Genomic DNA, 72,089 nt, shown 5'->3' on the forward strand with positions numbered 1-72,089 from the left:
GTGTATGAAATATGGAAGAAATGTATAATAGAGGAATAGAAATAGAAGAATAGAAGCATATTCTGAAGCCTTTTTTCGTCATATCTAAGAAGGAACATTTCTAGCAGACAAAAGTATTGTTTACTTTCGACTCAAGCTGATGTGGATTCTTAAAAAATTATAGACTCGCTTCTCGATAGTGAGGCAAAATTATTTTTGTGAAAAATCATCCAAAAGCACATTAAAAATCTACAAAAATTAAACAAAATCATATGTTAATAACCCTTTTAAGATTTTATTTAATTTTTGTAATTTTTTTTATTCGATTTTGGAGGATTTTTCACAAAAATAATTTTGCCTCACCAGCGAGTAGCCAGCCTAACTTTTTTTTAAGAATCCACCTCGTTTCGAAGCTTTCAAATTTAAACGAAATTTTTGGGCAATTAATTCTGATTCCGCAAAGCTTTCTACTAAGAAAATATACTGTTTACAGCTGACTTTTATGTATGTATGAAATGAAAAAAAACATGCCTTCATAGCAAAATGTGTACACAATTTCAACCAATGAGATGCAATGTAAATTCCGATGCGATTCTCCTATTGGCTCAATCAGACATTCCCTCTCTTTCTTAGTACCTTTATTAATAGAGGAAGCAAACTAGAAACAAGCATTTTAAAAATCTCTGCACGATTCTGAATTTATAAGTATTATTGAATATTCAAAAATTAATATAAACATCATTATCTGTTTAACCTTTGACCTTATATAGAATAGCATTTTATCAAAAATATATTTTTTTACGCGGAGCTCTCCTATAATTGGATATGAATGTCTGTCCGTCCGTCTGTAATGGGGAGCTCATTTAGGTAGGTTAGGAACATCCTATAGATTTCAATTTTGCATGATGATTTCTGTAAGAACTAGGTATAATTTATAAAGGGTTACAACTGTAAAATATTTTTTTTAAGAACTCGGCAGTAATTATATCAATAGGTAAATTGGAAAAGACTTCAAAAATCATTAATAATTATTCGAATACTTGTTTCATCATAAAAAAATGTGTATTTTAATATTTATTTAATATTATATAAGTTTTTTCTCTGTTAGAAAGATACAGAATAAGTACATAATTAAAATTTAAACTTAAAATTAATTATATACTACACACTGAGAAAGCAACTTAAAAGGAAATTCCAATATCTTAAAAATTATATATGGCTTAGAAACTGAAAAATCATGTATAGCATTGTATTACAGACAATTTGCTTCGAATAATAAAATAAAAATCATAAAATTGATACCAGTTTTGTTAGCCTCTAACAAATTTAGTTTAATCTTAAAATTTTTCATTTTAATACTCGCGGAAATATGTCTATAATACTATACGATAAAAAACTATTAACTATTTTTTAAAATGTCTATTTTAAGAAGGGAAAGGAAATTGCAAAGAAGATAAAGTATAGAATAGAATCCAGGTAGAAGACTCTGCCTGGCTAGCCTGAATCTAAATTGGAACATTTGAAAGACTAAAACGGCTACAAGGCTGTTAGTAAATCACATGATTTAAGTAATTATTCTGAAAAAATATTCAAAATAAATTCCTTTTGCAATAATTTACTAAAAGCCTTGTAGCCAAGCCTCGACCTTTCCTTTCCCTATTCACAATGGATTAAAATCGAATTTTATGTGCAAAGCCTTAAAAATTTTAATTAAAGTAAGCAACTTACTTTTCAAAAATGTACCAAAATTATTGGTCTCAGCATTAATATGATAGGTTTCGCTCCTATGCTGTTTTCAAACAGCTGATTATACATACTAGCAACTACATCCATACATGAACTTGAGGTAGGGGAGGGGGGGGGAGGGGTTGTACCCATTTAGCTGACCCTTAAAAATTAAAAACGTGGTCAATCATACTTATCAAAACAAGGTGTACATTAAAAGTAACTTTTCATCTTTGTCTAAATCGACTAAGCATCTAATGCTGGAACCACCTCCACGCGAGGTGTGTTATACAGCGGTGGTTTATAATATTTTAAAGTGCTAAAGAGTACCCACTGTAAATGATAGCAGCATATTTAAAGATAAATCTTACAAAACACAATATGAAATTTAATTTCAAAGGCTTAAATCAAATATTTAACAGTATTTATTAGACTTTGATACAAATTAAATTTTTTTAATTTTGTCCAACTAGTCATTGTGATTTGTACTTCAGCAATAATGTCTTTATTGCGCAAGTCAAAGATTCCTTCAAATTTCCCAGAAATATTTAGGGTTTTCACTTCTATTCCTCCTTATTCTATGGGAAATTGCCTATAAATTTTTCTGGTACCCAAAGTTTTAGAAGGCAAATTCTGTCAGTCGTTGGCTATACAGGGTGGGAACATTTGGCTGTTTATTACACGAGTCCCCAAAGTTTTACAACAACTTATTCGATGGCTTAACAACTTTGGGGATTTTTAAATCTTTTTATTTGTTGATTCATTTTGTGTAACATCATTGGAGATGTACTTCACTTAAAAAAAAACCTAAACCTAAGAGTTACCTTTTATAGCGAAGGAAAACATAATTTAAATGTATGATGTTATAACTTATAATTATTTCACTCTAAAAAATTGTTGGAAGGGAGGGGACATTGGACTGTAAATTACACTGGTACCCAAAGTATGTTTTCTTATTTGATGACACATAAACTTTGGGGCATAATCCCTTTCGTGGCAACGCCTCTTAAGGGGCGATTCTTCGTATTTTAACAATAGCTTTTCTCCTGCGGGGCCCATTGCCTAACCCTGTGGGGAAATCACTTAACCCTATATAACCTAAAATAACCTATTTAAAGCCAATTTAAAAATACGACGAATCGCCCCTTAAGGGGCGTTACCTAGAAAGGGACAATTCCCAAACTTTGGATTTGTTGGCTTTACAATTAGTGTCCTAGTTTTTCAACCAATAATCTAATCCATAGAAGAAGTAATATTGTTTCTCGTATTCATTCGAATCCGGTAGATAGGAACCGGTTCTCATACGAAAAAATCTATGTCTAGCATCGTATTATATCCAGCTTTCTACGGATATAGAATGTACAATCATAAGATTAAAACCAGTTTTTTCAGCCGGTGCCTTCGGCACCACGGGGCTAAAAAAACTAGTTTTAATCTTATAATTGTACATTCTATATCCGCGGAATAATACGATGCGAGAAATAACTATTCTCGTATTCATTCGAATCCGGTGGATAGGAACTGGTTCTCATACGAAAAAATCTATGTCTAGCATCGTATTATATCCAGCTTTCTACGAATATAAAAATGTACAATCATAAGATTAAAACCAGTTTTTTAGCCCGTGCTTTCGGCATCTCGGTGCTAAAAAAACTGGTTTTTATCCTATAATTGTAAATTCTTTATCCGCGGAAAGCTGTTTATAATACGATGCGATAAATAACAATTATAATACATTTTTGTCAAGGATCTTAAGGGTTAAGACAATGGACGATAAATTTATGTACAACTGACAACTTAAGAACTTCGTCTGTAGATTGAAATTATTGGTTCAAAAGTTTGGACACTGCTTGTCAGAAGCAGTCAATCAATATTTAGTGCCCAACGATTTAAAGCCAACGAATGGAAGAATATTTATTTCTCGCATCGTATTATAAACAGCTTTCCGCGGATATAGAATATACATTTATATGATTAAAACCAGTTTTTTTAGCCCCGAGTTGCCGAAGTCACTGGTTAAAAAAACTAGTTTTAATCTTATGATTGTACATTTTTTTATTCGTAGAAAGCTGGATAACATACGATGCTACTCAAAGCTTTTTCGTATGGATGAGAACCGGTTCTTATCCACCGGATTCGAATGAATACAAGAAAGTTTGTTTAAAACTTTTGGTACTAAAAATTACAGTCAAATGTCCCTTTCCTCCCTCATGTTCATTCATGGATTGGACAATAAATGAGAATTTAATATTTTTCTCTCCCCAATTGAGGAGTAAATTAGAATTAATTTATTGGCCATTGACATATGCCTTCACCCCTGAATCATCTTTATAATATGTAATTATTCAGATACATATAAAATACATGATCGTCCAAGGGATCGCTAAACGTCTTTTTTGGAGGTTGGGGGTTGAAAATGTCTCTTGCTTAAACAGTGTTAAAGCTGGGGATCTAAAGGGATAAGACATGGCCGATAAATTGATGTACATCCCAAATAATGATAAACAAAATTACTCCTTCTGTAGATTACAATAAGTAGTTGAAACATTTGGATACTCAACTAAATGAACCAACAAATCAAAATTCAATCAAAGTCCCATTAGTTGTTAAGCCAACGAATACGAAAACGTTATTATAAGACTTTGGAAACTAGTTTAATAAACAGCCAAATATCCTCTGGTTTAAGCGGATAATAATGCGGTTAATGCGGCCAAATCTGCGGTAATTATGCGGCTAGCAATACCAAACATATAAAATTCATGGTGTAGTAATTAAGTGATAGCCTGATATCTAGTTGCCGAAAGTGTACGCAGTTTCCTGAGTGTTTCCTCATCCTAGCTCAATATTTACTACTAGCTAAAAAAGCTTCAAACTTCAAAAAAAAAAATCAAAATTTAAAAAATTCAAATTTATAATGTATAATGTATAAATCGTTTACACATTCAAATTTTGATTTTTTTAAGGGAAGTTTGAAGATTTGTAGCTAGTAGTAAATATTGAGCTAGGATGAGGAAACACTCAGGAAACTGCGTACACTTTCGGCAACTAGATATCAGGCTATCAATTAAGTTTAGTTAATTTTGTTAAGCCCTACAATAAAGGTTGCATATAATAGAGGAAAACAAGGTAGGGATGGGACATTGGACTCGAATTTATTTGGGTACCCAAAGTTTTTGAACATTTCGATTGGTTACTTTAAACAAGCAGTGTCCAAACTTTTCCATCAATAATTATTCCACTCTATCAGGGATCTAAAGGGATAAGACAATGGCCGATTAACTGATGTATATCCCCAATTATGATACACAAATTACAACTTCTTTAGATTACAATTAGTGGATAAAACGTTTGGACACTCAAGTAAATAAACTAGCCAATCAAAATTCAATAAAAGTCCCCAAAGTTGTTAAACTTACAAATAAATAAAACCTTATTATGAAACTTTGGGGACATGTTTTCCCTTTCCCTGCCACTCTATAATTTGTATCTCTAGTTGGTACCTCTATTGGTCTGGCCAAGCGACTAAGCAATGAATTGTCATAATTCTGACACGGATAATAGGATCGATAAATTATTGCTCCGATGTTGCGCCAGATTTTCATGTTCTCTAATAAAGGTATGCTCACAGCATGATTCCATCATTCATCCCCTTTACCCCATATTTTACTCTCTTACTGGATGAACGAACTGACCAATAGATGAATTCCATATGAGCATCCTTGACTGACGACTAAATTAATGAATTTTTCTATACCTATAATGCCTGAAAATTTTGATACTCTAGACACGAAAAAAAGTTAAAAAACTTTTCAATCAGATTACTAATAATTTACTTTTACTGTACCCACGACACCTTTTTATATTCCACCGGATATAAACCGGTTCTAAGGCCGTAAATAATAGTTAATAATGACATCGTATACAGCTTTCCGCGGATATTAAAAAAAAAAATTAAGATTAAAACCGGTTTTGTTAGCATCGAGTGGCCGAATGCCCGGGCTAATAAAAATTTATGATTTTTATTTTATTAATAGTGGAAAATTGTTTGTAATACGATGCTATACATGTTTTTTTCAGTTTGAATGAGGTTTGGTTAAATACACCGGATATAAACCGGTTCTACAGCCGTGAAGAAAATACATGTCTCCCCCCCCCCCCCCCCCGTTTAGTAAATATTGTAGGTTGTAGGTTATTTTAATCAGCATTTCCACCCCCCCCCCTGATACAAAAATGGACAGAGGAAAATTTGTCGTCAATTTAGGTTGCTAACATGTTTATTAACTCATTTATTACTTAGTTCGTTCATCTATTAGGAGGGGATGGACTAAAGGGGGTTGATGGAAAGAATCGTTATTTTAGCCAGCTGCGAGCATCACTTTATCAGAGTACACTAAAATCTGGCGCAACATCCAATTAATAATACATCCATTGTTACAATACAAATTTCATGATTAACTTTATATAATTCTATTTATATAGCTAAATAAAACCTTTTAATCAAGGTTATTTTTTTAGCAGTTTAGGTAACAATTAACTAATCCTTAATTACCAAAGTAAATGGATGTATGTATGTCCAGTAAGATCTCAAAAACAGTCGACTGGTTGTTCTATATTTGTAGGAAAGATAGGTGATGGTTTTAGGCTACTCACGGGGGTTAAAGTAATATGTTACAGTAGAAGGATATCGTATTGTATTGACATAAAAACGGGCATAAATCATTACCATGGAAGGCTAAGACTTTTATGTAAAGGTCCTCCAATCAAAGAGTTGAGTATTAAAAAAAGCATTAATAGTATTTTTAAAAATATCTTTATTTTTAACCTTTAAATAAGAAAAGGAAATTGCTGTACAAATTGTATAAATCAATTGACATTTAGTAATAAAGTTTTTTTTCTAGTATTGCTTCGAAACCGATTAATATCCGCCGGATTAAAACCGGTTCTTAGCCATACTATTACATTGTATTACAGCCAATTTTAATCGAATATTAAAGTAAAAATTATAAGATTAGTTTTGATATCTGCGGAAAGCTGTCTATAATACGTTGCGATAAATAACTATTGCATTTTATCAAGAAGGGATAGGACAGTGCTGGTTAAATTAATCAACAAATCTTTCCCCTCTCTTCTGAAGGAAGTATGTTACTTAAAATTATTATGGAAGATTAATTTAACATTAATTGTCCTATAACCATACCCAGGCTTCTCCCTCAAAGTTTCAGTTAAGCACTTAAACCCCACTTTAAAACTAAATAAAAATTAGGGGAGGGGAGAGATTTTTTATATACCTAAAAACTTGTTATGTCCTAACTTGCCCTACAGTAATAATATTTTTCAATTAAGGGAAAGGGTTTTCAGTGCTTAACAGACATCTTGAGTAAAACTGCCGTTTTTTATCGTATTATTGAAATGATAACTAATCCTCCATTCTGCTTTCAGATGAATATTTAGGTTTATCTCCAGTCTTTTGGAGACGTGTGTGTGCGTGACACAGGCGCGGCACAGCAACCACCCTCCCCACACCACAACCCACCCGGACAACCAACCACACCCCCCCACACACATAGTTTTGGTCGGTCAGTCTGTTTGTTATACAAGAAATAAAAGACCGCCATAACTTTTTATTTGATTTTTAAAAAGTTCAATAATAGAGATTTGAAAAAACTTGAATTACAAAAAAAGTTTTTTTTTTAAACTTATGTAGAAGTGAATAAGTGAAAAGAATAAAAACTTACACCCCAAAAAGATAAAAAATATCTTTTTTTCCAAAAAGTTTATTAATAGTGATTTTAACGGGGTCGATTCAAGTTGACCCCCGGCCCGAATTAAAAACACCGCCATATCACTTTCCACCCCGCCGCAGAATCAACTAAACGGCGGTGAAAGAGGGTGTACACAAGTAAGGGCGAGGGCCGCCGTTTCATAGAAGAATGCCCCTGCTCGGCGGGCAAAATGGGGGCAGCAAGTCAGCGGCGGCGGCTATGGGCTGTGTCGGCGGCGGTGGCGGCGAATGGGACACGGAACGGTCTTCCATCTCGACAAATTCGTCGGCCACGTCGAACTCTCTGTCGACAAACTTTGCCTCAAACTCGGCCAATAAGCTAACAAAAGTAAGTCATGTTTAACAGGGTTTAGCCCCAGGGAGGGAGAGGATATTGGGCTGTTTATTAACTAGTCCCAAAGTTTTATGATAACGTTTGATATGATAATTGGTTGGTTCATTAAGTTAAGTGTTCAATCGTTTCAACCATTGTATTCTACAAAAGGAGTAATCTTGTGTATCATCATTAGGGATTTACATTTATCGTCTCTGATCTTATCCCTTTAGATCACTAGATATACATACTTAGCCGTTTCAGAGATATTGACTAACAAAACCCTTTTTATTTTTAGTTTGGAAAGAGAATACGAGATTCTTGTAGAAATTTACGCGTTAGTAAGTCAGGCCGGAAACACTTCTCCATCGACAGCTATACGACAGACCAACTACCAAATGTAAGTCTCATACTTATAGAGTAGCCTAGCTTCGCTATAATTAGGGTATGTCCGTACGTCCGTATGTATCAACGAATAAGTACTTTAGCTACAGCTATACGACAGACCAACTACCAAATGTAAGTACTATACTTATAGAGTAGCGTAGCTTCGCTATAATTAGGTTATGTCCGTACGTCCGTATGTCTCAAAGAACAAGTACTTTAGCTACTGCTATACACCAGACCAACTACCAAATGTAAGTACAATAGTTATAGAGTAGCCTAGCTTCGCTATAATTGGGGTATGTCCGTACGTCCGTATGTCTCAACGAATAAGTACTTTAGCTACAGCTATACCACAGACCAACTACCAAATGTAAGTACTATACTTGTAGAGTAGCGAAGCTTCGCTATAATTAGGGTATGTCCGTACGTCCGTATGTCTCAATGAACAATTGCTTTAGCTACTGCTATACGACAGACCAATGTCCAAATGTAAGTCCTATACTTATAGAGTAGTGGAGCTTTGTTATAGTTAGAGTATGTCCGTACGTCTATCTGTACGTATCAAGTACTTTAGCTTACAAAGCTTCGTTAATTTATCATAGTTTTGAAAATCGAACGTTTTGATGCCCGTAAAGATCCCGCTAAACACTGAACTGATTGAGTACTTCATTAAAGGAAGCTACATAAAGTCCAAGCAGTGGCGTGCAAAGCACTTTGTCTAGGGGGGGGCATTTTGAAGATTTTGTAAAATTTTGCCCCCCCCCTAAAGCAAAGTGCCCCGGGGGGGCACTTTGCTTTAGGGGGGGGCATTTTGATTATATATAGTAACTTTAAATAAGGGCGTTTTAAGGGGTGGGATTATTTGATTATGGGCCTTCTAGTCCTTATCCCTTTTTCCCCATCCCTTCCCCCATCCCTATTTCCCATTTATATCCCCCATCTCTTCTCCCCCATCCCTTCTCCCCACCCTGCAATGACCGAAGGGAAGAGAGCTAGAAAGCATCTTCGAAAAAAAAGTGCAGAAGATAATTTAACCTCCCCCCCCCCCCCCACCACAAAACATTTTTTTATGGGTGGAAGGGGATGTTATAAAATCTCAACAGGAAGGATGAATAACCCCATTAAAAAATTTTTTTGGGGGGAGATAAAAACATTCATTTTGGAAATAATTTACTTAAAATTTACCTATTATGTAAAACTGATTTTAAACAAGGATGACAACATCTATAAGTAGCAAAGCACAAAAAAAATCATTAATAAGAATACAGACAAGTAGATTTAAAGAGCATCTGTTGAAATCAATATATATTTTAGATAGAAAAAGTCACAAATCCTTTTTCCTGTATGTTGTGTTATGACAGTCAAAGTAAATTACATACTGGATGCTCGAAACAGCAAGAAATTTTTTTTTTTAATCTTATAATCCACAAAAAAATTTATCGTTCCATAAAAACCAAAGATATAAAGAAAATTACTTGTCCTTTCATCTACAGATATAAAAATCTCTTAGAAATATGGAAAACTTTGGGGTATAGTTTCTTTTGTGGCAACGCCTCTTAAAGGGCATTTCGTCGTATTTTCATAGTAGCTTTTAATAGGTTATTCTAGGTTAAGTTGGGTCAGGTGATTTCCCCGCAGGGTTAGGCAATTGGCCCTGCAGGAGCTATAAATAGGTGAAAAGCTGCTGTGAAAATACGACGAAATGCATCTTAAGAGGCACTGTCACAAAAGGGACTATACCCGAAATTTAAAAGATACAAAAAAAGCCAAAAATGTCCGACGTCCGACCTCCATGAATTTTTAATAGTTAATTATACTCCATAATGATGGGAATGTTAACATTAAGTTTTAGCCTTCTATCTTTAATTGCAGTTGAAAAAATCACATTTCCCCCTTAGCATTTCGTACTGACAGCCATAGTGAATTATAGAGAAGCTAAAAAGTTATATCAACATATCCTACCCTCTTTAAATGGCACTTTAAAACTCTGTTAATTTTTGATTAAGTGGTGTTTCCAATGATTTATAAGGGAAGTGCGTGAAGCGCACCTAAAAAAATTTACTCCCCCTTTGAACTAAAATCAATTAAAGACAACAAGAGTGGCATATTTTATCAAGTTAGGAATATAGAGTGTAGTTAGTTTTAAGGGTTTTTAATGAAAATTGCCATAAAAAAACATGTCTTTTTGTAAGGGTATGTACATAAAAAAAATGATAAACTTATCCTGAAAATAATATGACATCATATATAGTTATTCATTTAGACAGACATACAGTGTTGAGAAAAAGGCTTAGATAAATATCAATGCTGTTTCTTTTTTATATAAAATAACTTTTTAATTAAATATTTGTTGTTTTATAGAAATAAAAAAAAAATATACAATGAAATAAAAAGCAGAAACCATTTGGAAGGGCGCGAAGCGCAAATTTTTTCTTTAAATATGCAGGGAGGGAGGGGTTTTTGGGCTATTTATTACTATAGTCCCCAATATTCCATATAAAATTTTCTTATTCGTTGGCTCAACAACTTTGGGGACTTTAATGGAATTTTGATTGGTTGGTTAATTAAGTCGAGTTTCCATACATTTCATCCACTAATTGTAATCTATATAAGGGTAATCATCATTGGGGATGTACAAAATTTCTTTGGTAAAAAGTTTATATTATACAAAATAAAATACTTCCTATTACCTGGTTTGTTATGTTCAGTGAAAAAAGATTATAACCTAATTTCTACACTAATTAAAAAATTTGTTAAGGTGAAATGAATAGTAACTGTCTGTTTGGCGCGAAGCGCCAAAATTTTTTTTTTGAGTATTTCTACACTAATTAAAAAATTTGGTAAGTTTAAATGAATAGTAACTGTGTGTTTGGCGCGAAGCGCCAAAATTTTTTTTTGAGTATTTCTTGATCTTTTTTTTTGGAAACTGGGATAGTTTTGCTTTTTGTAGGGTAGGGGGCAAAAAGGGGCATTTTTGTTGACCAGGGGGGGGCAAAATGGGGCATTTTTCAACATTTAGGGGGGGGCGGTGGCTAGGGGGGGGCAGGGGGGGGCGTTTTGGTCGCTAGGGGGGGGCGATTGCCCCAAATGCCCCCTTCGGTTCGCACGCCACTGAGTCCAAGGGATTGTTTTAGGCTATTTTTAACTCTTCTCATCCTTTCGAATACAGAGCCCCTAAATGCTATTACTCTATATTTCTACATGCGCTAAAAATAAATGTTATATTTTTTATCTTATCATTTTTTGTGCTGTATATAATTGTGTCAGAATATGTAGTAATATTATTTCTCGTATTCATTCGAATCCGGTGGATAGGAACCGGTTCTCATCCATACGAAAAAACTATGTCTAGCATCGTATTATATCCAGTTTTCTACGAATATAGAAATGTACAATCATAAGTTTAAAACAAGTTTTTTTAGCCCGTGCCTTCGGCATCTCAGGGCTAAAAAAAATAGTTTTAATCTTATAATTGTACATTCTATATCCGCGGAAAGCCGTTTATAATACGATGCGAGAAATAACTATTCAAAATTAATATTACAAAATCTTTTTTTGGCCTAGTAACTAAATATTACAGTCATAGTATAACGGATAAATAAATCTACTGATTTAATTTTGTAAGCATCTGCAAAATAAGGTATAGTTTTAAGTTTCTTCGTTTTTAAAAATGATTTTAAAATAAAAATAGTAAATTACGAGCGGATGCGTATAAGATAGCCTAAAACCATCACCAATGCTAAAATTTAGATATAAATGCAGAAATCAATCGATTCAGTAATTGAATAAATGCCAATTTATTTGATGTTATTAGGGAAAAAGATACAAAATAAAACATATTGACATATTTGAAGCAGAAAAAAGTCAACAAATGTTTTAATTTTCAATCACTTTTTGTTTAAAAATACACGTTTTTCATAGGCAAATAAAACAGTCAAAAGAAACATTAGTTGGTAAAGTAGTACCTAAGTTTTTTTTTGCTGAAGTTTAGGATTTCAATGACCCTTGAACCAATTTAGTTCTCCATTTTATGGAAGCTTCACATAGGTCCCAGGGTGGTTCTAGGCTGTATTATTGTGTAAGATTTAAATACACAAAAGTTATATACATAATTGATATAGTTAAACCTTACCTACTTTTTCTTAATAAGTTTAAAATTGCTACTGTTATAAAAAAAAGTATCCAGTAAAAAAATTCACAATTTTTTAATGGTTTAATTAAAAATTTAATCTATGAAAAGTCTTTCTAAAAGTTTTTAACCAAGAACAGTTTTATCAACAATTGATACAGCCAAAATTTAGACTGTAAATTATACTGGTACCCAAACATTATAAACTTAATAACTTTGGGAACTTTTATTAAATCTTTATTGGTTGGTCCCTTGTCTCTTCCCTTCAGTTTATATAGAATATTTACGGATCTAAAGGGATAAGACAATGGACGATCAATTAAATTACATACCTCCAATGATCATAAACAAAATTACCCCTTCTATGGATTGATATAATTGGTTGAAAAGTTTGGAATAAAGTTGGTATGGAAAAAAATGTACTTTTTGACTGAATTAATTATAGAGTTGCCATGCACACACAAACACAGAATCTACACACACAAAATGCACACACAAACAAACACACACAAGCGAATACACACAAAATGTTTATGGATCATTTAACTTGATGTATGAGATGTAGGACTTCGCTCCTTCCACACACACACACTCACACACACAAACACACACTCACACACACACAGAGGGCGTGCACAGGAGTTTTATAGGATAGGGGATAAGGGGGGGGGGGGAGATATTTAAATTATATTTGATTTGGAGCATAAGTATGAGCACCTCCTTTGAAATTAATTGCTTTTCCTAATTTTCACCCCCTTATGAAATACACCCCCCTGGCAAAACCCTATGCACGCCACTGGAGATGGGAGGGGGTGGGGATCCAAGGTGTGATTTTTTTTGGCAAAAAGGAGATCTATTGGATATAATTATCATAGTTAATATTATCTTTTGCTATTTAAAATTCATTAATACCAAGCCTTGTATTTTCATGTAGTTTGTGTGTGTGTGTTTGTGTGTGTGTGTGTGTGTGTGTGTGGTTGTGTGGTAGAGTGTGTGTGTGTATGTGTGTGTGTGTGAGGGTGTGTGTGTGTGGTGTTTGTGTCTCATTAATCATTTTTATTCTGCATTTTCCTTTAAAACAAAAAAGAAGCCTTATCCCCCCCCCCCCTACCCTTACATTTTAAGGTTAGGTTTTTTACCTGGATTATCTTTATTTTTACTTTAAATTACTTTGTAAATGTTAAAAGTATAAAATATTATAATATTTTTTTTTGGGGGGGGGGGATTTGGGGGATTGTTTCCTTAAAACTTCAGGGATAGTGCAATTTTTATTCCACAATAGCTGGGATTTTTTAGAATTGCCTAATTCTGATGATCCATTTCCTCCCTCCTCCCCCCTCTCTAACAATTCCCCCCCCCCCCCCGTCATGATAGTTAAAAAGTACAAATTTTGTTTTATATGATTAATCGATATATTATTACTTGGATGTTGCACCATATTTTTATGTACCCTAATAAATTGTTGCTCGCAGCTGGCTAAAATAACAACAAATTCAATGCACCTCCTCTACCCCATCCCATTCCCTGCTACTGGACGAACGAATTGACCAATAAATGAGGACCATATTAGCAAGCTAAATTTGCCCCTGTCAATATATCCATGTATATCTTACATCCATGTATATGTATGTAAAAAGTTGGCTAAAATTTAGAGGAAGGGAGGGTCCTTAACCTGTTTTTACTCCATCAAAATTATTATACAGGGTGGACCAAAAAAAACTTCTGCCAAAGTTTTTGTTTTTACTTTATGAAATCTTGATTGGTAGGTTTAAACTTGCCGTATCTACTAATGATTTAAATCTAAAGAATTATTAATTTTGTGAATCATAATTAGGTCTGCATCAATTAATTATCCATTGTTTTATCCCTTAAAATCCATTCATTTAGGGGCTAGTTTGATGTAATAATTCAAAAAATCAACCTAAATTTCATATTTTTATGAAATTTTTAACAAAAAAATAAAATAAATTAAAGGAACTGAATCTTTATATAACACAATCCGCGTTTATGAAAAATCTGCAATATAATACTTTTTCTGACCAATTATGCAACCTAAAATATAATTACATAAACACATTTTTCAAATAGATATAGCATAAAATACAATATAAGTATTTATGTAAGTAAATTTTAAATATTTTTGTAAATTTTAAATCTTACTTTTTTTCTAAATAGATTTGATAAGAATTAGGCCTCTTTAAATAAATTTCATCTTTCTATATCATGATTTTTAAGAAAAATAATAATACATTTTTTTGAGTCATCCTGTACTTGTATTTATTTTATAATAATTATTAACTTAAAACAGGGATAATATTTATAAAGATAAAAAGGGAATAGTACATCCAAAATTCAAGATATTTTGTTAAATATTTATCTCATTGTATTATGGACAGCTTTCCGCGGATATTAAATTGAAAATTTTTCAGATAAAAACCATTTTTGTTAGCTTTAATTCAAAAAAGAAATAGCCTGAAATCAACCCAGAAATTGGGTTTAGAAAGGCAAAAAATAGCCTAAAACCAGCATGTGAAACTTTCCTATAAAGGATAGCTAAATTGGTTCAGTAATTTTCGAGATCTTAAGGGACATACAAAAAAACTTACTACTTTATATAACAGAATAAATGTCCATGTTCCATTTATTAACAAAAAAAGCTGTGCCTTGAGACTCACGTAGAAAACGCATTACAAATACAAAAATTATACATTTTAACTACAAAAAGTACATTTGGGGTTGGAGACTTCCCTGTTCAACTTTTTGTTGTCGTTATATCATTCGTTTGATGTCGATAAAGTAGAAATGGAGGAACTGTAAATTATTCTGTTACCCAAAGTTTTTCTATTCAAAAACTTTGGGTACATTTTTTGAATTGTGATTGAGTGGTTTATATAGTAGTGTAAAAACTTTTTAGCCAATATTTTCAATCTACAAAAGGTTAATTTTGTCTATCATCATTGGGGATGTACATCAATTTATCGCCACTTGTCCTATCCCTTTGGATCCCTGTAAATGCAACCCAATAATAAAAATTGTAAAATACAAAGATCTTTGTTTAAAGAAAATTAGGGTTATTGAAAAAATAATCATTTTAAGGACAGAAAAACGTATTCTAAAAAAGCATAAAAAAAATTACGAACAAAGAATTATATAAATATCTAGGTCAATGGAGAAAAAAAAATTTCCCAAATTTTTATAAACAAAATTACCCTTTTGTAGTTTGAAATTATTGGTTGAACAGTAAAGACACTGCTAGTACCCAAAGTTATAGAGCCAACAGATTATAACACTTTGGGTACCAGTAAAATTTAAGTCCAATGTCAACTCCCTCCTCGCCTAAAGTGCAAATTTTAAGTTTTCAGAAATACTTTTTTACCTCTCTTATCAATTTTTAGTAAAGAGTGACCTATTTTTGTTTATTTTAAGGATGTTTTTTTGCCTTTTTTGATAAAAAAATGTATTATTATGTAATTCAAACAAGGATAAATAAAGGGGGAAGATAAATAGTATAAAACCATCCCAAGGCTTAAATCTAAAAATAAAATAGCATAAAACTGTGAACCATTTCTAAAAAGAAGAAATCAAAAAGCTCTGTAGTTTTTAAAATCATAAGTTTCAAACAAAAAACATTACTACTTTATTTTTAAAATTATTGGTGGAAAAATATGGACAATCCTTGATAGGACCAATAATTAAAGATTTAATAAAAGGCCCCAAAGTTTTTTAAACCTACGAATGGGAGAACGAGTTAAAAACTTTATGGGAACTGGTACAAAGTACAGTACGTTTACCCTTGTACTTTAATGCTTTTTACCTATGGTTGAGTTCCATACTTGTTATTTCTTAAAAATAACAGTAGATTTGACGCTATGGAAAGCCTGTTATTGTACAGTAATACTACAATATTTAAGGTCTCTAAAATCTATTTAATGTCTTACTGCCTTGAAATGCAGCTAGTTTAGGGATATGTAAACTGAAATAATATCCATGTTAGGTAATAAAAAATATTGATTATTAAATATGACGAAGCCCAATCTGTACCACTTTTGATTCCTGTGACGTAATAAAAATGAGGGATTCTCCATCTATTTTTTGGGGGTTTTCTTTTCCACTTCTCCTCTCATCTCCCTCATTATATGACGTCACAGGAATCAAAAGTGGTACAGATTGGGCTACGTCATTAAATACACCAAATTCCAAATTCTACCAATGAAATAAATGATTAAAATTTTATAATATCCATCCCTCTGAGGTGGTGTATTCATTTCTTATAAATATTTTATTTTATGTCTGTATGTATGTCCTTCTGTCTGTCTGTCTTTCCCTCTGTCTGACTGTCTGTCCTTTTGTCTGTATGTGTGTGTTTAAATTGATATATGTCATTTTTATATATATTCACGGGGAAAGCTGTGTCATACAAAATTGTTAAAAATTAAATTTAGCACCACAATTATAACGCTTAACTTATACTAGATTTTAAAACCTTTGTTATTTCACCTTTTATATAGAACTTTGCCAGGTTATAAGCTATTTGATGTACTTTTTAGGAAAAAATAGCAAAATTTTGTTGGTCTTTAGAAATATAGATTTCTAGATGATAGATTGCTGAAAAAAAACCTATAGCAACCGCAAAAACCTACAGTCAAAATAATCATTATTAAGATAAAATGTGTGATTATTCTCAATTATAATCTTGTGATGTAAGTGTGTATTTTAATTTCCAGTTTGGCTTCGAAACCGATTCATATCCGGTGGATTAGAACCGGTTCATGCATTTGTATCGTATTACAGACAATTTTCCACAAATACTGAAATAAAAATCATGATTTTAATACCAGTTTTGTCAGCCTAGAGGGGCCGAAGGGTTTTCATCTTAATTTTTTTTTATTTTAATATCCTCGGAAAGCTGTCTATAATACGATGCGATGAATAACTATTCTTCTTTTCTCGGCTTTAAACTTTTATAGCTCCACCTTTTGTTGTGTTGAGGGGGGGGGGGGGCACAATATTTGCCCACAGGGGCAAGGGGAGTGCAAAGAAAAATGTAAAATAGATTAATTATATTGAAAAGTACATGCATACAACATCCAGGCATTTACAGGGATAAGACAATGTAAAATAATATTAGTTTTCCTTAACTTTTTCTTCATAAAATTATGCTATCTATATATTGTTTGAAAATATTGTCGTAGGGGGGGGGGGGGAATAATATTTTTTGCCATTGTCCTCTCCCTCTCTGGGTGGGGAAAATAGATTAATAATGTTCAAAAGTACAAGCAAGCAGTCAATCAGGGATGGAGGTACCCAAGATATTTATTATACTGGTACCCAAAGTTTTATAACCACGTTCTTTCATTTATTAGCTAAAAACTTTTATAATATTTTTATTTAATTCTGAGTTTGTTCTTTAAATGTGTAGCCGTAGCCGTGGTCGTAGCCGTAGCCGTAGCCGTGGCCGTAGTCGTAGCCATCGCCACTGCCAGTGCTGCCAATAAAACATGGATTTTTAAATTTTTAAAGTTTTTACGTATTATTATTATTATTTTTCTTCATATTTTCACTGAAAACTTAAAAAGTGGTTGTGATTAAGAGATCGCATATAGCCGTGGCCACGCGAAGCCAATTTGGTTTAAAGATCGCTATTAGGTAAGTGGCTGTACCTTTGGCCACGGCCACGGCTACGGCTACACATTTAAAGATCCAGCTCTGATTGGATGGTTCAAACTAGCAATGTCCAAAGTTTTCAACCAGTGTGATTAATCTGCAGCAGAAGCACTTAAGTTTTGTTTATAATAATTGCAAAAAAATTATAAAATGTACTTTAAGCAATAAATTTAATTTCATAATTTTATTTATACAAAAATTTGTCATATTTGCATTTTTACAATTTAACATATGCAAAAAAAGGAAAAAATCTGAAAATTATGTTTATATCAAAATATTTTTTTGCTTGCAGCGAAGCTGCACTACAAGTAACTGTTTGTCTGTCTGTCTGTCGGTTACTATGCGTAAGTGTAACTGTATGTCGGATGGATTCCTTAACGTAATTATTTACTATGAATTTCTTGATAACCCCCCCTCACTTTATTTTTAAAATAAATTATAAATAAGGGGGGGGGGAATAGGTTTTGTTTTCTTTGTTTATTTCTTTTAGGTTTGGTTGGGTTAGGTTATGTATTGGGTATTGAGTCAATTAATATAGTATAGGAGTGGCAAATCAGTGCTCATAAGACACTTTTTGTGAAAGTACCCATTTTTCCCAGGAAGAGAGGGGACATTGATATGATTATTACACTAGTCCCCAAAGTTAAAAAACAAAAACTTTTTCTTATTCGTTAGATTAACAACTTTTATAGAATTTGGACCGGTTAGATCATTAAGTGTCCAAACGTTTCAACCACTAATTTTAAACTACAGAAGATGTAATTTTGTGTATCATCATTGGGGATGTACATCCTTTTATTGGCCATTATATTGTTAGTTTGTTATTGCTGCGCTACTTATAGGCATAATTGTCCTTGTTAATATAAAAGTACGATTTATATTTTTTTTATTTTGAATAAAAAATGCTTAAAATTACATTAATATTAATATTGATTTGAAGTAATTAATTTGATTAAAACGAAAAAAATAATATAAGAAAATTATTACTTCAATTTCTTTATTAAGAAAAAATATGTTATGTTACTTCTTTAAATTAATTTCTTTAATGATTTATGAGGCCCCTTCTTAGCAATACTTGTATTAACTTTATGATTTTTATTTTAATATCTGTGGAAATTGTCTGTAATACGATGCCGTACATGATTTCTCAGCGGATATTTATTTGTTTTAAAGCCATACTCGAAAAGACTTTATTACTGACTTCTAATAATGACTACATATAATATCAGCACCAAAGTTAAGTAGGGTCTAAAAAAGATTTAAATTCTTTTTTTCTGCAGACACATAAATATTAAAATGACAAGAGCCTGCCATAAAAAAACCACCATCCACACGAATTTGGGTAAAAAATTGCTATTATGCAAAAAAAAAAGTTCGCAAAATTCGTACTTTTCACGCAAAATCTCTCTCTCTTTTGTAAATTTCCCTGTGTTATTTTAGACCTCTGGGGGCATTACACCCCCGCCCCCCCCCCACCCCTCCTCGTTTCTCTTACACATACATACACATCAGGGTAGGGAGGGGTCATAGGATCGTAAATTATACTGGTACCCATAGTTTTATAACGTACATCCTCGCATTTGTCACCCTTCAAAACTTTGGGTACATCACTAGTAGTGTCCAAACTTTTCCATCAATAATTTTACTCAACAAAAGGGATAATTTTGTTTATTATCATTGTGGTTGTCCATTGTCTTATCCCTTGATATCCCTGCATAAACATGCACACACACACACACAAAAACACACACACACACATAATGCATTTTACTCCCCCCCCCCCTCAGCACGACCCAAGTATCCTCAAAACCTAAAACCATGCACTGTGCCTACTCCCCCCTATCCCCTTATTATTTTCTCTGATTTTCGTAAAAATACATGGGGGTTATCACCCCTCCCCTCTCCTACTTTTAGAATCTCAGCGCTATGCCAATTTTTTTCTGGCTGAAGACGTTTTCGCCAGCAACCGGCGGACTAACCAAACTTGTTCTTAGGTATTTGAATCTTTTTATTAGGAATCTTTAGGAATAAGACACTGAATGATGGTTTAGTACATCCCAAATTATGATCAACAAGATAACCCCTTTTGTAAATTAAAATTATCGGTGAAAAAGAAGTTTTAGAACTCAATTAAGATTATGAAAAGTCCCCAAAGTTTTTAGGAGACTATTATGATTTACAGTCCCTCCAAGCTCTTAAAATTCAATTAAGACCCAAAATACACACAGTCAAATGCTCTGTTTAAGTCAAAACTACGTTAATTACAAAAATTATAATTAAAGACTATACGCTATATTTTTTTTTCCTTTGTCATATCAATCAAAATTTATGATTAATTTCCTTATAAAATAAGGATAGTTATGTACATAAGTAGCGCAGCAATAAAAAGAAAAATTTAAAAATCAAAAGGGATAAAAAAGAATTACAATGTACAAAAGTAAGAAAAAATAGCATATATTAAATAAGAGAAAGCCCAATCTTTCCCGCTTTTGTATAATTTTTGAGGAGTACGATTCCTGTGACGTCATATAAAAAGGGAAAGGGGGGGAGAAAATCTCTTCAAAAGAGATGCGAGAAAAGGGAAGAGATTTTCTTCCCCCCTTCCCTTTTTATATGACGTCACAGGAATTACTTTTGAGTACTCCCGAAACGTATATGACGTAACTGGAATCGTACTCCTCAAAAGTAATACAAAAGCGGGAAAGATTGGGCTTTCTCATTAAATAAACATACTTACTGATAATGTTTAAAGAGTTATACGTAACTATTAAATGAATCATCATGCCGATTTTAAAATCGATTAAACAATTCTAACATGCCTAAAAATAAACGTATGGACGAATTTACACAACCTTAATTATAGATTAGATCCGCTTTAAAAAAAACTAATTTCCTTATTTTTTTATTTGATGACTAGTAGTTGTAGGTACAATACAAGTACGATAATGTAGTTTCTAGATAACAAGGATGATAACATCCAGAAAATGTTATCCTTTATTGCAAAAACGGAATTTATATATGTATATAGGTACATATAATATCATTTAAATGGAGTATTTTTCGTGGGAGGGTGGAGTTGCCCTCCTACAAAAGTTATAAATCCTCTTTCTACCTATTAAAAACATCTCTGTGTTGGAAAACCATATGGGTTTAGCCTTTGGCGAGATCCTTTGGTACATACACACAGACAAGCATCCTCTTACTCTTATAAACAGATTGATCACAATAACAGTATATTATAATAAAATAGGATATAAAACAATATGGTTTGTCTCAATAATGATCATTTGAATGGCGGAAAATTTAACCCAAAACGAAAGACAAACAGCTACAGTGCATAATATCGCAGCTACGCTGCTCTATAATCACTTATCCTGCCCTCAATATTTGTGCAGCCTCACAGCCCCCCTTACCTACTTCGGGGGGGGGGGGGGTGTATCCCCCCGTTTCCCCCCGATACTGCAAGAATAACATAATATATGAACAGGATGGGTTTAAAACAACAAAAACAATTTTGAATATATTTTTTTTTTAAAGAAGGTATTTAAAATGTTTTAATTAATTTTAGTTTAGGTTTTTTTACTCAATGTAAATGATCTACTTTTCAATTTTATATTGTTTGAATGTAAGTAATATAAAAGTAAAACACAAAAAAAGGGTTTTCTTAAATTTATTTTGATGTTTTGTTTTCTTCTTATTAGCTTGACTACTCCCAAACTTACTTTAATGCAGGTAAGGAGGGGACATTGGGATGTTTATTACACACGTCCTCAAAGTTTTATAATAACGTTTTCTTATTTGTTAGCTTAACAACTTTTGGGGCCTTTATCAAGTTTTGATTGGTTGGTATTAATTTGAATGTCCAAACGTTTCAATCATTAATTGTAATATACATAAGGGGAATTTTGTGTATTAAAATTGAGGATATACATCAATTTATCGGCCATTGTCTTATCCCTTTAGATCCCTGACTTTAATGTATGAAATGTTTGTACAGGGAAAAGCTTCAAGAAATGGAGGGGGAGGGGGGGGGGGGCAGGGATATATACATTGAAAAATAAAAAGTATCATATATTAGGGATTTAAAGGGATAAGACAATGGATGATAAATAAATGTAAAAACACCCCCAATGATGATAAACTGAAATAGTCCTTTTGTAGATTAAAGTTATTGTTCGAATTAGAAAATGAGTTTGTAAAAATTTGGGTACCAGTATAATTTACTTTAATTTGGTGCAAATTAGCAAACTTAAACACATAAATCTAATCAACAAATGGGGTAATTCTGTTCATTGTCACAAGGGGTGTATGTCAATTTATCATGCATTGTCTTATCCCTTAAGATCCATGAAAAAAATGTTTTTAAAATTATTGTTTTCAATGTACCTTTCCCTGGCACGTTGAAAAAGAAGGATTGATAACTGCAGAGCATTATAGGGGGAGGGGGGGGGGTCTAAAATGGAAGTGGGGACTAAACTTCTTCAATCCTCACCTGGGGAGGTTTTATCGAAGAATGGAGGGGGGAGGGGGGAATTGCTCATTTTTACTGAAAAATAAAGGAAGAGAAAAATAAGCAAAAATAGATATAAAAGTACATTTATATCATGCAGTGTTTGTGGGTAAAAAATAGCCTAAAATTATGTACTCTAGAAATAAAATGGCCTAAAGCCAACCTTTTATCTTTGTGAAACATCCCTTACAAGGAGTGGTTAGCGAGATCTTATTGAACAAACAAAAAAAATTGAGAGGGGTTTGTTTTTTTAGGGGGGGTTAGGGGTGTCCCACTCCCCAAGAAAATAGCTTAAAACCACCACAGGACCAATAGGTATATACCCTGAAGAGTAGAATCCGATCGGTTCAGCGGTTACCAAGATCTTAAGGGACAGACGGACGTACGGACAGACAGACAGACGGACGGACGGACAGACATCGTTCTACTTTGTATTATAGATAAACATTAAATAGTCTTATTACCCCAAACATGCCATATAATGTCAGAAAAAATAAGAATTGAACCATCCCTTGCCCCCACAAATTTCCCCCCCATTTTTCCCCAAGTCCACTCTTTATCCTTATAGTGTATGCAATTTTTCTCTTCGGGGGTGTGCGTTTATTTCTGCAGAAATCATTTTAGCGCAATTTTTTTCGCTAAATTGTCAATGTTTGTTTAAATAAAGATACCAATTCTTATATAAAAGTTAATAAAAGTTCCATTGCTTAAGTCTTAGTTCTTTAAGATCTCGCGAATCTCTGCATCGAGTTCTCTATTTTAGAGACTTTATTTTGCAAAAATAATCGAACACCTTTTCTTTGCCATTCAATTTAGCTGCAACTTGCAGGGAAAGGGATAGATAAATGGAGAAGAAAGACAGCAGGGATCTAAAGGGATAAGACAATGGAGAATAATTTATGTATCGTGGTATATTCTGAAAAATCATGTATAAGGTACACAGTTGATTTTTCACAAATAGTGAAATAAAAATCATAGAATTAATACCAGATTTGATAGTCTATCTTATATTTTCTCTTCTAATATCCGCGGAAAGCTGTCTATAATACGATGCGATAAATAATATTTCTGTTCTTAGTGTTGCTGCTCTTCTTTTGGACATAATTGTCCTTGTTTATCAGAATATTTATCCATCCCCCTTGACTGCAATACATTTATTATCCTTGCATATATGTAGATAAATAGATAAATGGATGGATAGATAGATAGATAGATAAATGCATGGATAGATAGATAGATAGAAATATGGATAGATAGATTCATGGATGGATAGATAGATAAATAAATAGATGATAGATGGATAGATGAATAGATAGATAGATAGATAGATAGATAGATAGATAGATAGATAGATAGATAGATAGATAGATAGATAGATAGATAGATAGATAGATAGATAGATAGATAGATAGATAGATAGATAGATAGATAGATAGATAGATAGATAGATAGATAGATAGATAGATAGATAGATAGATAGATAGATAGATAGATAGATAGATAGATAGATAGATAGATAGATAGATAGATAGATAGATAGATAGATAGATAGATAGATAGATAGATAGATAGATAGATAGATAGATAGATAGATAGATAGATAGATAGATAGATAGATAGATAGATAGATAGATAGATAGATAGATAGATAGATAGATAGATAGATAGATAGATAGATAGATAGATAGATAGATAGATAGATAGATAGATAGATAGATAGATAGATAGATAGATAGATAGATAGATAGATAGATAGATAGATAGATAGATAGATAGATAGATAGATAGATAGATAGATAGATAGATAGATAGATAGATAGATAGATAGATAGATAGATAGATAGATAGATAGATAGATAGATAGATAGATAGATAGATAGATAGATAGATAGATAGATAGATAGATAGATAGATAGATAGATAGATAGATAGATAGATAGATAGATAGATAGATAGATAGATAGATAAATAGATGATAGATGGATAGATAGATAAATAGATGATAGATGGATAGATGAATAGGAAGATAGGTATATTGATAGATTCAAGGATGGATAGATAGATAGGTTAATAGATAAATGGACTATTATTGTTTGGATTGATGGAGAGATAGATAATTTAATGGAAGATAGATGTATGAATAGATAGATAGAAAGATGGATAGATAGATTCATGGATGGATGGATAGATGTATATATAGATATATAAATGGATGGATATATGATAGATTGATAGATTCATGGATGGATAAATAGATAGATAGATAAATAGATGAATATATGGATAGAGAGATAAATAAATGGATGATAGATGGATTGATAGATAGATATATGTAGGTTAATAGATAAATGGATGGATATATAAATAGATAGATGAATAGAAAGATTGATAGATTGATTGATTCATGGATGGATAAATGAATAGATAGACATTGGGGTTTTAGATGAAAGAAAGATTCGTGGATGAATGGACAGACAGATAGATAGATAATTAAATAGATGGATAGATAGACAGATAGATAGATTATATTCAATATAATATAAAGCTATACATTTTTACAGGATGAATGATATCTATTGATCAGATTTTTATCAAATTATCATTTCTGTGTAATTTAATCTCACTAATTATATTAAACACAAATTGTACAATTTTAATTGATTTCAATTATTTAATGCCAGTACCCCTAGACTCTAGGGAGTAATACGCCCCCACAATAACTAGTAACTAATATCTATTAGTGAAATTTTGTCAAAAAAGATTAGGAAAGCAATAAGTAAAATTTGCTATAGTTTCTGCTGTTTCAAAATTGAAATATGAATCTTTTAATGAATTTACATTAGTACTGGTCAAATGAAAACACAACAAATTAACCTAAACTTTAAACCCGCTAATGTTAGGTTAAGGTTTTGATTTGAACCGATCTTTTGCTTTGCAGTGAGGGAGAGGACATTAGACTTTAAATTATATTGGTGCCCAAAGTTTTAAAAACACTTAATTTCATTAAATCTAATTGCTTAGTCCAAAGTTTTCTATTAACAAGGGGAATTTTTGTTTGTCATCATTGTAGATGTATATCAATCTATCATTCAGTGTTGCCTGATTATATAAAAAATATTAACTGTTCAATAACTAACCCAACATAACATCTTACCCTAATACTTAATTTATGATTTTTGCTAATGTGAGGGTATGCTTGAATAAAGAAGTCGACAAAAAGATGCTTAAAATTGTTTTAATGATCTTTTCCTTTAATTAGGCCTTATGTGTTTTTTTGTCAGTTAAAAAGTACATTTGTTCCATGAACTATTGAATAAGAAAATTTATCTAAATAGAATAATTTTCCATTTTTTAGATCTTTATCTTTATATATTAGTTAATAGATTTGTTTATCAATCTATTTATAAGATTGAATCCATTTTCGTAGCACATCTACACCTATTGCTGTGCATGTTTTACATGAATGCCGTGGTAAATTATATCAACAATTAATTAATGTCGTCTTTCAAATTTCAGGAAAGTGTCCGATCAAAAGTTTACGTGGCGATGGACTTTACCCGCGAGTCTGGCGGCCGGGTCCTCGACAATCCCAAGGACATCAAGGCGTGTGATAAGGCGGGAGCGGGGAGCACCAGCCTTCTGGCGGCTAGCCAGGTGGCCGCGGCCTGCAAAGACGGTTATGTGCCCTTCAGGTATAGTCTAATTATCTTTTGTCTGGGTAACTTTCAGAAGACGGGTAAATGCCACATTTGCGTACAGGGATCTAAATGGATAAGATAATGGCCGATAAATTGATGTACATCCCAAATTATGATACACTGAATAAGTGGTTGAAATATTTGGAGATTCAACTTAATGAACTAACTAATCAAAACTCATCAAAAGTACCTGATATTGTTGAGCTAACGAATAATAAAACTTTTAGGACTAGTGTAATAAAGAGCCAAATGTCCCCTCCCTCCCTGTTTTGCATACCAGAATCAGAATATGCAGAATGATTTACTATATCAACCAAAAAAGTCTTTTTTTTTACTGTAAAGGGCATTACCCTATCCATAAAAATTGCTTTACACACCTGACATAGCAGCATTTGGAACCATCTTTTTTGGTGTAAGAGGATTTGGACCATATTGCAGTGTTACAAACAAAAAAAAACAGTTTGTTATTCTTTAAAAAGTACAAAAATATAAAGAAGAAAAAAAATATTATGAACTCATGTTTAAAAATATTTTCAAAATAACACATTAGATATGAGACAAGAATGATATTATGCAAAAAATGGAAAATAAGAAAAATAAAAAACTCAAAAGTTTAGCCTGGATTTTCTATTTAATTTTCACTTTAGGTCTTATATCAGGGAGGGAGGGAAATTTGGGCTGGTTATTACACTAGTCCCCAAAGTTTTACAAATAGTTGATTTATTAAGTTGCATGTCCAAAAGTTTCAACCACTAATTGTAATCTACAGGGGATTTTCATGAATCTATTGGTCATTGTCTTATATCCCTTTGGATTCTTATATACTGGCCAACAGAAAACTTATGACAATATAGCAGCTTTGCTTCTAACTAAAGTTACATGTATACTATATACTTGTTATTTTCAAAGTTGCGGGTCCTAGCAACCAAATTTTTTTGTCTGCAAAGTTGGCAGTTTCCCCAGTTTTTATTTTGGACCCCCATTCATTCTTTTTTGCCATTTTGGGGGGGGGGGCGTAATAATTAGAGTATATATTAGAAGAAAATATGTGGATATCATGAGATTGCTAACATGGACATCAATTATTGGTCAGTTCGTTCATTCATCAGGGGAGAGGATGGGTTAATGTGGGTGGATAGAGTGAAGGGGATCGCTGGGGTTTAGTCAGCTTCAAGTTACATTTTATTAGAGTACATGATAATCTGGTGTAAGATCCTAGTAACAAATTTTTTGAATTTTTGAATAAAAATAACAAATAACTTCATAATAACTTAGATATTCAATAAAAGAGGGCTTAAAAATTAAAATAAATGATATAAAAATGGGATATTATATATTACAGATTGTGTATAGTAACAGCAGTTAAATATTTTACAATTTTTCTGTCTCAAAATTTCTTCATACAAATTCAGCAAAAGTTTGTACATACTTGTGCGCGCATGCCGCGTAATATTTTTTATTATAAAATTTGGCGCCAAATCAATCTATCAATAACAAGATTTATTATTTTCAGACGGCGGGTGGCGAAGGCGGCCTCAGAGAAGCTGACAGAGACACAGGCGAACATTCATCGGCGGCAGCCCTGGTACCACGCCGGTCTTGTCCGAGAGCGGGCGAATAAGATCCTGCAAGCACATGCCAACACAGACGGGTAGGTTTTAAGCTATATATTGGATTATAAGACACCTTTTTAAATTTATTTTAACAGTACCTTTACTCCTATTTCTAGCTCCTGTGGGGGGCTCTAACCTTGCAGAGCTTAATTTTAACCCTACAGGACAATCATTAACATTTTCCTAATCTAACCTAAAATAACCTGTGAAAATACGACGAAACCCGCTACTTCGTTTTCTTTCCATGATCCGATTCTTTGAAAGGAATGTACAACTTACGAGCATTTTTTTTTATAAGACTGTCCTTTAAATAAATTTCTCTTTATAAAAGGACTGTACGTTATATTATTTTTTCAGTGTGTTTTTGGTGCGGGAAAGTAGTGTTACCGGGGCCTATGTGATTTCATACACTTATGACGGGAAAGTGTCACAAAGACAAGTTTTTCCGGTAAGATATTTTTAAAAGTTAGCTAGTAAGTTAATTTTGTACCCCACGGATCTTAAGGGATAAGACAATGAATAATAAATTGTTATACATCACTAATCATGATAAACTAAATACTCCTTCATTAGAATTAATTTATTGGTTGAAAAGTAGTTTAAACTAACCATTTATCTTTGAAAGTAAAAGGATCTGTATTTGTCTGTCTGTAACGAAGGATCTAGCTAACCACTGAAATGATATGGTTCTCCTGTACAATGTAGCTCTTACAGTATAATTTACAGGCCTTCCCTGTCTTTCCCATAATCGTATACGTCAAATTCAGCCTTTATTGGCCCTGTTGTCTGCGAGTTAGTCGCCGAAAATGTCAGCCAGCCGATCCAAGATATAAAATCAGGGAGGAGGGGGAAATATGGCTTTTTATTACACTAGTCCCCAAAGTTTTATAAAAACTTTTTCGTATGCTTAACAACTTAGAGTTTTCGTTGTTTGGTTGGTTTAGTTTAGTGTGTAAATGTTCTAATCACTTATTGTAATCTACAGATAGGGTAATTTTGTGTAGCTTCATTGGGGATGTATATAAATTCAGCGACCATTGTCTTATCCTTTTAGATCCCTGTATATAATGCATATAATTGTAAATATATCAAGTTACACGATTTGACCTAGAAATCTTTTTTATGAACAAGGACAATAATGTCGATAAGTAGCGCAGCAATAATAAGCCTGTTTGCTAAAAGATTAGTAGAGTATCATACAGTACGGAATAAAAAGTTAAAATTTCGCAGGTAATGTCAATAAATTATAGTTTTTTACATTGTTATTATAAACTATATTTAAATTTAATAAATTTTTGTTTTTGAATTTTTAAAATAAGCCAATAAACAAGAAAGTTACACCCAATTTTGTTTGCAGACGGACGTACTGACTGACATGCCCTAGTGATATAGAGTAGTTGCGCTATTAAAAATGTAAGAATGTGCTAATTTACAAGAGTACAAAACTAAAGGATATAGTTTTATTGAAATTAATCCCCAAAATTAAAATTAAACAGTAAACACGTTCCGTCATTTCTTTGCTTAAAATCTTGAAGGATTTTAATAGGCCATGATTGGTTGGTATAAACTGGTAGTTTAATTTATTTGGATAAGATACCTATTCCTAAAATTTATCATAGAAAAAAAAGACACATTAATTGTTCGGATTGTACACTTTATATACCTACTTAAATTTTTTTCTTAAACTTTTTCTTTTAAAGAAACTTTTAATTATACACTTACATATATCTGTTATTTTTTTGCGTCATTTGAATCTAAAATTAAATTAAGATTAATGTAATTTAAGGTTTCTTTAAATTTCCTATTTTAAGACGATTTAATCAATTTAATCTGATCTGTCAAAATTGAATGTATTGGACTGAAAATGACACAGAGTTTTAATAATTTCTGTCAACGATATATCATTTTATAAAAGTAGCCATAGCTGATAAGCAATTCTAAATCGATATTCATATCGATTATTCCAATACATAAAGTAGTAAGGTTTTTTGTTAGTCTGTTAGGAACTCCTTAACCACTGATAAAATTAAGTTATCTATCTTCACATAGCTGCTGGGATGGTTTTAGACTATTTTTCACTTCGAATAATTAATTAGCTCCTAGATACTTCTATCTATTCCAACAAGAAGTTAATAAAGACAGAACTTCGATCAAAATTTCAAAATCAAACGCTTGGGATGGTTTTAGTCTAATTTCAAAAGGTATCAAACACAGAATTTCGTACACTTTTTATTGAGGACTTAGTCTTTTTATCTTCCATAATTCTGAGATTTGTGTATAAGAACTAATTTCAAGGTGGGGATGAGACATTGGACTGTTTATTTCACTAGATCCCAAAGTTTTCATTATTCGTTGGTTTAACAACTTTGGGTACCTTTATTGCATTTTGATTTGTTGGTTCATTGAGTTAAGTGTCATAACGTTTCATCCACTAATGTATAATTTGAGATGTACATAATTTTTTTTGGCCATTGTCTTATCCTTTTAGATCCCTGAAAAAAATCAATTCCCCTTCCTCATACCCCAGGGATCTTAAAATATATACACCCCCAGTTATGATAAACTAAATTACCCTATAAAATTATATTAAATTATAGAAGGACAATTGGTTTGGTCTAACCAATTAAGATTTATCAAAAGTCCTCAAAGTTTTAAGGCCAATGAATAAGAATATTTTACTGTGCAATGTTCCATCCCTCCCTGATATAGTATACATAAACTTTAAACTTGTTTATTTTTGCATTTTTAGTAGCGAAGCTACTCTATAATAAGGTCCGAATGTCCGATTAAATTACAAATAAAGATTATACCTTTCCTTTTAATGTCGAATTTGCAAAATTTTGAAAAGAACAGATTGTTTATAAATGTCATATTCTGTGATTTATTTACAATACCTATAAAAATTGAAGAATTGAGCATTATTTATATCTTAATAATTGAATATAAAATAGTTATTTTTGGCATCGCATTATAGACAGCTTTCTGAGAATATTAAAATGAAAATTATAAGATAAAAACCAGCTTTAATGATTTTTATTTTACTATGCATTGATAATCTTCTGTAATACGATGCTATACTTGATTTTTCAGTATGACTGAAAACCGTTTCTAATCCAGCGAATATTAATCTGTTTCAAAGCCATACTGGAAAAACTTTTATTTTCTTGCTATTGCCGCGCTATCAATGGTCATATTCGTTCTGGCTTATCTTTAAGCAAAAAAGGGGAAAAGATAAAAACAAAAGGGCAAGTTTCAAGCTATATTTATCATAAAAAATGTTATAAAAATATGGGGCAAACAAGGATGACAACTCATGCAAGTAGCAAAGCATAAATCTGTTAAAATTCGTTAAGGAAACGAACAAACGAACGTAACTTTACAAAGTGTCTCAAAAATCAGCTATGTGACGTCATAAAAATGAGAGAGATGAGAGGAGAAGCGGGAAAGAAAACTCCTAAAAAAGAAATGGATAATCACTCATTCTTAAGACTTCACATGGCTGATTTTTGAGACACTTTGTAAAGTTACCAAACTGACAATATAAGATAATAGGTCAAAGAATATATCTTGAATAGCGGCCGAGAAAATCCTCAATCTTCACTAATGCGTGATGGACGGAAAGACAGACAGACATTATTTATTTACAGATTAGCTTCGCTTCAAAAAGGTTGGAGGGGGTTATGTTGTAGGAAGAAAAAAGGACTAAAGCAGGATATTAAAAAGTCATATTATAATCAACTTTTCTTGAACTTAAACTTTTTAATTTTTAAACATACTCTACATTTCGGAAATTCGGTTAGTCAAATCAACGATTTTAGCACGGAGAAAATGAACATTGGGCTGTTGATAATACTGGTCCCCAAAAAATTTAATAATAATGTTTTCTTATTGGTTGGCTTAACAACTTTTTGGACTTTTAATGAATTTGTTTGGTTAGTTCATGAAGATAAATGTCCAAACATTTCAAAAAATAATTGTAATCTACAGAAGGGTAAATTCTGGAGATGTATAGCAATTTATCGTTCATTGTCTGATCCCTTAATATTAATATTTTGATAAGGTTTCAAACGAGGATGGGGTGACGTACACCCTGGACGAGGGACAAACAAAATTCTATGATCTTCTTCAACTGGTAGAGTACTATCAACTCAATCCTGGACCTCTTCCTACCAGGTATACATTCTATCTTGTATTTTTCTATGATTTTTGTACCTATAGTACTTTCTATCTAAAGTTTTTCTATGGTTTAAATTGGTGAAAATGTATTAGAGTACTATTAACTAAACCCTGGACCCCTTCCTACTAGGTATACATTCTATCATGGATTTTTCTATGATTTTTGTAGCTATGTTACTTTCTATCTGGAGTTATTCTATGATAATGTAATAGAGTACTATTAAATCAACCTTAGGATCCTTCCTACCAGGTATACATTCTATTTTGTATGTTCTGTGTCAGGAAATGTGTTTTTGTACCTATGATACTTTCTATCTTGAGTTTTTTCTATGATATAAAATAGTTTAAATATAATAGAGTACTATTGACTTAACACTGGACTCCTTCATACTAGGTATACATTCTATTTTGAATTTTTCTATGTCAGAAAGTTTGATTTTGTACCTATTCTACTTTGTATTTGGAGTTTTTCTATGATACAAACTGGTTTAAATGTAAAGATAAAACTGGTTTTACCTTTCTATAATTTTCTATCTAAACATTTCTATGGCTTTCAATAATATATAAAGATAAAAATAAATGTTCAAAAAAATCATTTATCGTTAAATCATGTTTATTTTTAATTATTTATCATAGGAAAATTGGGATTTATATAACTTGATGATTTAGCACATAAATAAAAATAAATTGATTAATTGACAATTAGGTTTTAAATTGATAAGACTATTATAACATACTTAATTGTACTCTATTTAAATCAAATATAATGAAAAATAATTTTTCACTTTTTTCCTCAAAATTTTAAACAATTAAAGGATTATTTTATGTGCAAAAGCACTTTTTGTGTATGGGTGTATGTGTGTGTGTGTGTGTGTGTGTTTTCACACCCTCATTGAGTAAATAATTGAATTTTTTCGCTTAAAAATTTATTTTAGTTTATTGACAAATTCTTAAATATATGAATAAATATTTACTTTAAAAAACATATAATAGACTTGCCTATCTTATTTCTGACATATTCATTGATCCTTACATAAAAAATACTCAAAAATCCTTATTTCATTCTGGGAGGGGTGTGTTTTAAAATAAGGCCCCACCCTATACTTGATGAATTGTTATGTGGAGACTCCCTTTTTAGTGAGCGCTGCTGCTTTATAAGTCGGTTAGTTCGTTGGCCTATCGGTTATTCTAGGGATGGAGGGGACATTCAACATTGGGCTGTTTATTACACAAGTCTCCAAAGTTTTTTTTATAACGGTTTCTTATTCGTTGGTTTAACAACCATTATTAAATTTTTATTGGTTTGTTTATTTTCCAAAGGTTTCGACCTCTAATTGTAATCTACAGAAGGGGTAATCATAATTGGGGATGTACATCAATTTATCGCCAATTGTCCCTTTAGATTTCTGTATATTTCAAGTATTGTTTGTTTGTCTATAAATTATGTGGAAATATAAATAAAGAGGGAATGATAAGCTCATAACAAAATTAAAACATAAAGGGCTTTTATAACTTTTTAAGGTTCGTTTCTAGTGAATCTAATCATTCTTGTTTAAAGGTATATAGTATACATTGAGGTTGTCAAAAATTGTTCAAAAAAGTTGAAAATTTTAAAGCCCTAAAACCTACAAAAAAATACAGAAATTGATTTATTATTACTTGGATCTTAAACCAGATTATCATGTACTCTAATAAAAAGAAACTTGTAGCGGACTAAAATAACGACCCCCATCCATACCCTCCATTCCTACTGGATGAACAAACTTACCAATAAATAGTGTCCATGTTAGAAACCCATTACTGGGTTTCCATTACAGTAAATCTGTAAATAACCACCTAGTCCTTATCAATTAATTTTTTTTGTAGGTATACTGGCCTACTAATGTTTCTAGTTCTAAACCGTTTTTTAAAACTCACACACACACACACACACACACACACACACACACACACACATACACACATATACACACAAAAAGAACGGAAACACAGAAAAGTACACAAAAGTGTCAATAGAGGATGTATCTTAATTTGTGTGTGTGTGTGTGAGTGTCTGTCTGTGTGTGTGTGTGTCTGTGTGTGTGTGTGTGTGTGTGTGTGTGTGTGAGTGAGTGTCTGTCTGTCTGTTTTAGAAATTTATTGTTTTTTTTTAAACATGGTAAGTATTTTTTTTTTAAATATATATTTTTTTATTTCAAATGTTTTTTTTTTATTTAGGCTTGTTCACTACATAGTCAGCAGAGAAGCGGCGGAAACGGAGGAACAAAATAATTCGGCGGTGAACGGCGGTAGCGGCAATAGCCAAGAAGGCGCCACTTCAAACGGAGTCGCCAATGCCTTAACACATAACGGCGGCTCCGGCTCCACAATGTCAACCTCAGCGTCGGCCAACAACGTGATGAACGGCAATAGTAACGGCGGCGGCAGCCACAGCTGTAATGGCGGAGTAGGCGGGGATCAGCATAGTATGGAGGACGGCGAGAGTCATCAGCGTGGCGAGAAAGAGAAGCCGCGGCGGCGGAATATCTCGGCCTTGTCCTCGAGTGGCGGTAGTAACGGCGGCGAGGACATAGACGAGTTGGACGACGCCCAGTCTATGGAATATTCCGCCGGTGGCTGCCTTACAGCATCGCTAAACGGCGATAGCGGTGATGTTATAATTGTCGGAGACGGAACTGCGACAACAAACGGCGAAGCAATGCTGAAGCTTGGCCGGGAATGCAACGGTAACGATGTGGACAGCAACGGCTGTTGTCCGCCGCCGCCGACCTCAGCGGTGATTAACGGTGGCGGGACTGGACATCATCTGGACAGCCGGGACTCCCTGGAGAGTGATAAGATGGTGGCGAGTTCGGCCAGCAGTGAACAAGAATCAAACATGTCCCAGGTTAGCATAGCTATAAGTTTTAGAAGCGCAGCTTTTCTATAATTTACTGTAACATTGTTCGTCTGTACTCTCAATAAACCAATAACGCGTAAAATTGATAATTTTAACTTATTTATCCTTCATTTGATAAAAACTTTACTTTCAGGACGGCGGAAGTGATACCGAAGGTTTGAACCGAGATCAGAAAGGCTAAACTCACCACAAGCGGTCAACATAAAGTGCGCGCAAATAACAAGACCTTCCCCTCCCCTCCTACAGCCCCTCATAAAAACTGAAACTAGTCGAAAAACAAAGGCTTTTCCCGCCACAAATTTTCCCAAACAAGGCTGCCAACATGGAAGATTAAACTTCACTGTGTTGCCGAACTTTTGAGAGCAATGCAATACACAAAATAAAACATGGTTTCCAACATTAGAAAAATTACTTGAACAGAGTTCCCGAATAAAATACAAAGGAAAGCTGTGATCTGCATATAGTGGAGAGAGATGAAGAGAGTTTTATATGTGTGGTGACCTTCGTCTGTTCTGTGTTGTCCTTGTTTCTTAAATTTGTACAGTAAAGGTGTACTACACTGTACATCACTTCAAAACAAGATGGCGCCCAAGAATCTGAATTTTTTCAACAAAGCCAAATTTATTACTAACAAAAAATGTGCTGATTTTCTGCAGAGTTTAACTGGTGGCTTGGCCTCCAACACGTGATAAACCTGGAGGCCCCACACTCGGTACACCTGCCGCGACAGCCTGAAGAAAGTGTATGTCATAGAAATTGCCCGAAATCGCCTTATTTACCCTTATTACATGTTATGTAATAATAATACTATTACTCCGTGTGTCCAACTCTAGATGTCACATTACTACTATGATTATTATTATGTATTTATCAAGATATTCAGTATAAACATATAATACCAGTCACCATATTAATGTCAAACTTCTGATTTAACCGCCAAAATTTCATCTGCTGCGACGACAAGAAAAATCCGCAATTCAACAATTCCTTCAATATCAACCAGCCATTTCCCGCTATTCTAGATCGACGAGCAAATCTTCCCGCCAAAAATGATGAAAATATCTCCCGGGTTTTGCAACAACAACTTCGTGTGTGCGCGGCGCGTTTGCGCAGAGTGGGTAATCTGCACAAATAAATTCGTCGCCATTTTGATTTTTTTCTACACATTGATAATAAACTCTGTGATTTCTGTTTCGCTGCTGACGACAACTGCTGTGTAAATTCTGTTTCCTATTGAAAACAGCTGACAAGTATATATGTCAGCTGCCCTAAGCTGACACGGGCTGACATCAGTTACAAATAAGTAATTGTCAGCGCCAGTCAGATAAAAATTGGGGAAGAAACAGACAGATCTTAAATTCTTGTTGTCCTATGTAAATAAAAACATATTGGCCACCAAAAGTAAATTCTGGACCGCTGTGATCTTTTGAAAAAAAAGTGATTTTTTTCTTTTACAGTTAACAAAAAAAAGATGAGAGAAAAATTCTATGTTTTGTGTTGTTCTTGTGTCGGCAGTATGTATATGTTTTTTATTATTATTATTATTATAAATACTACCACATTTAATATTATGTTGACTTGTATATAATCTGAGTAAAATAGAGTTATTGTCTGATTATTTGTGAAGCTGAAAAATGGCTGAAAAATTACTTAAATCAAAGCTTATATAATAACTTAAATACACATATATATTACTACATTATTAAGCTCTTATAATATCAGACAAAACTCAAATTTAATGTTTTTATTTTTTATCTTTACATTTAAATAAGTGAATATTCATTCTTATTAATAATCTGGTTCATTAGTGGCATATTTCAGTTTATGTTCTAGTTTGGTTTATTTGCTTCACTGTCATTGGCTGTTCTCTTACAGAATTCTAGCTTCTCATTGGTTGAATTCATTTTGTCCTATATAAATCAATGCTTCTCATTGGTTGATTTCATTTTCATCCTGGAGATCATGGTTTCTCATTGGAATACTTATTTCTATGTAAATGAAACCTTTTATGTCATTGGTTGAAATATTTCTGCATCTTGTTGGCACAAATTAATAGATTTCATGTTTTCCCTCCAAATTTTAGCAGCTAAAGGTAAAAAGCGACCAGTGAAATGACAGTGAATTTTTTTTTGTAAAACCATAATTTTTATTCTACTATTATAACCATATATTATCATACACACAACAATTACACACATTTAAAAAATTATTTAAATCAAAGCAATTATTACAAACAAAATTATCATTATCACTTATATACTTATTATCTATATATAATATTCTCAATTATTCTTAGTGGCTTATTTATACAGCCTTGCAGATATATATATATGGTGCATTATTTGCCAAATGTACCACTTTTCTGCACTACCTCTCCGATTTTGTTAATACTCTATATTTTGGTCCGTTGGGTCATTCAAGGATGCTGGATGGCCAAAAAAAAGTTTCAGAGTCCCTGGATGTCTAGATATCTAGCTATCTATGAAGGTAGGTAACAAAAATGTAAAAAACACCCATTTTTTCACAATTTTAAAAATTAATTTTTTCATCAATCTTACATCCAATCTATACATTTTATACACCAAAATGATCATTTATTCATGTAAAAAGCGCACATAATGCTATTTTGGCCAAAACTCTAATTTTACAGGGTGTCCAACAAAAAGTGTATTTTGGATATCTAGCGTAATACCCAAAATACCTGTCCGAAAAAAATCATTTTTTTTGGCTTAAATCCTGTGTTTTATCTGTGTGCATATGTGGTATATAACGGTTTGGACCACCCGGGACTATAAGGTTGTCAAATTTCACTTTGGGACACCCTGTAAATGTGATTTTTGCGTCTGTAGAGCTAAAACTTGGTCCAAATTGGCTATTTTTTTCAAATTACTCTAATATGAGTCTTAGTATGTTTGGCCATATTGTTTTCTGACCAGATCAATATTTTCATATTTTTTGGACACCCTGTATTTTCAAAAAAAGAGAAAAAAATTTTTTGTTTTTTTTTAAATTTTTTTTCTATTTTTAAGTTACTTAAAACTGTCATATAGATACAGATTTTGACTAATAACAATAATATTTGCCTATTTTACAATTTTTTACACTTTTGGGACACCCTGTGCATGTTTTTGAAAAATGATGGTTTTTGCCCATTTTTGGGAGGAAGGAGTCGTTTTAGGGCCATAGACTATTTCTTCATTTTTGTAGAACTTTTCAAGACACATCATTTGTTATTTATGCAAAAACCGCAAAAACCGAACCGTTTTGCCGTTATTCACCGCCAAAGGCAGAATTTTTTACGTTTTTTGCCGTTCCCGAGGTTGTAATGGGCATTTGTGGTAAGAAGACGTTGATTTATCAAGATAACTGTGAAATACTTTTATTTAGGCATTTTAATTTACTAAATTTCATGTGAAGTAAATTTTTTTGTATATCCAACCGATTTTTGTCAAAAGGAATTTCAAATGCACATGATTTATGTTTCTTTAATCACTTATGTTATAGCAATTATTTATGTTATATTCACTTAATTTTCTTGTTTTAACAATTGAAATCCATCTTGACGAAAAACTGTTAGCTGCACAAAAAATTTTACTTAATATGAAATTTAGTAAATTAAATTACCTAAATAAAAGTATTTAAAAGGGATTTTGATAAATCAACGTTTTCTTACCACAAATGCCCATTACAACCTCCGGAACGGCAAAAACGTAAAAAAATTCCGCCTTTAGCGGTGAATAACGGCAAAACGGTTCGGTTTTTGCGGTTTTTGCACAAATAACAAATGATGTGTCTTGAAAAGTTCTACAAAAATGAAGAAATAGTCTATGGCCCTAAAACGACTCCTTCCTCCCAAAAATGGGCAAAAACCATCATTTTTCAAAAACATGCACAGGGTGTCCCAAAAGTGTAAAAAATTGTAAAATAGGCAAATATTATTGTTATTAGTCAAAATCTGTATCTATATGACAGTTTTAAGTAACTTAAAAATAGAAAAAAAATTTAAAAAAAAACAAAAAATTTTTTTCTCTTTTTTTGAAAATACAGGGTGTCCAAAAAATATGAAAATATTGATCTGGTCAGAAAACAATATGGCCAAACATACTAAGACTCATATTAGAGTAATTTGAAAAAAATAGCCAATTTGGACCAAGTTTTAGCTCTACAGACGCAAAAATCACATTTACAGGGTGTCCCAAAGTGAAATTTGACAACCTTATAGTCCCGGGTGGTCCAAACCGTTATATACCACATATGCACACAGATAAAACACAGGATTTAAGCCAAAAAAAATGATTTTTTTCGGACAGGTATTTTGGGTATTACGCTAGATATCCAAAATACACTTTTTGTTGGACACCCTGTAAAATTAGAGTTTTGGCCAAAATAGCATTATGTGCGCTTTTTACATGAATAAACGATCATTTTGGTGTATAAAATGTATAGATTGGATGTAAGATTGATGAAAAAATTAATTTTTAAAATTGTGAAAAAATGGGTGTTTTTTACATTTTTGTTACCTACCTTCATAGATAGCTAGATATCTAGACATCCAGGGACTCTGAAACTTTTTTTTGGCCATCCAGCATCCTTGAATGACCCAACGGACCAAAATATAGAGTATTAACAAAATCGGAGAGGTAGTGCAGAAAAGTGGTACATTTGGCAAATAATGCACCATATATATATATTATTGGCTTTTTCTGTGTTTGTGTTCTGGGAGGGAGGGGACTTTTGGCTGTTTATTACACTAGTCCCCAATGATTTATAATAATTTTCTTATTCGTTTGCATAACAACTAATGGGACTTTTATTGAATTTTGATTTTAACCACTAATCTAAAGAAGGGGTAATTTTGTGTATCATCTTTGGATATTTATCATCGGCCATTGTCTTATCCCTTTAGATCCCTGGTTTGACAGGAGGATAAAAATGGAGAAATATAATGGATTTAGTGTTAAGATAGAAATGCATATCATTTTAGGAATTCTTTTTTTGGACTTGAATACAGAAATGTGTACTATATATATACCCCTCCTCTCTTTCTCTTCCACTCTCTCTTTCTCTCTCCCTCTCTCTCTATCAATTTATTCCTTTCCTGAACTTTTTTCCCTTCCTTTTTTTAGAATCTCCCAATTCTATTTCTTGCTCTCTTGCTAAAAGTGAATACACTTTGCTTTTTGGCCTGAATTCCATACAAGTTATATAACTTTGTCTGATTCCTTTCCCCCCATGCGGGGGATACCCCCCCCCCCCCATCGCCCAGCCTACATTGTTTGAATAATGCATAGTAACAAATTCCCTAATACAGCTTTTCAGGGACGTAGGGTTGGGTCCATAGCATATAAAACTTCCCTAAAAATTGAATACAATTCAAGCCATTTAAGATCTTTTGCTACAGACACAATGTTAATATTTGTCCAGTATGGCCTCATAACCAATTAATATCCGCTGGATTAGAACCGGTTCTCAGCCTTACGGAAAAATCATGTATAGCATCGTATGACAGACAATTTCCACGAATATTAAAATAAAAATCCTAAAATCTTCGGCACCATGGGGATAACAAAACTGATTTTAATCTTATGATTTTTCATTTGCATATCCGTGGGAAGCTGTCTATAACACGATGCGATAAAATAACTATTCTTACACCTTTATCCCACAAATATCCTAGCTTTAAATGGCAAAAGAAAAAAAATATTTTCTTTTTAATCATTTTTTGTAGGGCATTAAAAAGTAAAATTTTGCAATTGTATTTGCTAATTTGCTAAAATTTAACTGTCTGATTTTGGGATTAAGAATAGTTATATAATTCTAATTATACCCAATATTTCAAACGTTTAAAACACAAATTGTTATCTACAAAAGGGGTAATTTTGTGCATCATCATTGGGGATATTGATCAATTTATCGGTCATTGTCTTATCCCTTTAGATCCATGGAATATTTTGACCTGTCTGAGGCTTGAAAAAAAGATCATAATGATATAAAATTTTTAGCTTGAAAGCCGTCAATATTAAAAATACCTCTGTCAGGTTTTTTGAACACTCTATTCCTTACTTTTTAAAGCATTTGCTGAGACAAATAAGCTTTCATTATAAGATAACTCTTTTTGTTCAATGTAAAATTTATGAAGTTCCTACAAATAGATTTATTTTACTTGGATTTTACACCAAATTACCATATACTCTAATATAGTGACCCTTCTAGCTGGCTAAAATAACGACCTTACCCATCAACCCCTATAACCTTCCCTTCCCCTACTACTTGATGAACGAACTGACCTATAAATAATATCCATGTTAGCAACCTAAATAGCTGTGCTATAGACTGATATAATGCTCCTTGTTGTATGAACAAGCAATGTATGATAAATGTAATTTTGTATTTTTCAAATAACAGACATACAGACAGACATCGTCCTACTTTTTATTATAGATATAGTTGTGCTACAGACTAATGTAATGCTCCTTGTTGTATGAACAAGCAATGTATGATAAATGTAATTTTGTAGTTTTCAAATGACTTAACAAAATTTATTGAATGAAAGAGTTAACTATTTCTAGAATTCAAAGATAGGGAATTGTTTTTCTAAAATCAAATATTTTTACCGGCAGAAAGGGAAGGGACAATGGGCTCTTTATTACACTAGTCCCCAAAGTCTTATAATAAAGTTTCCTTAGACGTTGGCTTAATAACTTTTATTAATTTTGATTGATTGTTTCTTCAAGTATAGTGTCCAAACGTTTCAACCACTAATTGCAATCTAAAATGCAATCATTGGGGGTGTACTTAAATTTATCGGCCATTGTCTTGTCCCTTTTGATTCCCTATTTTTCTTTATCCTTATCTCTACCCCACCAAGAATTATTGTCTGTAACTTGTTGCTAGGACCCACCAGGGAAAGAGGACACTTTAAAAACTTTACATAAATCTTCAAATATTTTTTTAAAGTTCATCAAGTTGAGACAGCCTATACTGTCCAATAAAAAATGACGTCATACAATAAAAATTACCAATGATAGGCCAGTATATAATTTACCATTGGTCAACTACGATGTATGTATACCGGCCTATCATTGGTCATTTGTATTGTATTACGTCATTTTTATTGGACGCTGTTTTCTTCAAATTTTGATGAAAAAGCTTCAATTTTTTTCTCAATTTTCCTTTTTTCCTGAAATCAAGGATGACATCATATTTGCTGCGTAGCAACCATAAACAACATCTTAAGTCACCAAGCCATCAAATATCTCTTAACATACACACACAAAAAAGCCAATATATATATATATATAAATAATTTTTAATATTTTAATACAAAAAAATAAACTGCAGTTAAAAATTTTTTATGTAAAAATGTACTACAACTCCAGATGACTAAAAATTACCAAATCAAATGTTTTAGAGAAAGAAATAGTTGCCCCAACCCCACCCCACCGCGTAATCTGACTGGGGAGGGGGGGGGGGGTATTCAAAACCTCACCTCCCCTAAAAATAGGATCTTATAACTCCTCAATAATTATCCCAAAAAAATCTTTTCAATTTTTACAAAAATTAAATTTCTATCCTTTGTTTTTAAAAAAAACCTAGCTATCCTGTAAAATTTATCCAAAAAAGCACCATTTTCTCTTTTTTCTCTTATCAAAAAACTGTAAAATGCATGCATATGTGCAAGCTGGCTATGTAGCAGCTATGCTCCTATCTCAGAAAATAGTCTTAATCATTAATAACAATAACAGGGCTCAGCAGCCGTGAATCAGCCGCGATTAAGCCTCAAATTTTAAACCCGCTTGGATGCTTTGGATTTTTATAAAGAGGGATTGTCATATTTGGGTAAGGTTTAGACTTCCAGCTGTTAATTTAAATGATTTAAATGACTTCCCTGAGGCTTACAGGCGGCTGATGCGCGGCTGCCGAGCCCTGCATAATATATTATAATAATACATATATATGGAACACATATTTATATCTAAATGTTTTTTCTTTTATAATATACATACTTATTATTATTATTACTATTATATTAAATGTAAAAAAAAATTTAACTTGATCAGAAGTAAGTATTAGCATTTCATATCCCAATATATAAGAGAAATTAAGTGTAAAAATATTGAAATTTAATCAAAAAATAAAAACCAGTAATTTTAATATCCAATCCTGTAAAGTCAACAAAAAATTTTAATCAATTTTTAAGAGAAATTTCTTAATTTTTTTACTTCATGATTATGACGATCTGTACAAAAAAATTTGTAGTATTTATTGTGAAATTTTTTGAAATTTTAGCTTATTTAATTTGTTTGTATAACAAAAAAATTATCAGTAAACGTGCAATTTAAATCTACTAATCAAGCACATTTTTTAATAAAAAATATTCATTCTTTACAATTCAAATAGGCTAAAATTTCAAAAACTTCAAAATGTTTTTTTGCATCTGATTTTTCTTTCTCTAAAAAAAGTGTAAAAACTGGTGATCAGACATGTAAACCAAATTTTTTTAGCAGGTTTTTTGAAAGTATGTCCTAAAATTGTCAAATTTTATCTTAAATCAAATTGAACTTTCTAAAATACGAAACAGTGTTATCAAGGCTTTTGGGATCACCCTGTTGAGAAAGGTTTTCAAGATTTTTTTGGGATCACCCTGTGTTAAAATTTTGTATTTTTGAAAACAAAGACAGGTTTTTCAGAAAAATAATTATTTTAAGGGAATTTAACCCTTCTTGGGGACACCCTGTATTAAAAATTAGTTTGGTTTTGTTAGAGGTGGGATGAGAGAGAGTGTGTGATTTGATTTTAACCAAAAATCCACACAGAAAACCAACAATTTTATAAGAAATGATAGATTGCGTTTGGTGGTTAGGGTTTAACTTTTTTCTCCCAGTTTTGGTTACTTTTTTGTTTATATCAATCTTACAAAAAGTACATGATTTTCTTTATTAAGATAATTCTAATTGATAATTTTGGGACATATTTTCAAATTTTTATAAACCTGCTGTGTTTTTTTTGACGAAATTATGTTAAAAAGTGTAAAAAGTCTGACGATTGACCAGCTTTATATGTGATAGTATAAACAACAAGTTCTGCTGGTGTGCGTGTGTGTGGGTGTGTACTACGCTACGCACAGCAACAGCTGACCATATGAAGCTATAATTTATACATAAACACGTGGTGTACTGAAATATGTACACTAAAACAGGGTGGCCAACTTTTATTTTATTTTTCTCCAAAATTTGCAGCTTTGTTTAAAATGATATTGTAAAAAACAAGGCCTGCAAAATCTTATAAAAAATTAACACTCAATAGTCTTTTTAGCATATATATAAATGTTGTTTTTATATAATGTAGATAAAAAAAAATATTCCAAATCAAAACTAAAAATTCTCTCTCCAAAATGAAAAAAAAAATCCAAGAAAAGAAATTGAAAAAATGCAAAACTGGCAGGGGCTGGTGGCTGCCTGCAGGCTGCTGGCAGCTACCTGTCTGTCACATACAGCAGGACACCCTGTTACTAAAAAATGTCAACATTCACTCCCGCATCAAAGTCTTTCCTGTACTTGTTGTAAAATTAATATTGATATCTGGGATAATATAGTTTATAGAGCAGATTTGCGCATTTTTTTATATTTTTATTGCCAGCGATGCTTCTCTATAATTAGGGTTTGTTCGTACGTCATCTACATCTATACTTAGTTACTGGGACACCTAAACTTATGTTCCAGTGATTAACATGATCTGTACACCAAAATTCAATCTAAAATTGTGTTATATCTTTTACAAGCGTATAAGCCCCTAGAGGCCTCTATTGGGCCTTAAGGTGGGAAGGGTAGTCAACCCCCTTTAGGCCTCTAGGGGCACTTTAAATTTGGTTTTGAAAAGAAAAAAAGTGTTAGGAGAACTTGCATTTTTCCAGGGTCTATTACACTAAGAAGGGGGGAGGTAACCTCCCTCAAAATAGTTGAAAACCTAAAAGAAGCTTTACTGTAAATGAGAACCATAATGCTCCAACAGTGAGCGAGATCCTTTGGACATAATTTCTTAACTAATACATTTATAGTCTGAATTATACATCTATACTTATACATTTATTCCCGGGAAATACATACAAATACTTATACATTTACTGCCTGGAATAAACAGCTATCTATACATTTATTATGAGAATAAATGTTCCTGCTTTTGGAAAAGAATGACTTTCAAATTTTGAGAAAATATTGAGTTCAACTCGGCGGCGACTTAATCCTTTAATTTGTAATTGGAGTGTAAATAGACACAAGTCCCCCATTACCTTCTTTGTGAAAAACTAGCACCTGGACCAATAGGATCTAGTTACTTTTGTTCGAAAGGGTATGGATAGTAGGGAAATAGCCTAAGACCATCCTTTGATCTACATCTAGCTTCCCTGAAAAAAATCAAAAGTTTGTGTAGTTATCGTAATCTTAAGCTAAAGACGAAACAACTTTACTACTATTTGGTAGTGGGTTGTGGAAAAGTATGGTCAGACAATCAAGATTTAATAAATTAAAAGCCCCTAAAGCTTTTTTATTTGGATTTTAGTGAATATCATTGTCCCTCCCTACCTGTTAAATATATTTTATTAAAAAGAGGGATCTACTCCACTGGCAATTAATGAGAACATACACAAGTAAAACTTTTCTATACCTGGATTTCATGGATGGTTACACAAACCTACTCCTACTATGTTCTCTGTACAAAAATGGATACATTATTATTTGGATCTTACACCAGATTTTCATATTCTCTATTAAAGTGAAACTTGCAGCGGGCTAAAATAACAATACTCCATCCCTTCACCTTCAAATGGATGAAGAAACTGATCAATAAATGAGGTTCATATTAGGAAGCTATATTGACGACAAATTTTCCCCATTTTACCTCAAATTATAATAAACAAAATTACCACTTTTGTAGATTATCGGTGAAAAAGCGAACGTTTTTCAACTCAATCAAGTCCATTAAGTGTTAAAACCAACGAATGAGAGAACATGTATGTCGGTTACTGAGCAACTAAAGGATGTGTTACATTTTACGCAATGGCCACAGTGGTTAATCTGATTTGGATAGTACAAACGGCCAAAGGGGTCATAGCGTACAGGGAATGTGCAATTTAAAACAAAAGAATCTTATCCATTATGGCTTCAAAACCAATTTTTAATATCCGCTGGATTAGAACAAGTTCTCTACCATACTGAAAAATCATGTATAGCATTGTATTACAGACACCTTTTCACGAATATAAAAATAGAAATTATAAAATTAATGCATTCCTAGTCTGAGCCTTAGGTCCCTCGGGGCTAACAAAACTGGTTTTAATCTTTTATAATTTTTTAAATTTTTCATTTGATATCCGCGGAAAGCTGTCTATAATACGATGCAATAAATTCCCTTACAAAATATATGAAATTCTGCCTTTTGAAGCTTGTAAAAATTAAGGCCCCCTGTGAAAACTGTTGACATTTAAATCGATATGCAATTTTTAAGGATGACTATCGACTATATTGATTTTATGAAAAGAGGCCGTGGCTGACATAATATCGACATAAAGATCATCTAATAACATTATAACTAAATATATTCCAATGTTGACATAATAACGACATAATTTCTTACTGGGGGGAGGGGATTAATTGTCCTCTCCCTCCCTGGGGAAAGTTAGAATGAGTTTACAAATTTGAAGAAAAAAAATAGAAACTATATATAACTTTTTTCTTTTATACTACTATAGAATTTTTATTCATTCGTTTGGCGAAGATTTCTAAAATTAAAGTTTTTCTATAATTATGGTAGGTCTGTTCGTCCATAAGGGAAAGCTCTAATCGTTAATTTAGGCATGTTAGAATTGTCCAATCTATTTTAAATTTGGCATGATCATTCCTGTAACAATTAGATACTATTTAGAAAGCGTAGCAACTCTATAAACGTTGCCAATAATGATAAATGTGTTTTTAAAGTTTTGGGGACCAGTATAATTTACAGTCCAATATCCCCTCCCTCCTTGATCTTTATAACGACCATCTTAAAGAAAAACTCAGAAAGGAAGAGGACAATGGTCTGTTTATTACACTAGTCCCCAAACTTTTTGATAACGTTTTCTCATTCATTAACTTAACAACTTTGGTGACTTTAAAGAATTTTGATTGGTTAGTTCATTAAGTGGAGATTAAAAACGTTTGAACAACTAATTGTAATCTTTAGAAGGGGAAATTTTGTGTATCATCATTGAGGATGTACGTACAATAATTTATAGGCCATTGTCTTATCACTATATTCCTTGACAAAAAAACTACTCAAAGATCTATCTAATTTATTTCTAATATTTGAGCATGAATTTCAAAATTTGAACAAAAATGATGGTAGTCCAACTTTTCTACCTCTACCTGGATTCTGGTTCAGGGTTCCTATCAGGGAGGGAGGGGACATTGCCCTATCTATTACACTAGTCCCCCAAATTTTATATTACGTTTTCTTATTCGTTGGCTCAACAAATTTGGGAACTCTCATTCAATTTTGAGTTAGTTTTACAAACAATTTTCCACGAATAATCAAATAAAAATCATAAAAGTAATAACATTTGTGTTTATAATAAAAATATTCTATAGTTAATACCTATTTTCCTACTTTGTAGTACAACATCCTTGTGTGGTGTCCCAACCTGGAGGCTGAGCGGCTACTGTCCAGCCTGCAGGCAGCCAGACACCCGGCCAGGTTCTAGGTTTTCGCCTCCTGTTGAACTTTGGTGTTCCTATTATATAAACATTAGATGAAGCTTTTTATAGTGCCTATAAAAATGACGTCATTCTGGCCTACCATTGGTCAATTGGGATGTATACTGGACTGCCATTGGTGATTAAGTCTGTGTATTGGCCTAGCATAGGTCATTTGTATTGTATGACGTCATTATCTATTGGCACCATAAAGAGCTTCACATAAGATACTAAGAAAGTCAATGATTGAGTTTTTATTCTTTGTTGAAACAAATATTTCAATATTCTGCAGGCATTCAGACACCCGTCCAGGACCCAGCCAGCCAGCAATCCAGGTTTCAACCTCCTGTTTATTTCAACATAAGATAATAGATATATAGAATAGGGATTTAAAGGGATAAGACAATGGCCGATAAATTGATGTACATCCCCAATAATGATACACAAAATTACCTCTAATATAGATTACAATTATTGGTTGAAACCTTTGAACACATAATTTATTGAACCAACCAATCAAAATTCAATAAAAGTCCCCAAAGTTAAGCCAAGAATTAGAAAACGTTATCATTAAACTTTGAGAACTATTGTAATAAACAACCAAATGTCTTCTAACTTCCTGAATAGTAATAGAATAAGTTTTTAGTCTAGGTTGAAACAAACATATATTTCAATATTCTGTAGATTAAAATTGATTGGTTGGCAAGTATGAACAGTTCTAGTTTGAACCAACCAATCAAGATTTAATAAAAGTACCAAAATGTGTAAGCTGGAAAATAAAGATAATATAGTTATCAAACGCCATAAGGTCTAACAGAGGCAGCCAACAAAGAAAGATAATGTCAACAAAATGCCAACAAAGACTAACAGAGGTAACCAACGGAGAAAGATAATGTCAACACAACGCCATTAGGTCTAACAGAGTAATGTTAGAGGAGAAAGATAACTTCAACACAACAATATCACATTTAACAGAGTCAGTCAACGGAGAAAGATAATGTCATCACAACTCCATCAAATCTAACAGAGTCAGCCAACAATGAAAAATAATGTGAACACAACGCCATAGTATAAAAGAGGTAGCCAATGGAGAAAGATAATGTCAACACAACACCATAAAGTCTAACAGAGGTAGCCAAAGGAGAAAGATAATGTCATCACAAAGCCATAAAGTCTAACAAAGTCAACCAACGAATAAAGATAATGTCAACACAACATTATAGGTCTAACAGAGTCAACCAAATGAGAAAGATAATGTCAACACAACGCCATAAGTTCTAACAGTATAAAGATAATTTCACCACAAAGTCATTCAAAAAAGAAAAATAATGTCAACACAATGCTATCATATCTAACAAAGTCTTTCAAAGGAGAAAGGTAATGTCAACACAACGTTACATAACTAACAGAGGTAACCAACAGAGACATATAATGTCAACACAACGCCATTAGCTCTAACAGAGTAATGTAAAGGAAAAAGATAATGTCAACACAACAATATCATATCTTACAGAGTCAGTCAACGGAGAAAGATAATGTCAACACAAAACCATAAAGTCCAATAGAGGTAGCTAACGGATAAATTTAATGTCAACACAACACCACAAAGTCTAACAGAGGTAACCAACGGAGAAAGATAATGTTAACTTTTAATGTCAACACAACACCATCAAGTCTAACAGAGTCAACCATCGGAGAAAGATAATGTCAACGCAAAACCATCAAGTCTAACAGAGTCAACCAAATGAGAAAGATAATGTCAACACAACGCCATAAGTTCTAACAGTTTAAAGATAATTTCAACACAACAATATCATATCTAACAGAGTCAGTCAACGGAGAAAGATAATGTCAACACAACGCCATAAAGTCTAACAGAGGTAACCAACGGAGAAAGATAATGTCAACACAATAATATCATATTTAACAGAGTCAGTCAACGGAGAAAGATAATGTCAACACAACGCCATCAAATCTAACAGAGGTAACCAAAGGAGAAAGATAATGTTAACACAACGCCATTAAGTCTAACAGAGGTAACCAACGGAGAACGGAGGAGACACGATGAATGTAAGATATTAAAGTAATTATAACATTATCTTAGTCTAAATTTACTAAGAAGTTAAACATGATAATTTTTCAAGGGGTAAATTCTAGGGATCTAAAGGGATAAGACAACGACCGATAATTTGATGTACATCATCGATAATAATACACAAAATTACCCCTTCTTTTATTAAAATTAATAGTAGAAACATTTGGATACTCAACTTAATGAACCAACATATTTAAGACCCCAAAGTTTTTAAGCCAACGAATGAGAAAACGTTATTATAAAACTTTGGGGAATTGTGTAATAAACAGCCTAATGTCCACCCCTTCCCTGGTTTCAAAAAGTAGAAAACATGTTGTAAATTTTAGTAGAATATTTGTGGGAGGATGAATTATGGTTCCATGACTTGCTGTTTTCAAAGTACTACAGACATAAGAGATAGACATACAGACCATTTACTTATTTATATATCCTATAATAAAAATATATGTTTTCAAAGTACTACAGACATAAAGGATAGACATACAGACCATTTACTTATTTATATATCCTATAATAAAAATATATGTTTTTAAAGTACTACAGACATAAGAGATAGACATACAAACTATTTACTTATTTGTATATCCTATAACAAAAATATATGTTTTCTAAGTAACACAGACATAAGAGATTGACATACAGACTATTTACTTATTTATATATCCTATAATAAAAATATATGTTTTCAAAGTACTACAGACATAATAGATAGACATACAGACTATTTACTTATTTATACATCCTATAATAAAAATATATGTTTTCAAAGTAACACAGACATAAGAGATTGACATATAGACTATTTACTTATTTATATATCCTACAAGTCGACACCCTACAAATTTTAATTTAAGTTTTGAAAAGAAATTTGTTTTGGGGGGGAGCATTTTTCATTAAAAGGGTAAAGATACCCTTCCCCTAAATAGTTTAAAACCTTTCCTGGACCTTTAAAACTATTTAAGGGAAGTGTCAATCCACCCTGGTAGAGGAAAATGCCTCTAGAAAGATACTTTTATTTTTTAACTGAAATGTAAAGTCCTCTACCATCCAGAGTGCCCGTTGAAACCTCCCCTGAACCTATTAATAGCTTCACTGTAAAGGAGAACAATATCGGTCCATTGGATTTTTAGACTAATCGTAGATATAGACCTACATTCAATCACTGTTACTTTTATACATAGGACCTGTGGCTACGCCTATAGAGGCCTCTAGGAGCTCTTAAGGTGAGGGAGAATTCACTTTAAATTGTAGTTTTAAAAAGAAAAAGGTTTCAACAACCTTGTAAAAAGGGAAGTCATGTAAGGTAAACAGTCCCGTCTACTTTTTTTTCTAGGGGCGTTTTCTCTTGGGAGGGTGATGGTATCCTTCATCAAAATTGTTTAACCCTTCACGGTCGGGGGGGGGGGGGGGGCGTTGAACGCCCCCACATCCGGTTTTTTCTATCCCATTTTCTGTGTGTGAAAGATAAAGAGCCCAAACTGCTTGATTTTTTAAGTATGGGTATGACACATAACTAAGAGTTGAAATTTTTTGAATATCTCCATCCTGGCGGGCACAGGATGCCAGCAAACCTGGCAGGGTCATCCAGGTAAAGAGCAAAAATATTTTTTTTGACTAAAACAAAGCATTTTATCATACCAAATTACTAAAAAATCCTCTAGTAGTACATTCTTATATGAAATACAGGTGTTCAAGTCACTTTCAGGTTCCAGGTATGATCCTGCAGGTCCTGATCCTCCAGGTCTCCAGAAATCTTTAAAAGGCTCCTGTGGCCGCAATTTTTGACTTAGAGACTTCAAATGTTAAACTTAAGCTTTTCTGACATGTCTACATAACGTATTAAAATTTCATGAAGATCCGCCGCCGTTTTCCCGCCGACCGCCGACTGCGGCGGCTGGCAGCTGCCAAGTACAGCTGCGGCCGCTGAAATTTTTATTTTGTTATTTTTAATGTAAAATTTACATAAAGATAAACATTTTCTGGAAAAAAAATTTTCTTCTAGCTTCAAAAATAAGAAATATACAGCCGTTTGAAATTTTTAAGTAAAAAAAGACCTAAAAACAAAGGTTGTTAAATAAAAGGGTGAAGGAAGCGAAAATTGACTTAGACCTATAAAAGGTCGGAAATTCATTATCAAACAGGGGACTTGCACAAAAAAAATTAGCCCTCTAGCTCTAATAGGAACTGAGATAATAAGGGGGGGGCGTTGAACGCCCCCCCCCCCCCCCGACCGATTAAGGTGCGGCTAGGGGCCCGACTGTAAAGGGTTAAACCTTTCCAGGACCAATGAGAAGCTACCCTGCAAAGGAGAACCATAACGGTTCAGCGGTTATCGAGATCCTTCGGTACAGACAGACAGCCAGCCAATAATCCTATTACTATATTAAGAGGACTAACGGCTATGCCCAAAAAGCACGGTGGGGGGGGGGGGGAGAGGTTTAAATTCACAGACCCCATTTTTATTTAATTTCGAAAAGAAATTTTTTGGGTTTTTTTGTTGTGGTGGGGATAATTTTTTTTTTTGGGGGGGGGGGGCGTGGGTAGGCGTATTATCTTGGGAGGTGGTGGTACCCTCTTTAAAAATAGTTTTAAGCCTTCCCAGGACCAAAGAGTTAAGCTACACTGTCAATAAAAAAAAAATTTGGGACAGCGGTTAGCAAGATCCTTTGGTACAGACACACAGATAGACATCCTATTGCTTTTTTTACAAAGATTAATTGAAATATTTAAAAATCGTTGAATATACATCCCTTTTTCTTAACGGAAATTTGAAACAACCCATTCTCAAATTTCCAGACCCACTACCCCCCCAAAAAACGTTCTATTTAACTTGCTACTCTAATATCTATTTTTAAATGTATAGATAGATATGCTAAATTTTACAGATTGAAAAGGCATAAAATATTTAGAACAAAAATATTTAGAAGGCCATAAAATAATACACCTATTTTTAGTATATATTTAAGTCGCTAGGTGTCTTGTTTTAATTTTAAATTTTATTGTATTAAAAAATATCTAATTTGTTTTTTCCTTTTAATGAATATATAAAACAAAATACGTTGTATTTAAAATTTAAAAATTAGATTAGTTTTTTATATGTTATTTATTTTTGAAGAACCTTAAATATTTATATATTTTTTTTATAAAAAGTCAAACAACAATTACCGCTAACAGGGCAATTATAAACAATATCATATACATATCATATATATTTGTAGAGATGTTTCTTATTATGATATTATTCCTATCCTGTGTGACATACAAATTTTTTTTGAAGGGGGGGGGGGATGAAGGGAAGGGTGGTGGTCCCCCTTCTCCTGCTAGATGAACGATATGACCAATAAATGACAGGGGAAATAGTCACATATATTGACGACAATCTTTCCCTTGTCATAATATTCAGGTATATTCTACATCCATTATTTGACTTTCAGACAAATATATCTATAAATATGCATTTATAGTAGCGACCTAGAGGGATAAGACAATGGCCGAAAAATTTATGTACATCCCCAATGATAATACACAAAATTACCCCTATTATATTAAGTGGTTGAAACGTTTGCACACTCAACTTAAGGAACCAACAATAAAAAAAATTCCATAAAAGTCACGAACGTCAACGAATAAGATGAATTAAATAAAACTTTTGAGACTAGTGTAATAAACAGCCCAATGTCCCCTTTCTTCCTGAATTTTAAAGTTAAAACTGTACAGATCTAACTTCAATGAACAGTCCTTTTTTATTTTTATTTAATTGTGTATGTGACTATTAGGCAAATATACTATCTATCTATGAATATACGTTTATAGAGTTAAAACTGTATATATACACTTCACTTGCTAATATAGACCTCATTTATTGGTCAGTTTATTCATCCAGTAGGAGGAAAAGTAATTGGGTAAAGAAGATATCTATAGTATAGATGTTTATTGTATATACAGACAACTACCTCCCTTCATTTTCAAAGACCCTCTTCGTCTGATTCTAAATTATTTTCTGCTACTTGGATGATTGATTTTCAATGATCCAATAGAAAGGTTGCACAATGCACTAGGTGGTTGCGTAGGGGAGATACAGTTATTTAACCCTTTCTCACTCTAGTGTTTTACTCTAATGGGTAAAGGAGGTTGAAAGGGGGAAACATTGTTTTAGCCAGCTGCAAGTATTACTTACCAGAGGTCATGAAAATGTGGTACAACATCCAAGCAATAATATATCGATTGCTAAACACTACCAAAAAAAATTCGGCCACCCAAGCAGAACATAATTAAACATTATAATAAAAAAAGAAAAATAAGAGTGCCCTTTTATATTACAGAATTAAACATTATCAAAAAGTGTTCAATTATATTACAAAAATAAATATTTCAAAAAATAAAATTCGAGTGTCCTATTAGGTGACGAATTTTCATGGATAAAAATGTATTTATGTCAAATATTTACATGTCAGCAATTTTAAAAAGTGAAGCTTTTCTACAATCAGGGTAGCTCCGTCCGTCCGTCTGTTACGGATAGCTCTTATCATTAATTTAGTCATGTTAAAGTCGTCATACTAATTTCAAACTTTGCTTGATGATTACTTAATTATAAGGTTTGATTTAGAAAGCACAACAACTCTATAATACTTACCAGAAAGTCCGTACGTCCATTTAAAAATGATGATTTTTAGCTTTGTTTGATATAATGATCCTATTCGTCTGATTTTTGAAATAATAATTCCTAGGACATAAAGTTATCATTAGTGAGGAATTTCTATAATTAAATTATTTTTAGTCCGTGCCTTCGGCACCTCGGGACTAAAAAAAACTGGTTTTAATCTTATACTTGTACATTCTATATCCGCGGAAAGCTGTTTATAATACGATGCTAGAAATAACTATTACTGTAACATACATATATTTACGCAAGTTAGCTACAAATAAATTTTTTTATCCTTACAAATTAATGTTCTGCTTATTAAGTTCTGACACTCTACAAGAGTTTTTGTTCGTTAGTACTTTTTTCTGATTTTAGAGCTTCGCTTTCATGGATGTTGTCATCCTTGATATATTATGTATACATACATTTCAAAATTAATTGATTTATTAAAGATACCTGACAAGTTTTAGAAACTCGTTTTCTCATTTGTTGGCTTCTGGGGACTTTTGTTGACCCTTTTAAAAAAGGAGGTAATATAAAATTGAGTAATAAAGATAAAAAAGTATTGCCTCAAAAGGTTATTTTCTTTTCTCGTATTCATTCGAATCCGGTGGATAGGAACCGGTTCTCATCCATACGAAAAAACTATGTCTAGCATCGTATTATATCCAGCCTCCGGCACCTCGGGGCTAAAAAAACTAGTTTTAATCTTATAATTGTACACTCTATATCCGCGGAAAGCCGTTTATAATACGATACGAGAAATAACTATTATAAGTCAGAAAAAATTGCCACCATACTTAAACCAAAAAAAAGTAAAAAGATATTTTTGTAAAAATGTATATTTTGGTACTAAAGAGGTTAGGGACCTCCAAAAAGTTCATGGGGTAATAAGAGGTGTGCAGAAAGGGGTGTAGGTGGGTTATCCAGCCCCCCCCCCCACCACCTCCACCCCCCAACAAAATTAAGGGAGGTTTATAAATCCCCTACATCCTTCTACGTCCTCTTGACAAAGGTATATCACTCCCCCACCCCCTATTACAGCCAATTTTTCTATTTAAAGACACTTTTGGGAATTTGAGTGAGTGGGTTGACATAGGGGGGGTGTATCCACCAACCTCACACTAAAAATACACCCCTCTTGTTGTTTGTGACACATCCCCTTCGATTTTGGTTAAAAAGGGGTGTCAACATTTTCAAGAGGGGTGAAAATCATTCCTATGTTTTTATAATAGAATATTTCTAAATATCAGATATAAGGATTTTATATAAGGATTTACCCGGATACATTTTAAAATATTTTTTCTTTATAACAAATTGCGTAAAAAATGCTAAAAGTGATTTTTGATAAATCCTTAATTAATGATTTTAAAGAGACAGCCCGGGATTAATTAATTTTACATTTACCAGGATGACTTTATTCATAAGTAGCGCAGCTACATTTATTCAGATGAACAAACTTGTATTATCTTTTTATTTGTAGAGGCCTCTGGGGACACCTTAGGTGGTGGGGTGTTAAATTATTTTTTTTGGTGGGGGTAATTTTTTTCCAGGGGCGATTTCATTTTTGATTGTGATGTTACCCTCCCCTAAAATAGTTATAATCCCTCTGAGAAGAAGATCCATATCGGTTCTGATCTTTCTGAGATCTTTCGATACAGACACAGATCCTGTTACTTTATGACAACATTCTTAAGTAGCGAAGAACGACATAAAATTAAAAGATGGACAAACAGACAAATTGAGTTATACAGCAAATTTTCAGTGGATTTTGAAAAGAGAGGGAGGAAATTAATCATAAATATCGTAGCTACAACCATTATAACTGGCAGCTACACCCCTAGAGGACTCTATGGGCACTTGAGGAAAGCGGGGGGGGGGGGGGGGCAGCTATACCCCTGCATGACCCTTAGGACTTGAGGGAGAGGAGGGGTTCTTCTTTACAATTTGGTTTTAAGAAGAAAGTTTTCCAAAATTTTGTTTCGGGGGTGGGGTACTATTTTCCAGGGGCGAAAATTACACCTTCCTAAGATTAAAATTATTGTTTGAACCTACCAATCAATATTAATTGAACACAGTAATAGTGTCTGACTGATTATGACGTAACAAAAAAATTAGCCAATGAGAGGCCGTTATTGACCAATGGTATAATTTATAGTGGCCTCTCATTGGCTAATTTTTTTTGTTACGTCATAATGAGTCAGACACTATTACTGTGTTCATATTGATTAATAGTACCCATAACTTTTGAAGGCTACACATTATGCTTATACAACTTTAAGTACCAGTATAATTAACATCTCCCTCCCCGTTTTTTAAACAAGTCTTTATAGAGAAGCTTTGCCCCCAAAATATTTATTTTTAAATATGATATCGCGTGTGCTAATAATATAATCATGGAGAAAATGAAAGTCGGGGATCTAAAGGGATAAGACAATAAATTGATGTACATGCATAATGATGATACACGAAATTACCTCTTCTGTAGAGTAAAAATTAGTGGTTGAAACTTTTGGACACTAAACTTAATGAAACAACCAATCAGAATTTAACATAGTCCCCAATGTTGTTAAACCAACGAATAAGTTAACGTTATTTTAAAACTTTTGGGACTAATAAACAGACCATTATCCCCTCCCTCCCTGGTATTAATAATAATCATGGAAAATATGAAAAGAAGTTGTATCAACTTTTTTTTTTATAGCTAGCCGGTCCTTTTAGTAAGTAGTAGATGTAAAATTTTTCATTGAATTCAGATATGCAATCGGTTTTTTTGTAGACCTCTTATTTTTTAAGTAATTTAAGTTTAAAAAAAAAAAAAAATTAAGTCGATTTTAAGGTACTAAAATGCAACAAAAAAAAGAAAGAAAATGGCCATTATGAACAAAAATAGTAAGATCTTTAATTTGACACCTTACTTTTTCAATTCTGTCAGGTAATTATTGAAAAAATCGATTTTTTTAAACCCACGAGAATAAAAACTTTGAACTCAATTTTATCATTTCACAAGTAAAAAAATATGGGTTCATATATACCTTTAGAATCAGAAAAATATTACGAATCCATTGTAAGCAAATTGAAAAAAAAAGTTTACAATATAGTATATAAACTACAATAAAAGGAATTATATGAAAATATCATATTATATTGTACAGGCAACGTCTTAACTCTTGAATTGACTATAAAAATGGGAAGGGGGTATAGAGGGGGTAAAGAGGGGGTAAAAAAGGGAAGACGATAGTGTTGCCAGAACAAAAAATACAATTGGCCATTTTTATATTTTTATATTTTTTTACTTTTTTTCAATTTTGCTTACAATGGATTCGTAATATTTTTCTGATTCTAAAGGTATATATGAACCCATGTTTTTTATGTCTGTTTGAGAAAATATTTAGGTCGAAAGTTTTTATTAAACCGAGGTTAAAAAAATAGATTTTTTCAATAATTACTCAACAGAATTTTAAAAGTAAGGTGTCAAATTAAAGATCTTACTATTTTTGTTCTTACTGGCCATTTTCTTCTTTTATTTTTTTTTTACATCTACTACATACTAAAAGAACCGGCTAGCTATAAACAAAAAAGTTGATACACCTTCTTTAAAAGAAATAAAAATTAGTACAATAAATCAATGTTTATTTGTGGAACATAAAATAATAAGTTTATAATAACAAGGATGACAACATCCATAAAAGCGAAGCACTGAAACGGAGGACAAACGGACATTAACACTTGTATAGTGTCAGAACTGAATAATCAGAATATAAATGTATAAGAATCGGAGCAAAATTGTAAGTAAACTACTCGATACAGGATAATGTTTATGGACATACAGTATACGTTACAAAAAATGAAATTGGATGGTCTAACCCCCCCCCCCAAAAAAAAAAAAAATTGTCTATCAGTTTGTATGAATGTCCTCTAAGATCTAGTAAACGTCTGGACCAATAATTTCACAATTTTCAGGAAAATTTTACATATGCCATGGAAAGGTTTAAGGATATTTTAAGTATTTTATTTTGGGAGGAGGGGAGGGGCAGTAGACAGCTGGATGTTTTATTTCGCTGTAAAAAACCTCTACCAAAAATATATTTAAATGTGAAATTAAAATCACATAAAACTTTCAACATTATAGACAGCTTTCCGCGGATAATAAAATTAGAAATTATAAGCTTAGTTGATTACATGATTTTTATTTATCATTTATGGAAATTGTCTATAATACGAAACGATACATGATCTTTAACATGGCTCAGAACCTGATCTAATCCAGCGGATTTTAATCGGTTTTAAAGCCATACTGGAAAAGAAACTTTTATAATGAATATAAAATTATTGCAAAAAAAGCTTTAAATATTTTGGTGTTCGATCATAACTACTGAAAAATCTATATTTTAGCTACGTCCGTTTGTAGCTTAAAAAGCTAGGTTATATTAGGTATACTGGATGTCAACATAGGATTAAAACCGGTTCTCAGCCATACTGAAAAATCATGAATAGCAACGTATTACAGACAATTTTCCATGAATATTAAAATAAAATCACCAAATTGGCTTTAATCTTAAAATATTTTATTTTAATATCCGTGGAAAGCTGTCTATAATACGATGCGCAACATAACTATTATCTACTTGTTGCTTTTGTGTCTTGTGCGGAGATAAAGAAACAGCGAATATTTTGATTATGAACTGAAATTAGTTTCCGAATGTGAACACATTTTCCTAGGTGTTTCCCAATCCTATCTCAATATTTGCTACTAGCTAAAAAACCTTCAAACTTAAAAAAAAATCAAAATTTGAATGTATTAACGATTTATACATTATACATTCAAAGTTTTAATTTTTCAAATTTTGATTTTTTTTTTGGAAGTTTGAAGGTTTTTTTTTAGCTAGTAGCAAATATTGAGATAGGATTGGGAAACACCTAGGAAAATGTGTTCACATTCGGAAACTAATTTCAGTTCACCTTAATTTAAATACAACTTTGGCTATAAAAAGACAGAGACAGTTATTTAGAAAACAAAAGTGGAAAAACTAGGAATCAAAAGACAATGGCCGAGAAATTGACGTACATCCCAAATGTTAGTCCACAAAATATTTAAATACTTAACTTAATGAACCAACCAATCGAAATTCAATAAAAGTCCCCACATTGTTGAGACAACGAATAAGAAAACTTTATTTAAAAATGTTGACGACAAGTGAAATAAAGTCCCCTCCCTCCATGCAGACATACGAACATTGACAATTGTAAAGTATCAACGCATTCAATTTTCAACAATAATGAATATTGAATATATATGGAAATATGAATATTGACAGGGGAAAATTTATTGCCAATTTAGGTTGCTAACATGGATCTCAATTATTGGTAATTTTCACATTGTGTTGTGAGGGGAGGGGATGGGGTACAGGATGTGGATGATCCAAGTAATGAAATAGTTATTTCTCGCATCGTATTATAAACAGCTTTCCTTGAATATAAAATGTACAATTATAAGATTAAAACCATTTTTTTTTAGCCCCGAGGTTCCGAAGGCACTGGCTAAAAAAAATGGTTTTAATCTTATGATTTTACATTTTTATTTTATATTCGTAGAAAGCTGGATATAATACGATGCTAGACATAGTTTTTTCGTATGGATGAGAACCGGTTCTTATCCACCGGATTCGAATGAATACGAGAAAATCAATTCCTAGTTTATACTAACCAATCAAGATATAATTAAGTACCGACAATTTTAAAACCAGCAAAAGTTGAAAAAGTAATTTACATTCCAATGCAATGGTCAGTCACCTCCCTGTATCATTAATTTTTTCTTCCGTATGCAAGTCCCTGTCTTTGGGGACTATAAAATCAATCAATCATATTGAAATCAGCCTTTTCTTTAGTTTTATTACAGCAATAAAATCAGAAATGTAGGGAGAGGTAGATTAACAATTGCAGGGATCTAAAGGGATAAGACAATGGAAGATAACTTGTTGTACATCCCCAATAAGATACACAAAAATACCCCTTTTGTAGATTATAATTAGTGGTTGAAACGTTTAGAAATTTCAGCTTAATTAACCAACCAATCAAAATTCAATAAAAGTCCCCAAAGTTGTTTACCCATGGAATAAGAAAGCATTATCACAAAACTTTGAGGACTAATTTTAAAAATAAAATTTGCGCCACTAGCATCTATTTGCTCTGTTTTTGGAGAGGGGGAAAATATCCTGAAACTTATAAAAAAGATAGCATAAATCAATCCCAGGACCTATATGAAGCTTCCCTAAAATAGAGAACTATCTATTTATCTCATAAAATGAAATTATATATTCATGATATTAATCTGACTATCTATCTATCTGTTTATCCATCTATCTATCTACCTATTTACCTATATATCTATATATTTGTATGTGTGCAATATTTATTGTTTCTCATTGTCATGCAACTAATCTGGGGCGTACTTTGATATTTTAGGGTGGGAGATAGACACCCCCCCCCCCCAACTAAGAATCGTATTATAGACAGCTTTCCGCAGATATGATAATATTTATTGTTTTTAATTGTCATGCAACCAATCTGGGGCGTACTTGGACATTTTAGGGTGGGAGATAGACACCCCCCCTCCCTCCCCCCAACTAAGAATCGTATTATAGACAGCTTTCCGCAGATATGATAATATTTATTGTTTCTAATTGTCATGCAACCAATCTGGGGCGTACTTGGACATTTTAGGGTGGGAGATAGACACCCCCCCTCCCTCCCCCCAACTAAGAATCGTATTATAGACAGCTTTCCGCAGATATGATAATATTTATTGTTTCTAATTGTTATGCAACCAATCTGGGGCGTACTTGGACATTTTAGGGTGGGAGATAGACACCCCCCCTCCCTCCCCCCAACTAAGAATCGTATTATAGACAGCTTTCCGCAGATATGATAATATTTATTGTTTCTAATTGTCATGCAACCAATCTGGGGCGTACTTGGAAGTTTTATGATAGAGGTGGTTAGAACCCCCCCCCCCCCCCCCCTCCCCAACCAAGAATCGTATTATAGACAGCTTTCCGCAGATATGATAATATTTATTGTTTCTAATTGTCATGCAACCAATCTGGGGCGTACTTGGAAGTTTTAGGGTAGGGGTGGTTAGAATCCTCCCCCCCCCCAAAAAAAAAATAAGAATTGTTATTTATCGCATCGTATTATAGACATAAAGGGTGTTTTAAAAAAAACAATCACTTCACTCTTTTCAATATAAACCCTACAGTTTTAGTCAAAAACTAACAAAAATGATCCAAATCATGTCCAAGTAATGACAATGAGAAAGCACTATTGAATTTTGATTTCTACTAACTTCTCCTGAGCACTACAGCTCGAGTCCTAGCCCTTGTGGAGAATTTTTCCTTACATGGAGATTAAAAATCAACAATTCGTCTTAAGTACTTAAAATCTTGTAGATAGACCCCATAATGTTTATATTTTTGGATGGAGCATGGAAAGACCTTTCTATAGACACTTTAACCAGGTTTCTAACTCAATCCTAGCCAATTTGGCATGAAAAAGACAGACCCATCAAACATTGAGACATGACAGGTCTCTCTAGTTCTTGATGTTTGACAGATCTTTCTTTTTGATGTCAAAATGGCTAGGATTGTGTTAGAAACCTGATTAAGGTGTCTATAGAAAGCTCTTGACATACCCCATAAAAAATTCTAAACATTATGGGTTCCATCTACAAGATTTTATGTACTTAAAACTGTTTGTTCTTTTTTTAAAGATAGTGCAGTCATATCTCAATGTTTGATGGGTCTCTCTTTTCAATGCCAAATTGGCAAGGATTGAGTCAGAAATCTGGTTAAGGCGTCTAAAGAAAGGTCTTTATATGCCCCATCAAAAACTCAAAACATTATGGGGTCCATCTACAAGATTTCAAGTACTTTAGACAGTTTATTCTTTCTTTTAAAAAGATAAAACTGTCTTAATTTGTAATAAAATATGCACTCTCGACGTAGAGAAATATTTTCCACAAGGGCTAGGACTCGAGCTGTAGTGCTCAGGAGAGGTGAGTAAAATCAAAATTCATTAGTGTTTTCTCATTGTCATTGCTTGGACATGATTTGGGTCATTTTTTGTTAGTTTTTGACCAAAACTGTAGGGTTTATAATGAAAAGAGTGAAGCGATTGGTTTTTTAAACACCCTTTAGAACTCAATGATTCAATTCATTCACTTGTTGTTTTGCCCCTAGCCTCTAGGAGTACTTGAGGAAAGGGTTGAGGGAGTCGTAAGTCGACCCTTTATTTCATTTTAATTTAAAGAGAAAACGTTAACAAAATTACTATAGGTAGTGAGAAGGTACCCTCCCCAAAAATAGTTTTATAAATCATCCTTGCATTGTACAGGAAAACCATATCTACCCAGCGGTTAGCGAGATCATAAGCTGCAGACAGATTATGATCTCCTGTTGCTTTTATACAAGGAAGTGAAATTTCATTCAAGGAGATATAAACTTATAGAACTATATGCTTATATTTCCTGTCTTACAATTTTTAGCAGTTTTTTATTCTAGTCCCCAAAGTTGTATATTCGTTGGATTATCAAATTTGGATTGGTTGGTTAAGTATTTTGAGTGAACAAACATTTCAACCACTAATTATAATCTACAAAAGGGGTAACTTTATGTTTTATCATTGGGGATGTACATAAAATTAATGGCCATTGTCGTATCCCTGAAAATAAAAAGTGATAAAAACTTCTTATCTTTCGTACTTTTACTTTGTAATATTTGCCTATAACAAACATTTCAACTTTTATTAACATAAAAACAAGGATCACAACATCCAAAAGTAGCGAAGCTCTGAAACGGCCGGACAAACGAACATTAACACTTGTATAGTGTCAGAACCAAATAATCAAAATATGAATGAATAAGAGTCGAAGCAAAATTGTGAGTAGATTTGTTGCAAAACTGATAAATAATTATGCTGTTTAAGGACAGGCTTACATTTTTAGAACTTGATTAAAAAGATGCTTCGCTTATAACATTGTACCTTGTTGTTATATGAATCAGTATGTCAAAAAAGAATAGGATAATTTTAAACATGTTTTAAATGGACGCACGGACTTTCTGGTAACGATTATAGAGTTGCTGCGCTTTCTACCTAACTGTAATAGAAATCATCATGTAAAGTTTTAAAACAATAGGACGATTCTAACCTGTTCAAATTAAAGAAAAGAGCTAACCGTTACGGATGGTTCGACTCTAACTATTGAAAAGCTTCGCTTTTAACAAGGATGACAACATCCAAAAATCAGGGTTTGCGTAAGGACAGTACGTTGAAGAGTAGATCATCAATGGCTATATATCATTGATAAAATTTTGGATAGAAAAAACACGAAGCTTGTCACATAAGATTTTTGTAGCATGATTGACAGACTGACGGACCTAGTAAATCATGTACTGGATTGTTAAAGGGAATCTTTTTTTAAAATAGCCATCTGGCTGAAATAGCGGTCAAGAAAATCACATTTTCTGAGAGTTAGCTATAGATATCTTTAGGAAGATATCGCTTCGCTTTTTTCTCGAAGGATATCAGAAACTTTTTTGATGAATGACAACCCATCACATATATAACTTTTTGATTAGTTATCGCATCGTATTATGGACAGTTTTCTGGAGATATTAAAAAAGATCAAATTAATTTTTTTTAATGCAAGGACCTGGCTTACAAAATTGGTGTCAATTTTATGTTTTTATTTTAATATTTGTTGAAAATTTCTGTAATACGATGCTGTCATTATAGCAGAGAACCGGTTCTAATTTAGCGGATATCAATCTGCTTCGAAGCCATATTGGAAAAGCTGAGCGAACGTGTTTTATAATATGCTAGTGGCTGTTCCCATAATATCCAGGGCCTCTGTATTCTTTCTGAAAAATAGCTTAAAACCATCCGAAGTCTTAAATCTAAAAATCCCCGGACCTATGTGAAGCTTACCTAACATAGAGAAACCAATCGGTTCAGTAGTCATTGAGATCTTAAGCTTCAGGAAAAAAATCTTACTACTTTTTTTAAGAGGTTTGGCTGTCATTACAATTTTCAGTTCAATTTCTCCTCCCTCCCTGGTAAATTTATTTATTGTAAAGTAGATCTAAAGCATTGTAAGATGGTTCCCTTAGCGATAAAGAAGATTTTTAAAGATAATTAAAACATCTTTCGATAAAAAAATTTATTGCGATAACATTTGATCAGATAATGATTATATAAGAAAACAATATTTTATCATATTAACCCAAAATAAACCACAAAAAAAAGACTATAAAGATGTTTAAATCACAGATTAAGCAAACATATTAAATCTTTTAAAATTCTATTTTTTAACATGTTATATTAGGACTGTAAAAAGTTTTTCTCGTATTCATTCGAATCCGGTGGATAGGAACCGGTTCTCATCCATACGAAAAAAACTATGTATAGCATCGTAAAATATCCAGCTTTCTACGAATATAAAAATGTACAATCATAAGATAAAAATCAGGTTTTTTAGACCGTGCCTTCGGCACCTCGGGGCTTAAAAAACTGGTTTTAATCTTATAATTGTACATTCTATATCCACGGAAAGCTGTTTATAATACGATGCGAGAAATAACTATTTAAATTCAAAAATATTATTTTTGAGCAAGTTTACTTTAACGCATAGAAGAAGTTATTATAAACTTTGGGGACTAATGTATAGTAAGGGGGGGGGGGGGGAGTTTTGACACATTTGCGTAAACAGTGAGTATAGGCTTTATCTTTGGATTAAAAGTCAACTTATGAAACAAAATATGCATTTTTTTCTTCAAATATGTGTATAACATTCAAAAATATGCATATTTTGTTTCATAGGTTGACTTCTAACTCTTAAAAAAAAAAATTATTTTTTAAATTTTTACCTGTACAGAGAGGACCTGGAGGCCTGCAGCTCATGAACTTGGAGGCCTATCCAAAAAAATCTTTAAACTTGGGAAAATTCATCATATAAGAATGATTTTATCCCTAATAACCTATCCTCTCAGTCCAAAGATAAAGCCTATACTCACTGTTTACGCAAATGTGTCAAAACTCCCCCCCCCCCCCCTTAACAGCCCAATATCCCCTCCCTCCCTGTTCAGTAGGACACAAAAAAGCACCAACTATAGAAAAATTAGAGAATTTGTGAAACATAAAAAAAATCCCTATTTGTTTATTTAACCCTTCGTAGAAGAGATCGTATAATTTTATTTTTTGTTTTGTTAAATTCATGGGTACATTTTAACACTTTGGTAGAACCCATTATTTTGATAGTAGACAACCAAAAACTTTAAAGACTATCATGAAAAAAAAAACACTTTTGTGATGCTTTATTTATATTAGGTTTTTGGTGTTTTTCTTACCTTCAAAATAAAGAATTCTGCCAACTTTACCAAATATTAAAAAAACCTACAAATTTTTAGTTATTAAAACATTTGTAGCTCAAATAAAACAATAAGCTAATTATCCATATTTCAAATAACAGAAAACCATAGTTTTTTTTCAAGATTATAAATAGTATTTAATCTTTGTTGTTGATAACATTAGTATAGTAGTCTCCATTTAAATGAACTCTTTGTATGTTAGAGATAATCTCTTTGCATGCTGGAAATGATCTCTTTGTATGTTTTAGATATTCTCTTTGGATGTTTCAGATATTTTTTTTGCATGCTGGAGATGATCTTTTTGAATATTTTAGATGGTTTCTATGCATGCTAAGATCTCTTTGTATGTTTTAGATGATTTCTTTGTATGTTTAAGAAAGAACTTTTATGCACGCTAAGATATCTTTGTATGTTGGAGATGATCTCTTTGCATGTTTGTGATGGTTTTTATGCATGCTAAGATCTCTTTTTACATCAAAGATGATCTCTTTGTATGTTTCCATTAGTAATCATCTCCTCTAGAGATAACCTCTTTGCATGTTGGTCTTAACAGAATTGTGTGCTCGAACTGGGCAGTGTAGCAACCTGAAAATTTATATTTTTTTTAAATTTTGAATAAAAAGCTACCTAAGTAAAACTATAAAAGCATTTTTAATAATTTATAAGAGCCCTACAAATTTAGTAAGAGGCTAAAAGGCAGGAAGAGGGTGGGCAAAATAATATTGAGAAGAAAAACAAGGCTCCCCACCACAGGTGTGTAATTGTTGAAAATTAATGTTTCAATGGGCATATCTCTGTGCATGGACCTTGTACCAACTGCTGCTCTGTCAGGCGCGTGACATTAATAGTAAGAGAAAGGGAAATGCCTTGGCTCATTAACGGGTGCAACTCATTACCATACACGGTTAGGATTTCAGACAAAGGTTGTACAATCAAAGGGTTTGTTGTCTTTCGGGCGATTAACACCGCAATTATAAGACGCGGATTATGTTTCAAGGTGCGTGGAGAGGTCTAGAACCCAAAGCGGCACAAAGCCCCCTAGTCCTTGGCTTACCTTTAATATCCACAAGAGGAGGGTATGGATCAACTATTCCCCCCCCTCCCCCCCTAGAGGTCATGGTCTTTGGGTAACCTTTAATATCAACAAAAGGAGGGTAAGGATCAACAATTCCCCCCCCCCCCCTAGAGGTCATGGTCTTTGGCTTACCTTTAATATCAACAAGAGGAGGATAAGGATCAACCATTCCCCCCCCCCCCCCCTAGAGGTTATGGTCCTTGGCTTACCTTTAATATCAACAAGAGGAGGATAAGGATCAACCATTCCCCCCCCCCCCCCTAGAGGTTATGGTCCTTGGCTTACCTTTAATATCAACAAGAGGAGGATAAGGATCAACCATTCCCCCCCCCCCCCCCCTAGAGGTTATGGTCCTTGGCTTACCTTTAATATCAACAAGAGGAGGATAAGGATCAACCATTCCCCCCCCCCCCCCCTAGAGGTTATGGTCCTTGGCTTACCTTTAATATCAACAAGAGGAGGATAAGGATCAACCATTCCCCCCCCCCCCCTAGAGGTTATGGTCCTTGGCTTACCTTTAATATCAACAAGAGGAGGATAAGGATCAACCATTCCCCCCCCCCCCCCCCCCCTAGAGGTTATGGTCCTTGGCTTACCTTTAATATCAACAAGAGGAGGATAAGGATCAACCATTCCCCCCCTCCCCCCTAGAGGTTATGGTCCTTGGCTTACCTTTAATATCAACAAGAGGAGGATAAGGATCAACCATTCCCCCCCCCCCCCCTAGAGGTCCTGGTCTTTGGCTTACCTTTAATATCAACAAGAGGAGGATAAGGATCAACTATTCCCCCCCCCCCCCCCTAGAGGTCCTGGTCTTTGAGTTACCTTTAATATCATCAAGAGGAGGATAAGGATCAACCATCCCCCCCCCCCCCTAGAGGTTATGGTCTTTGGGTTACCTTTAATATCCACAAGAGGAGGGTAAGGATCAACTATTCCCCCCCCCCCCCCCTAGAGGTCCTGGTCTTTGAGTTACCTTTAATATCATCAAGAGGAGGATAAGGATCAACCATCCCCCCCCCCCCTAGAGGTTATGGTCTTTGGGTTACCTTTAATATCCACAAGAGGAGGATAAGGATCAACTATTCCCCCCCCCCCCCTAGAGGTCATGGTCCTTGGCTTACCTTTAATATCAACAAAAGGAGGGTAAGGATCAACAATTCCCCCCCCCCCCCCTAGAGGTCATGGTCTTTGGCTTACCTTTAATATCAACAAGAGGAGGATAAGGATCAACTATTCCCCCCCCCCCCCCTAGAGGTCCTGGTCTTTGAGTTACCTTTAATATCATCAAGAGGAGGATAAGGATCAACCATCCCCCCCCCCCCCCCCTAGAGGTTATGGTCTTTGGGTTACCTTTAATATCCACAAGAGGAGGGTAAGGATCAACTATTCCCCCCCCCCCCCCCCTAGAGGTCCTGGTCTTTGAGTTACCTTTAATATCATCAAGAGGAGGATAAGGATCAACCATCCCCCCCCCCCCTAGAGGTTATGGTCTTTGGGTTACCTTTAATATCAACAAGAGGAGGGTAAGGATCAACTATTCCCTTCTCACCAAGGTCCTTCAATGCCATCAAGTATCTGAACAATATAAAAATCATTTAAACAAAAAACTTTTTTTGTGAAGACTTTCTTATGAGCATAGTTATAACAAAAAAAAGGGGGGGGGGGGTAAATGCAACAATCTCGTAATCAATGATTAAATAGCACTTAAATTCGAATTTCGATCTGAAATTTTTCATGAGTAATCCTTGGTAGGTCTATTTTCCCAAAATCGAACAAAAAGTTGGAAAAGTAACGTCTGGCGGCTGTTTAGCCGTTTCTTACCTATTTTCAGGGCAAATTCATCATTAATTACGTAGGAATAAACTTTTTAAAACACATTTTGGGTTTAATTAATGTTAAATGATAGCAATAAGCATTTTTTAAATTTCTAGTACCAACAGCTACCGGCTAGAACCGTTTGATAAGGTTTTTGAGCGACAAAAACTATTATGTGGAGAGAGGTTTCGTGACTAATTTGCTCTTAAGATAGCCAAGAAATGGCAAAACGGCTGAGCCACCAAATGTTAGCCGTTACTTTTCCAACTTTTTGTTTGATTTAGGGAAAATAGAACTACTAAGGATTGTTCATGCAAAATTTCAGGACGAAATTCGAATTCTAAGTGCTATTTAATCATTGATTACGAGATGGTTGCATTAACCGCCCCCCCCCCCCCTTAGGAAAATCTACAACTAATCTGAAATAGCCAAGATCAAACAGTGTACAGAAAGCAACCTGCTAGAGAAAACACGTGAAAAAAAATCGCATTTATGAGCGCTGCGGAATTGATCTGCACTATTTAAAATTCATTGTAGGCCATTTTGTGTCAATTAAAAAGATGTGCGTAAAAAAGTTTTGCCATTTGGCAGCATACAATGTCTATGGTTTAAAAGAATATACGGTTACATCAATATATTTGAACACGTAGATACAACTAATCGTCAATTAAATTATCGCATCGTATTAAAGACAGCCTATGGCCCCTCGGATCTAACAAATTTCGTTATCTTATAGTTTTTGTCTTAATAATTGTAAGTCTTTAATACGATGCTATACATGATTTTTCTGTGATGACTGAGAACCGTTTCTAATCAAGTAGAAATTAATCGGTTTCGAAGCCATACTGGAAAGTTTCGTACCTGGATTCGCCTATCCTATCCAGCCAGCGCCTACAGAAAGCCAGAGTGCCGAAGTTCTTGTTGATTACGTTCAACAGCTGTTTAGACTTTTGCAAACGTAACGGAATGTGGCCTGCATCGAAATTCTTCATGTAGTGGCTACACTCCATGTCCTCGTGTACAAAGCCCTTTCCTGGCAACATTCAAAACTTTCAAACAATTGTAAAACCAGGTTAAAAACTTCGAGAACTAATATTGACTTTGATTGATTGGATTATAAAGTTGAGTGTATAATCGTTTCAATCACTAATTGTAATCAACAGAAGAGGTAATTTTGTGTATCATTATTGGGGATGTACATAAATTTATCGTCCATTGTCTTATCCCTTTAGATCCCTGGGTAAAACAAAGGGAGAGAGGGAACATTATAAATTATACTAGTCCCCAAAGTTTTATAAAACGATCTCTTATTTGTTGGCTTGATTAATTGGTACAACTTATCAGTGTCCAAACTTTTAAACCAATAATTTGGTCTACAGAAGGGATAATCAACGGGGATGTACATTAATATATCTCTGATACAAGTATTGTTTGAAAATAATTCCTGTAGATCCAAAAGTTTCGATAGCATAGAACTCGTTCTCCTCCATACGAACAGTTTCACCACCTAACAACAAATATTAGTTTAGCTTTAGTCCGCTGGGGATCGCTAATCAAACATTATTAATTTATCATGATGATTTCGGGTGTAAGACTTAATTGTAAAGATTATAACAATATGCCTAAACGTCCTAGGAATCAATATTGATAAAATGAAGAGAATGGTTTTAATATCACATAGTAAAATATTATCAAATGTGTAAAAAAATCCCTAATGCTTTTAAAATTTAATAGGAATTTTCTTGTCAGGTTTGAAAAAGAATTCTAACACCAATGTCTTCATTACAGAATTACGGAAGGCAGACCAACCCTGAATATATGCTTCGGCGTTCTCCGCAGGCAAGGGGGCCGAGCGCCGTATTTTTTCAGTATGGCTGAGAAATGGTTCTAATCCAACGGATATTAATCGGTTTCAAAGACATACTGGAAAACATAATCAAATTAAATAGTAAAAAAACCTACTCGCCTTCAAAAGTGAATCGGACATTTCATGTCAGGTTTGAAAAAGATAGAACAATTCTAACATGTCTAAATTAACGATATACGTAATGCGGACTTACCCTAAATGTAGAAAAGCTTTGTATTAAAATATATTTACCTTTAATAATTGGAACAGTTTTGCCTGAATGAATCTGATATGGAGAAATAGAGTGACCGTTCAAATTCCGGATGGATTTAACCTAAATTAAGAAATCTGCCATTAAAAGATGTTCTTATGAATTTATCTCATAAATAAAAATAAATAATCGTTCTAGTTTTAGATGGTATTAATATTTCAATATAAAACGACAAGAAAAAGGCCTAAAAATAATCTGTATAGCTATTTCTCAGAAGTGTAAAGTTATCTCTCAGTGCACATAAATGAGCGAAAAAGGCTTATTTTACGCCTGTTTCCTTCAGATTATTTTTCTTGTAAACCATTAAATCTTGACTTGAACCAATCAATGTGATAATGAAATACATAATTAAAGTTAAGTATTGACCTGATAAGTTTTTCCATCCAGTTCAATTTCATGGGACTCCATAACCTCCTGAAAAACAAATAGTCAGAGTTTTTTAACAGGGAAGTTTTGAATGTTGTTGAGGCATATGAAAAGTAGGTAGGTATTAACCTGTGTATAAATAAAGTTAATTTAGAATAGACTTACATACAAGGTAATTTAATTATTGATTGGGATGTATGGGGGGGGGGGGGGGGGTTGTGGGTAGAAAATCCGCTGAGGAAAGGATTGAGGACTTACTTTTGTACATGTACATTGTAATGTACAAACCCCTAAAACTTGTTTATACACAATTCTTTTTAAGATCCCTGGAATAGCTTAAATGTTGCATACGCAAGAAAATATGTCTAAGGCTAGTTTCACTCTGTTTTAAAATAATGATATGTTTGCGCGAAACGTGAAAACAACAACAGACTATAATACACATAAAACTGCTACTGCACCTGAATGGCTGCACCAATATCACAGAGGCTGACGTCGATGCCGGCATTCTTGATGCCCGCCTCCGTCGCCTCCTGCACCGCCTTCTTCAACGGGTCAAACTTCTCGTTGAACGTCATCGTCCACGCGCAGTCGATTATACGACCCTGCAACAGTGGATTTGTTATTACTTGGAGCTGGACGCAGAATGATTTTTTCATGTACTTTAATAAAGTGATGCTTGCAGCTGACTAAAAAAATCCATCTCTCCCCTTCTACTGGATGAAGAACGAACTGACTAATAAATTATGTCTATGATAGCAACCAAACCAAAATTTTTCTTCTGTAATGATTTCCACGTATGTATTCTATATCCATTGCAACAAAGGGGTAGATCAATGAGAGTAGTTGTAACATATATAAACATAAAGTTTACTTGATTAAAATCAGGGGTGTATGTTTAACCCCCCCCCCCCCCATCCAAATATTCACCCCTAATTAAAATACGATTTAAA

At 33.0% G+C, this 72,089-nt stretch overlaps 2 protein-coding genes across 2 annotated transcripts in view; one reads left to right on the forward strand and one right to left on the reverse strand.

The window, feature by feature from the left end:
* The first annotated feature begins 7,141 nt into the window (after positions 1 to 7,141).
* Positions 7,142 to 35,156, forward strand: LOC145315657 (uncharacterized). The gene is made up of 8 exons (XM_080155653.1): positions 7,142 to 7,814; positions 8,098 to 8,199; positions 26,006 to 26,181; positions 27,701 to 27,838; positions 28,158 to 28,248; positions 31,861 to 31,973; positions 34,194 to 34,863; positions 35,009 to 35,156. The coding sequence occupies exons 1-8, from the start codon at positions 7,635 to 7,637 to the stop codon at positions 35,054 to 35,056; spliced, it is 1,518 nt and encodes a 505-aa protein (XP_080011779.1). The 5' UTR covers positions 7,142 to 7,634; the 3' UTR covers positions 35,057 to 35,156.
* Positions 35,157 to 65,614: 30,458 nt separating this feature from the next.
* und (methionyl aminopeptidase und) overlaps positions 65,615 to 72,089 on the reverse strand; it is a 10,681-nt gene continuing 4,206 nt past the window's right edge. Inside the window, exons 7-13 of the mRNA XM_080159489.1 lie at positions 71,598 to 71,741; positions 71,137 to 71,184; positions 70,752 to 70,833; positions 70,095 to 70,160; positions 69,515 to 69,683; positions 68,340 to 68,413; positions 65,615 to 66,345 (exon numbers count right to left, since the gene is read on the reverse strand). Of these exons, the coding sequence (XP_080015615.1) occupies positions 66,263 to 66,345; positions 68,340 to 68,413; positions 69,515 to 69,683; positions 70,095 to 70,160; positions 70,752 to 70,833; positions 71,137 to 71,184; positions 71,598 to 71,741 (666 nt within the window). The 3' untranslated portion in view covers positions 65,615 to 66,262. The remainder of the gene's footprint in view (positions 66,346 to 68,339; positions 68,414 to 69,514; positions 69,684 to 70,094; positions 70,161 to 70,751; positions 70,834 to 71,136; positions 71,185 to 71,597; positions 71,742 to 72,089) is intronic.

This window comes from Acartia tonsa, chromosome 4 (genome assembly GCF_053477335.1).
Source record: "Acartia tonsa isolate MP-2025a chromosome 4, ASM5347733v1, whole genome shotgun sequence".
In the NCBI taxonomy this organism is placed as follows: domain Eukaryota; kingdom Metazoa; phylum Arthropoda; class Copepoda; order Calanoida; family Acartiidae; genus Acartia; species Acartia tonsa.

Excerpts from the sequence above, each read along its gene's own strand:
- LOC145315657 (XM_080155653.1), top strand. The coding sequence starts at position 7,635 with ATGCCCCTGCTCGGCGGGCAAAATGGGGGCAGCAAGTCAGCGGCGGCG. Across the intron at positions 7,815-8,097 it reads CGGCCAATAAGCTAACAAAA|TTTGGAAAGAGAATACGAGA; the intron begins GTAAGTCATGTT and ends TTTTATTTTTAG. Across the intron at positions 27,839-28,157 it reads GCACATGCCAACACAGACGG|TGTGTTTTTGGTGCGGGAAA; the intron begins GTAGGTTTTAAG and ends TTATTTTTTCAG.